Source organism: Mixophyes fleayi, chromosome 1 (assembly GCF_038048845.1).
Source record: "Mixophyes fleayi isolate aMixFle1 chromosome 1, aMixFle1.hap1, whole genome shotgun sequence".
Lineage (NCBI taxonomy): Eukaryota > Metazoa > Chordata > Amphibia > Anura > Limnodynastidae > Mixophyes > Mixophyes fleayi.
The window spans coordinates 285,862,938-285,935,026 of record NC_134402.1 but is presented as its reverse complement, the minus strand read 5'-3'; positions in this window follow the sequence as shown (position 1 = coordinate 285,935,026).

The window sequence follows — 72,089 nt, the reverse complement described above, 5'->3', positions numbered from 1 at the left end:
AGGGCCACAATAGGAGATGCAATGGATGAAAAGTCTTGAATGAAGCGTCTATAGTAATTGGCAAAACCTAAAAAACGCTGGATGGCACGAAGAGTAGTTGGCTGAGGCCAATGTAGTACAGCATTTACTTTGTCTGGATCCATCTTCAGGCCAACTCCGGAAACTATATACCCCAAGAATGGAATCTGGGGTAACTCGAATGAACATTTTTCCAATTTACAGAACAATGAGTTTTTCCGTAGTCTGGAGAGGACCTCTGCCACATGTTGGTGATGAGAAGGCAGGTCCTGTGAGAAGATCAATATGTCGTCCAGATAGACAACGACACATACATATAATAAGTCCCGAAAGATCTCATTGATGAAACCCTGGAAAACAGCGGGGGCATTACACAGCCCGAAGGGCATTACTAAATATTCGTAATGCCCATCTCTGGTGTTGAACGCGGTCTTCCATTCGTCACCGGAACGGATTCTAATTAAATTGTAGGCACCACGAAGATCCAACTTAGTAAATATCCGAGCTCCCTTGATGCGATCAAATAGCTCAGTGATCAGCGGAATGGGATACCGATTCTTGATAGTAATGGCGTTGAGTCCACGAAAATCTATACAAGGGCGTAATGATCCATCCTTCTTTTTGACGAAGAAGAACCCAGCTCCAGCGGGAGAGGTGGAAGGTCGAATGAACCCACGCTGGAGATTCTCCTGTATGTACTCAGATGTGGCTTGAGTTTCAGGTAACGAGAGAGGATAGACCCGACCCCTGGGAGGAGTCTTGCCAGGTAGAAGGTCGATCGGACAATCCCAAGAACGATGAGGAGGAAGACGTTCAGACTGAGCTTTATCAAACACATCGGCAAATAAAGCGTACTGAGGAGGGAGTCCCGGGGAGGAAGATGAGATGGAAGATTGCTGTACTTTAAGAGGAATAACTTGAGAAAGACAACGATGGTGACATTCAGACCCCCAAGACGTAACTTGAGGGGTGCGCCAGTCAATCTGGGGAGAGTGACACTGAAGCCATGGAAGGCCTAAGACAATCGGACTTGTCGTAACTGGAAGAATTAAAAACGAAATTTCTTCATGGTGTAGTACACCAATCTGAAGGGTTACTGGAGACGTACTCTGGGTGATGAGACCATTGATGAGGCGTGATCCATCTATAGCCGTCACAGTAATGGGTGTTTTTAAAGTGATCACTGGTAGGGACCATTGATTCACTAATGATTTAGAAATGAAATTTCCTGCTGCTCCGGAATCAATCAATGCCTGTGACTCAAAGGATTTGGTAGCAAAGGAGATCGTAACATCAAAAGCGCAGACTTTAGATTTCATAGACAATGGAGAGGACTCCAGGGACCCTAACTTCACCTCTCCAGAACTAGTTAGGGCCTGGCATTTCCCGATCTCTTAGGGCAAGAGCTGAGCATATGCGTGGAATCAGCACAATAGATACAGAGTCTATTCTTTACTCCTCGTTTCCTCTCCTCTGAAGATAATTTGGAACGTCCTATCTCCATGGGAATCACAGAGGATGGAGCTGGACGAAATTGAGGGTTTAAACGAAGAGGTGCTTTGACAGCCGTTGTTTTCTCAGACTCTCTTTCACGAAATCTCATATCTACACGATGGCAAAGAGAGATCAAATCTTCTAGCGACGAAGGAAGCTCTTGGGTAGTCAGTGCATCTTTAATTTTATCGGAGAGCCCCTGCCAGAAGGCGGCAACTAATGCTTCAGTGTTCCACTGAAGTTCAGAGGCTAAGATCCTAAATTGAATGACATACTGTCCTACTGTATGAGAGCCTTGTCGCAAACGAAGGATGCTGGAAGCAGCGGAGGTCACACGACCTGGTTCATCGAACACACTTCGGAACGTGGAAATGAATTTGGCACTATCTTGTAGAATTGGATCGTTTCTTTCCCACAGAGGGGAGGCCCAAGCCAGGGCTTGTCCAGAAAACAATGAGATAAGATAGGCCACTCTGGAACGATGGGTAGAAAAATTTTGAGGTTGGAGTTCAAAATGGACTGAACATTGGTTAAGGAAACCTCTACAAGTTTTGGGGTCCCCGTCGTATTTTGACGGAGTAGGCAGGTGAAGCGTAGGAACTGTAGACACCTGGGATAGCACTGGGGAAACGGAGGAAAGCACAGGAGCTTCAATATTAGCTGTAACAGTCTGTCCAGACGTTCCTTGGGAGGTTAACGATTGGTAACATTGAAGTAACAGCTGTTGGCGAGCATCCTGTTGCTCCACACGGCTGACCAGATGCTGCAGCATCTCTTTAGCGATAGGTTCCGTATCTGGGTCTGTCATGGCCTGATCTTACTGTCACGGGCACTAGGAGTCTTTACCCAGGGATCACCAGGTGATAGGCTTACCAGAGCAGTATAGGTGGTAATATGGTACTCTGGTAGCAGGGTGATCACGGAACAGGAAATAGCAGATGATGAGATGCTCAGGAAAGTCTATGACTAGCAGCACTGGCAATATGGAGGAAGTAATACACGAGGAACTGTATGGACAAAGGACACGTGAAGGTAGTCAGTGGTCTGCGGTAGCAAGTTGTACCACTGCTATAGTGAGGAGGAATGTCCAACAGAAACGAGGAGGTGATGAGAGTCAGCAGTCTGCGGATAGCAAGTTGTACCGCTGTCTGAGTGAAGGAATGGAATCCAAGTGGAGGTATCCGGGGAGTCAGTGGTCTGCGTTAGCAAGTTGTACCACTGCTATGTGAGAGGATACTGGAACTGGTGAAACTGGAAACAGGGGTCAGTGGTCTGCCACTAGCAAGTTGTACCACTGAATATATATATGTGAGGAGGTGCACGGGGAGAGACTGCAACACAATATATACACGGGCACCTTGACTTTGATCCACAGTAATATGCACAATATAAATGTATATATGACTGAACAACACTGCCAATATAGAAAGTCTCTTGAAGTAATCCAGCACGAGATAACACAGTCAATGGTGGCAATAGACTCAGCGGATAGCAAACTCCAGAGGAGAACCAACACAGTCCAGCAAGGTATGCAATACACAGCACAGTCAATGAGAAGTATGCATACCGTGGTTCAGGAGAAGGCAGTCAGACAGGAGTGCAGAGATACCTGAACGGCAGGAGGCCGGCAGAATGCAAAGTCCCTGGATGGGTGAAGCGGTGGTCTAGCAGGTGCAGCGCACAGGTAGGTAGACCAGCAGGGAACACAGGAAGGCGTGGAGAGCGGATCAGCAGTAGATGGATGAGTAGCGCTGAGGAGTAACAGCAGCGGGTCTCTGCGGGAACACGGAGGTAGCCAATAGCAACCAGCAGGTGCAGTAACGATGGGACACGGGAGAGCAGAGTTGAACTGGAACTGTTGATCACGGAGAATAGCGGGTAGCAATAGTGGCAGCAGACACAAGGAAACACGGGAGAGTTGACAAGGACTGAAGACTGAAGCGCCCAGGGGCAGCGGATAGGAATCAGCCAAACAGTCACGATGAAACACAGACGAGTTGCAGGTTGAAGACTGTAGTGCACGGAGGCAGCGGATAGGAATCAGCTAGCAGTCACGATGATGAAACACAGACGAGTTGCAGGTTGAAGACTGTAGTGCACGGAGGCAGCGGATAGGAATCAGCTGGCAGTCACGATGATGAAACACAGACGAGTTGCAGTTTGAAGACTGTAGTGCACGGAGGCAGCGGATAGGAATCAGCTGACAGTCACAATCATGAACAGGTGAGTGGAAGTGAATGAAAGACTGTAGTGCACGGAGGCAGCGGATAGGCATCAGCTAACAGTCCCAATAATACATGGTAGAGTTGAAGTGGTTAGAAGACTGTAGTGCACGGAGGCAGCGGATAGGAATCAGCTCACAGTCACGATGATACACAGAAGGGTAGCTGTGGTATGGGAACCACAGTAGTAGAAGTGGTTTGGAAACCACAGAGGTAGAAGTGGTTTGGAAACCACAGGAATCAGCTGGGCTGAATAAACGAGGAAACACAGGAACACCTTCAGAGACTCATGGGGAATGAGACTCCAAGATCAGGCAACGTGGTGTTGACCACAGGTGCTTAATATAGGGAGGTTGCCTGATCTGCCAATTAAGTTAAAGGAACATACACCGAAGGTTTAGAAAGGGCTGCGCATGCGCAGTCCCTCAGGATGGAGGACGGCCACGGTTCCTAAATGTCCGGGAAGAAGCACTCACAGTCCGGTGAGTGACACCCTGTGGAGAGTCCATCCAACAGAGGTATGTTTAATTGTGAGCATTCTGTTAGTGACAGTGTACCCATAAAGAAGGGTTCTTTCAGCAGTTCTGCTGATGTGTGCCTTAACAGCCCGAGTTAGCTGGTGATACACCAATTGAGGATGTTACTTTGGAATTAGAAGAGGATGAGGGGGAGATTTGTGTAGGCGATGAGGGCACTAATGATGATGTTGATGATTAAGATGCAGACAGATATCAAATTGCCTTTCTCAATTCCTATTTATATTCTAGACTCTATAACAGATGAATAGTTTTCTATTGTACTCCTAGTGGAGAGGGGGTCAGATACCACACTGCCTTTGTCCATTAATTTTTATAATCTAATTTTGCAGTCTATGCAGGCTGCTTTTTTCTATTCAACTACAAGTGGAGGGCGGGGTCATAGACATCCACCAAACTACCTTGGTCCATTTATTTTTTATATTGTTCATTTTATGCAGGCTGCTTTTTTTCTATTTAACTACAAGTGGAGGGGGGGCTATAGAGACAGAAACCAAACTGCCTTTGTCCATTTCTTTATATATTTAACTGTAAGTGTAGGGTGTAATATACACCCAAAGATGATGGCTGCATTGCCAATAGGCTAAGATGAAGAGGAAGACAATTAGGTTTGTGTGCAGAATTAAGGACGGCCTACCAGGGATTAAACTGTTTTCATCCTAATTTATTAGCTTTAGAATTACCTTACTTATCCAAGAAACAGATGGAGCACTAAATTTGGTTATTTTATGCCCAAAAACATTGATTTTTAAACAAAATAGCAAAACAAAACCAAACAAAACCAAAACCAAAACACGCAAGGGCGGTTTGGCAAAACCAAAACCAAAACCAAAACACGACGGTAATCCAGATCCAAAACCAAAATCAAAACACGGGGGTCAGTGAGCATCTCTATTTATAAGTGATCCAGTCATAAGCAAGTATCAAGAATGTGTTTATATAAATATCCAGTAAAAAGAGCTTACAGGTCCTTGGCCACTCATTTTTTGGGACTTATTCTAAAGGAAAACATCTGCAAATTACATTATTTATGATTTTGACTTTAAATTGTGCACTGACTTATCAGTGGCCTGGCCTCTGACTATTCTAATTTTCATCTTCACTTCTATTCTGTGCTCAGTTAGTACATACCAGCATGGCCTATTTCATGTAGTATTTTCACATACAACCTTGTAACAAATCCAAAACCAATCATTTCTGTACTTGTCATTAGCAATATAAGTGTTCAAATACTCATTTAATACATTGCTTGCTATCTCAATTTGCCTATTGGACCAAATGTTATTCTTTTCTATGTGTCATTATCGTTATTCAGCCTGACCATCACCTCTATTGGAAAACCTTATTGTATTGGAAAGAACCAATAACAAGTTTATTGTATTGACTCTCTGTTACTTTATAAAGAATGATCACTTACATCAAGATAAAAAGTACCCCCTTAAACACATAAAATTATGGACTGTCTAGTTGTCACGTTAATAGTACCGATGAGACCACTGACTGTTATTGACGCAAGTAGATTGGGAGGCGCAGAGTCTAACACATCCCCGATATTCATCTGGGACCCCCGCAAGGAGGTATGGACTTGGCTGTGTGAGGTGTGCAGGTCGTGGTTCTCCCAACTAGTCACCAGTGCAGTGGAGTGCACACAGTAAAGCAGATAGCGAGTGCAAAACAAGCGAGACGAGGTACACCAGGGAATAGCGAGGAGAATGGCCAGAGGAAGCCGAGGTCAGGAACTTGCTGGACAAGAGATACCGAATTACAAAGGGAAGGGATAGTCAGGAAACAAGCCAAAGTCAGCAATGGGAATAGTAAACAGGAACAGGACACTGGAACGCTGGAGACTGGAGAACCAATACTCTGGCACCAGATTTTTGGGAGGTGGTGCCAGAAATACCCTACAGTGTCCCCTGATAAGTGGAAGTAGATTTTGGCGGTCAGATGCACTTAACCGCCGACATATTAGAGGAGAGCGGCTTCCTGTTGACTAGCAACAGGACACCGTTGCTAGACAACATGACACAATTCGGAAGAAAGACAGGTGTCTGTCCCCGGCACAGTGCGGGGGCAGCGCCTGACTCTAGTGCCTGTTGGCAATTCAGATGATAATGAAAATTCGTATCATCAATGTTCTTCATTTAGTCCAACCTTTGCAGACTTTGATGGCAGTATGTCAGATAATAAAAGTAGTGAAAACAAAGTACACTTGTATTTACAATTTATTGGTAGTGACTTCATTGCAGATTAAGGATGAACATAATTAGACAGTGAAACTATCATTTGATAGTCATCCTCATAAAGATGGTACAGTAGAAAAATTACTCTTGTTCCATGCTCAAAGGTGCCTTAATCTGGCATGAGTATAAAACAGCATGTGTGCTCAGACAATCTCACATTCCTAAGTACATTGTACAAGGGAAAAGCAATGCTAGTGCCAGTGGTCATGAAACAAAGTAGTGCTGGTGAATCCTCATCTAACTTATTTAGAATTTTAAGAATGCAATGGGTAGAAACATGAGCAAGTTGTTGCAATGCAATCTGTGTATGCAAGTTCTTGTGACATATATTAGCAAAATGAAATGTCATGGGACACCCTATTTTCAGAAACTATTTGCTGAGGTGTAAAATGCAGTGATTATTAATAGGAAACAGCAATGCAAATATATGCCACTGACATTCAGAAGGCACATGTTAGACATTAAAGAAAATTAAAGAAAACAATTCTCCCCATTCTTTTCCAAAAAAAATTAAGGAAAGTGTAATTTATCATAAGCTATGTGAAAATTATAGAGCAGTAGCAGAAAGTGTCATGGCTGCTAGTTTTTCATCACCTACAATCTTAATAACAAGCACCAAGAAAGTTCTTTATTCAAGAAAAAATATACGTTTTGTAAAATGGCAGTCAACATTATAAGCCTAGAATATGTAGTTTACGTATTTTTTTCAATGCTATAGATGATATGGCAATGGTCAAGTGCAGGCCCTAATGAAGGCTGCCCTAGTCTAAAACACTCGTAGTGTCCTCTCGCCATCCACTAATAACAGACTAATAGATGGTAGGCAAAAACAAACTATTCCTTAATTTTAAATCCAGCTTTCTTCATTCCCCTCCCCCCACAAACAGAGTTTTTCTTATTGTGCCCTAGATTAATCCAGGTGATAACATATTGATTGTGATTTTCTATTGACTTTTTTTTATTTTGAAAGTGTAACTTTTAGTACATTCTTACTAATTTCATATGTCTGTAACTATTATCTGCTCCATATTTTCCTCTTTTCAGAAAAAAAATCTCATCCTCATCCTCATTCTCTTCAATAGGTAAACTTATTATTATCTACCTTCAGTAGCACTTGTTGCAATTATTACCTCAAAGATGCACTGGGAAAGTGACATGCTGGGTAGGAAGGAATTGACATTCAACAGTGCAGCCTGGACTTAACACTGTGCATACGACACAAGCGGTTTCTCTATTTCTAAGCCATCAGGGAAGATTTCCTGAGAAAATTGGATTCATTCAAGTGCTGGGGAAGGGGGTTTCTGGACAAACAGAAGCCCACTTAAATGTGTGCGGGTTGGGGAATTCAGTCCTCTATTTTAGCACTGCATCAGCAGGCACCCGCTCGGTGAGCACTGGCCAGAGATGACCACAGTCAGGTTCATCAGTAGTAGATAAGATCTCACCACTCTCACCCCCACAACCATGCACCCTAGGCTGTCACCTTGTCAGCCTGTTGGTTAATCAAGTGCTCATTAAGTGCATAGTATGTGCATAAAGAAATAGTCAAGGTCACTAGGGAACAAAGCTTGGGATGTCAGTCTTAATACAATACATGGAAAGGCATCATATTCTCCTTTGAGAGAAACACACAATAACTGAAAAGCCAGATAGTCTTTCCAAAGATAGAAATGAACATGTTGTTTTGCTTTGCTTGCTGATGGTAAGAAGGATAATGAAGATGTACATGCTGATCGTTCTGGGACTGAAGATGCACCTGAGGACAATTGTGAATTGCAACATGTAAATTCTTTGTCATTATCACTTAATGTTTGCAATAATTCCAAGGGAGAATATAAAATTGGTCAGCGCTATCAATGCCAACTGCTAGAAGTAAAGGCAAAGACTAAGCAAGACACATCATAGAGCACTGTCCCTAAAAATTCATTTTCAAGTTTATTAAAGATGATGGCAAGTATTTAGTCTATATAATTTTTCAAATAATCTCTACTAGATTTATACACCAACAGAAAAAAACTCAAATGTAAACATATTTCCTAGCTTTCGCTCGTTGTGTCGTGGTGACTGCCAAACATACATAAATTGTCAGGTAGGGTAAATCGGAGTTGTGACAAGGCGAATCACAGTGAATCACAATTTACAAGCCAAATGTAAGAATTTTTATTTTTTTTGCCATCATTCACAAATTTGGAGCCAAATCTCAGTAAATAGAATTCTGGTGCTTTATATAACCCTATTCACAATCTGGGAACTTAAGCAAATATAGAAGGTCGGTGAGAAATGATTCTCGCCTTATAAAAGCTTTTATGTTGCTTTTTGTTTTTTAGTTTTTTAAATCTCTGCAACATAACTTTAGTTTAGTTTATGTCTTAAATGTAAAGTAATGTTAATATCTGTATTCTCTATCTATGATGCTTAGCTTTCCTTGTATGCTCCTATACTATTATTTATCATAGTGTGTTTCTACAATTATATTATAAACATGTTGGGAAAAAAAGAAATATTGAGCTTAGATCATTTCTTAGCTATTGAAATGAAACATATCATTATATATCATGTTGTTCTCTCCTCTATAACCAGCAAACCATTTTCAGAGTCGTGTTTATTTATTGTAATCAAATACAGTTAAAAATCCATTTAACCCATTTATTCAAAGGACTAAGATAAACTGATGTACCATCCTGAAAGCCTTATAGGGGATACAGCATTTTTAACATGTGCATTGCTAAAATATTAACTACCGAACACTTTCAGTAATACACAAAATTAAAAAAAAAAAAATTTCTTACAGCACCGTAACAACTGAAAATACTATATCTGGGAAAATGTTTTGGTGTAAAATGCAGAAAAAGTTGTGTAAATCAGGAAATGAACCCACTGAAATGCATTAAGTGATAAGGGAAATTCTGATATATTTTTAAAATATTTATCTTTTGCTAAAGCACAAAGAAAACTATATCCATTTTTATGTGAGATGCAGTAGCATTTAATTTATAGATTTCTTCTCATATCTATGCTTTAGGAAGAGATTGCTAGTTTTACAATTGGGAAAAGTTATAAGATGTCCATTTATCATCACTTCAAAAGCTCTTAGAGATTTATCTGCTAACCATTTAGACAGGGCAGTACGTTTTCATTTATATATCATACTGGCAGCAGGGCCCTTTGCCAACAAAGGACAGAAGGGTTGGTTTATACTCAAACATCGATTAACATGGATAGGGTGTTTTCTATTAGAATGATCTAGATTTTCTTTGCTCCAAGATTTTTATGAATCTTTTCTAATACGGGATGGAAGTCAAAGGAAACAATATATACAGAGTATTTAGGTGTTTACTAATAAGTAGGCCAATATTTATTAGGAAATCAAATGAAATAGCAAGTACAGAAGCAACTTGCTCAGATAGTTTTTTAGACAAAAACAACATTATGCTATTCACAAATTTAATTAGTATGATGCTAATTATTTTTTTGTTCTAATAATAAAAGCAACAACAAAAAAAACATCTTCAAGAGATACAGCTCTGTGTCTGTATATATGTATATATATATATATATATATATATATATATATATATATATATTTATCTTCTATATAAATGCCTAGTGGCGTGTGTGAAAAAAAAAAAACAAGCTGCAGCGCCACCTGCTGGGCAGAGTTATACACTGACCTATATATTTCTTGAAGGAGAAGTGACAGTTGGGAGTGGTTGGTGGTTGCTGGGGGTGACAGTGGGGAGTTTTTAACACCTTAAGTAGCTTGATGAAGGATGTGGCGATGAAGATGTAGGATGAGGTGATGGAGAAAAATGATGAGGTGGTGACATGTGGACAAAACCACGTTAAAAAAGGGCGATTGCGTCGGAAAGTAACGCTCTTCCCCTGAGGAGGCCTGGGCTAGGCCCAAATGCATGACAAGAACCTTTTTAACACCTTAAGTAGCTTGATTTGACTAGAATGCATGAGTATCATGCACGGGTTAACTTGTATATATATATATATATATATATATATATATATATATATATATATATACACATGTATACACACACAGTATATACATGTAAATATATGAAATGAGCAGTTCCAATGTACTATGGAAACACATACAGTGTATAAGGGAATGTATACAATGGTATACCATATGTGCTTGAGTATAAGAAGATCTGCATTACTAGGTGTTACGTGGGAGATTCTGAATGACATTTTTATACACTATATATATCATTTGAGATAGGATTCCAGTACTTAAACAGAATTAACATTGAATGATATGGCAACAAAGATATATAAACATATTTACATGTGTGACAGTGGCAGTCCTCTACTTGAATTTTGAACTTTGGACCTTTCATTCATTTTGTGCATATGATGACAGTTTAGGACACTTTTTTTTAAGTGGACATAACAAAATCCCCAATTTAAATGCATAAAGATAACCAAGGACTCTAATATGTGTCAATATGTGTCATATAGTGTTAATGATAATCCAAACTAATGGAGTCACTTATCCCAATTCCCCATTCTGTTGCAGAATGAATAAAGAAGATCTTAATGTGTATATTTTGGCACAGAGAAGAGAAAGGGGAGACATTGTAGAAACTTTCAAATATATCAAGGGTTTTAACAAGGTACAGTAGGGAAACATTCTTCAAAGGAAGAGAAGTACTGAAACTGGAGGGAGGTAGGTTCAGAGGAAAGCGACAATGGCCGGCCCCACCTCTTCAGGGGGTGGGGCCGGCCATTGCCGCTTTAAAAGTGGCATTTGCACTCAGTCTATTAAAAATTACCTTGTTTCTTTATTTAGATCTTTCTCACAGTCGCATTTTAGATCTGAAGATCGTTACAGCTGCCGGACAGAATGACTGCCTGCTATATTGTAAGTCTACATTCTTATACTATCGATGTTATTGCTTTCGGGTTAATTTGTAGTGTTAAAGTGTGTCGGATAATTCGTACAACAACCTTTTTTTTTGCATAGTAACTACTGTGTTCTACCTTCATAGTCTGAATTCTAAATATTGTTTACTGCTTGTTCAGTCTGTAAAATATGCCTTTGGCCTCAAAATTGCAAAAGATTGTACTTTTTTTGCAGGTTTTCCAAATAGGAGCCTTGCAGCTACTATGGCTTCTTACTGGTCATATAGAATTAAATTACCTTCTGTTATTTTATCAGAAACTGTCAAACTTACAATTAGTCAGTGACTCTTTTCCCTAAACATTTATAATAAAGCCTGCCTGACTGTCAAAACTATTTTTCCAGTTCTACAGCTTTCTTTCAGGCTTTCTTAACCTCAAACTCAGTTTGATAGAGGACAATCTCTAAGTCATTATATCATCTATTTATATTAAGCAAAAAGTAATGCATAAAATGATTGTTAAATGTAATCAATGTCCAAATCAAATTAGTATTTCATTTTTGCAGCTTTTAAGTGTATGTTAAAATAAATAATGAAAAAGGTCACATCTGTTGACATAGTGTAAAATATACAAGGTTGTACTGTGCCAGCCCATAATAAGAATACATGCCAATGGAGGGAAGAATAGTGAATGCATGTCATGCTAAGAAACCTAGTGTCAGAATGCTTAGGACATTTAAATTGCAATTATGTTTAGCAAGGTTTATACAGTTGTGCATGTTTAGAGTACTCTGATGACACTTTTAGAATTATTACACTACTCTGTCTTGAAATGTATTTAGTATATGTATATACTGTATGTATATATATATATATATATATATATATATATATATATATATATATATATATATAAGTTCCTCCTCAGATTTTTTGCGCTTTGGAAATAAAACATGTCAAGATTGCTACCAGTAATATTTTTTCTACAATTATTTTCTCTCCTTTTGTTTCTCCTTTTTCTGACAAATAGCACATTGCTTCTCAACTGGCATGTTTTCCACTGATTACAGTGTTGTCACCTGCACTACAAGCAGCAGCAACAAATACAGCACAGGGAGTGTGAGGAAACCACCCTTAGGTGAGACAGTGGTTACCATCCATGACATTCAACTCACTCGGGCAGACCAGAATATATCCAAAATAAGCACTTATTTTGACAGCACAACACCATAAGACGTTCACAAGGTACAGGGTAAATGGTAATGTGTACCCTCCAACAGCCTTGTGCAGTCAACAATCCAAAGTAACAATATCAGCAACCTTCAGAGTCTTATCCACCCGCATTATTACTGCTACCAGTATATTGCTAGACAGTTTTTATGTTGCCCAGCCTGGGATACTGTTTCACACAGACCCCATCCTGGTAGGGTTTCTTCTGCTGGTACAACAATGCCTGGCCCGAGTCTTTTGTGCTAGTAATGCATACACCAGGATCTTCCAAGATAGAATAAATCTATTGGCATTCTGCTCTCCATACATTCCTGGCTGTTACCCAGGGAGTAGGGTCAAATGCCTCAATCCTCAGACTTTCAGCAGGGGTCTATCAGTGGACACTTAAATTATTTAATTGTTAGACATACAATACTGTCTCTGTTACTTTGATTATACAATGGAATGATTTGACTGAAATAGCTATGTGGCTGGATACAAAGGGTTATAATATAACATCATGGAATGGCACTTCATGCTTGTGTGAAACATTAAGACATTTGACACATTGTATCTACAGTGTTACATGATCTGAGCTTGTGATACATTTTGATACAATAACATTTATATTGATACATATTAATACATTTTTTCAATGCTATTTCAGCCAGTATAGTACTGTGGATACACATTGCACATAATCTGGAAATTCTAACCTAATTAACTCCTACATTACCTATTGACCTAGAAAAATAACTTGGGCTGCAAGCTAGCTATATTAATTGTCACTCAGACATTGTTTTGATTACTAACAGCCCAGATCTATGCCCCACCTCATAACAATGGCCATATGAGACAAATGGTAATTACCTTCACTAACTGAAATACCTTAGCTTACACAATTTTCCATCCTGTCATGCAAAATGGTTTCTGCTGTCCTGCTATTTTCACAGAATATGGCAGCAGTTATTATATTTCTAATACATGCAACATGACAGGCAATAGTAAGGGCAAAATGTACCTAGTAACATGCAATAACAATACACATAATACAATGATGTTCTGGTGTATATACTTAGACTGGGCCATGAATTAAAAAGTACAATAAACCGTGAAGAACGGGTGATGAATAAAAAGTCCTCAATCAAGTGAGACCTGGTTTTGTCACAGGGAGTATGTGTAAGCCTCTTTGGGATGCCAGACGCAGAGGTGATAAACTGGTTATAGCTCCCACCTCATATCATCATGGAAACTCTGCAGATCATGCAGACTGAACAAAAGCCAATGATTGGCATCTGCACAGCAATATCATTGCTGACTATATTATTGGCTATGTTACATTTCTGTGTGTCTAGCTCATTCAAGACCACAGTAGCTGTGAAAAAATGAATGAAGTAAACTGCATTTAGTCAGTACTCAAACGGGAATTCTAGGCATTCTTGTCAGACCGCTAACAGTTTATATATTTCACATTGGATGAGGAAAACCTTTTGCTAATAGAGCATCAGTTTTACAGTATTGCTAAATTTCCACATGTCATAGGGGCAGTGGATGGAAATCTTGCAACTCTGGTATCACCAGTAAGAAATAAATCAGTTTTCCTTAATTGTATTTTGATTCCATCAAGCAGAATATTCAGGGACCAGCCAAAGGGTCAGGGCTAGCAACGAGCAGGGATATCCAAATCACAAGGTCAAAGGTCAGGGCAATGATGATGATAGGTAAGAGGCGGCCTGCAAGTAAACAACGAGGCGACGCAGCTCGTAAAAGGGCACTGACTCTGCTTCTGTTCACCTCAGTTTGGCTTTGGTTGGGCCCAATCCCATAAACTGGACCTGGAGACTTAATGAACAATTGTTACAAAACCTGTATTGTAAGTCGCAACTTGCAGACTTTATTGATAAATATGTAGCTTTGAATGATAAGGAAGATGAATACAAATGCGATATTTGAGGAACATGCATTAAGCTGTGTTCTTTTCTTAAAAAAAAAAAAAAAGAGCTCTAAAAGACTCCCTTCTCTCTAAGATTAAATAATTGGAGTCCAAACATAAGAGCTCTCTGTCTGCAGACACGTATGCAGAACTTGAGATTTCCAGAACAGATTTAAACAAACTTCTAGATCACAGAACTAAATTGCCATTCAGAAAATGTGAAAATAAATTCTTATGTGAGGGAACAAGCCGGGGAAGCTTCTTGCTAGGGCCTTGCATGAGCAAAGCTCCCAGACTTATATACAAAGAGTGAGGGACAACAGGGACAATACATGCTTTAAAGATTAACATATAGCAAAAGCTTTTCACCACTATTACACAGGTCTATATAATCTAACACAACATATGTCCCCTTTATTAGCAGCTGAAAATAACAGGGCAGATAAAGATTAACAAAATAAATACACTTCTCTAAAATCACTAAAGAGATGGAGAAGTCACTAGAGCGACCCTTCTCCCTCACAGAACTAGATGAAGCGATTAAGACATCACTGTTGTTGAAGAGTACGGGTCTGGATGGGTTTTCTGTGTCATACTCTAAAAATGTTAAAAATAAATTGTCATCCCTCCTTCTGTCTAGCTTTAACAAAGTGTACAAGGATACTTATCTTGCAGGTCACTCAGAGGCACACATCACTATCATTCCCAAAGAAGGAGCCAGTTATTGCCCAATTTCTCTACTCAAAATGGACGTAAAGTCATGCTATTATTGGTCCACATTGGAATGTTGGAATGGGATACGGGCAAGTGATGCAACTGAAAATATTTCCTCCCCTGACATCATTTTAGGCAGTACAGATTTTCCTCCAGGGCTTATTTCGAATTATTCATGGCATGGATCAAGAGGAGGTATCCAAACGTTGGGTAAACTAGTTAAGGATTGTGCTGTTCTTGAATTTTCAATACTTCAGGCGGAGGCCTATCTCCATTCAAGTGAACACTGGAAATATTTACAATTACATTCATTCCTCCGCAGCAAGAGTTTACTGCCTAAAATTAATAGTAAACTTCCACCTTTTGAAACTGTGTACCCTTTCGGGTAAACCCAAACATACTGTTTCCACCATCTATAAAATTATAATTGAAGATAGATTTCCTCACGAACCATGATTCGCTGAGACTCGGGAGAGAGGTCTTCAGAATTGGATAGATCATATTTAGTGGTCAAAAGTGTACATGTCCACTCACGCATGTCCTCAAAACACCTCTATCATTGAAATTCAATACAAGATTTAAACGTGATGGTATAGATATCCTGATTTGTTACACAAGTTTTCTCCACAAATGTCCTACCTATGCTAGAGATGTAATTCTGCTGAGGGTTCCCAAATAGATATATGATGGACATGCCCCAAGATCTCTGCTTACTGGAATGAGATAATAAACCTCTCCAAAACCATAACCAAGTTAGATGTGTCTGGCTACTTTCACTCTGAAATATCCCCATATTGACATATCGATAATCATTGATTCCAGTACATTGGAGGTCTTCTTCTCCTACCATTATGGTTGAATGGTTTGGTCGCATTGACTTCTATATGTTTATGGAGGACATCTTCCTCTTGGCTTCAGATCGAACCTCTGAATTCATAGCTACTTGGTTGAACTGGCTGGAATTCAACAAATCTGACATATGCCAAGCCAGAATAGCTACCCCATCTACATAAGCAACCCACCTCACAAACATTCCTACCCTTTTAACCTTGAATTCCTCCTTGGGTTTTAGCCTTCACTTCACTTAAATTATACCCAGAAATCTGATTGTAAGCAGTCAGGTCTCTTTCCCCTTCCCCTGCCCTCCATATCCTCCTTTCCTGCCTCTTCTCTCTCCTCTCCAAGCCTGTTTTCTTCCCCCTAGTTGCATGAAAATTTCTTATATTATGTATTAATTATAACTGAGTTTGTGTGATGTAATATTCAGCTTTGATGTTTCAGTGTATTACAAAATAAAGAAAATCTAAGAACAAAAAGATGGTATGCCTTTTGAGGAGAAAGTAGAGATTTGGAGTGACAGCTGAAGATCATGATGTGGAACATTCTCCGGTGGAAATAAACACAAATGCCACATATTGTCACATTTTATATTTGTAACCAAAGTTTCTAATAATTGATTAACTGAACCATGTTAATTTTGGTTGAAAATTTGGGAACCATGGTGGCTCAGTGGTCAGGATTTCGTTTTTAGCATTTCTGTCTCACAGCGCTGAGGTCCTGAGTTTGATTCCTGACCAGGGCTATATCTGGGTGGAGTTTGTATGATCTCCATGTATTTGCATTGGTTCCTTTTGGGTGCTCCGGTTTGCTCCCACACTCCAAAAACATACTAGTAGGTTAATTGGCTGCTGACAAAAATGAACCCAAGTCTGTATGGATCTCTCTGTGTGTTTTAGGGAATTTAGATTGCAAGCGCCAATTGGGCAGGGACTGGTGTGAATGACAAATATTCTCTGTACAGCACAACAAAATTAGGGGCACTATATAAATAAATGATGTGTTTAAAGTATGTCATAGGAAATTGTTATCTGTTTAAACTTAGGTTGGCCCAGTCTTTTATTGATGCCTAATTTATGATGGGTATCTGGCCTCCTCTAGCCTTTTAAACAAATGTTTTCTTTCCTTTGATTAGCTGACCAATTAGCACATCTGTAGAGTATTCCTAAATTACCCTGACTACATCTTAGCTTCAGTCTATGGGGAGACGTATGTGGGGATAGACGTATGTGATTTCTTCACGAAGTGGGATTTTCTCACAAAGTGGACGAAAATGCACAGCTAGACAAACATTGGACTACATTTGACGTGATTTTACTTCCAGCAAAAAGCTACATCTGCCACAGCCTATTTCTGCATTACTTGTCTATCTATATGGAACACTGCAAAGAGGTAATTCTTTAAAATCCCCTTGCTTTTTGCTTTTACTCCTTTTATCACAATGTTTAACAAATTGCTTTTCTTAGTCTCATTTCATGGCATGATCTTTAGGACTGTGTCATCTTTCACCCCTCCACCAACACACAAACTTGTTCATATTGCACCTGCATTACTCCACTCACCTCTAGTTAACACCCATGAACTGTTGTCCTATTTATTATCTCTAACAAGTACAGCCTCTACCTGTCGCCAGAAAATAAAAAGTCACACATCTTACAATCCCCTTACCTATCTTTCTCTCGCTCTGCTTCTATTAGTTGGTGATATATCACCTAATCCAGGTCCCCCACACTCCTCACAAACACATACATCAGAGCACTACCTCTCTATAGCAAACCTCAAACACATCACCTGTCTCCCCTCTCTTCCAAAGTCCTTTAAATGTGCCCTTTGGAATGCACGCTCTGTTTGCAACAAACTTACCTCCATTCATGATCTCTTCCTCTCAAAAAACCTCAACCTCCTGGCAATAACAGACACATGGCTCATGCAATCAGACACTACCTCACCTGCAGCACTTTCACATGGTGGCCTCCATCTCACACACACCTCCAGACCTGAAGGCAGACATGGAGGTGTGGTTGGACTACTTCTCTCCCCACAGTGCACATTCACAGTTCTACCAAATGTCCCATCACTCACGTTCACATCTTTTGAAGTACATGCTATTCGCATTTTTAATCCATTCTCTCTACGTGTTGCAGTGATCTATCGTCCCCCTGGAGCACACCAACAATTTATTGAAGATTTCTCTGCATGGCTCCCTCACTTTTTATCTTCAGACATCCCCACCATCATCATGGGTGACTTCAACATCCCCATTGATAACCCACCTTCCAAAGCTTCTTCCAAACTACTCTCTCTAACATCCTCACTTGACCTCTCCCAGTGGATTGAATCATCTAGTCATAAGGATGGCCACTGCCTTGATCTTGTTTTCTCTAGACTATGCTCAGTTTCTAATTTTATTAACACACCCTTCCCCCTCTTGGATCATCACCTTATCAGCTACACTCTCACCCCCACTGCTCTAACCTCTCTACTGTCTAACTCTTCCATGCCTCCTCATACTCGCAGAAATCTTAATTCTATTAATCTTCAACAATTTTCCACCTCTCTCCAACACCTTCTCTCCCCTATCTCTACATTCTCATCCCCTGAGATGGCAGTACCTCATTTTCACCTAACCTTAGCAACGGCCTTTGATCAAGTGGCTCCAGCGACACTGCATACTACACGTCGACTTCAATGTCAACCGTGGCACACCAAAGCAACATGAAATCTTCAAAAACTGTCCCGTAAAGCAGAACGTCACTGGCGTAAATCTCAAAGCTCTAATGACTTCTTCACATATACTTCTGTCTACCGCTCCTATCGAAATGCTCTGGACACTGCAAAACAAACATACTTCCAATCTCTTATCTATGCTCAGGCTTCTAACCCCAAATGCCTTTTCAATACATTGAATCATCTTCTCAATCCTCCCACCCCGAACGCTCCATCTGCTATCAGTGCTCAGGATCTTGCTTCCTACTTCAAGGTCAAGATTGATAAGATCAGACTAGAAATGGTATCCTCTTCCTCGACAAGCAATCGGCTCAATTCCTTCCCACCACCATCTGACACCCTCTCTTCATTTGACCCCACAAATGAAGAGGAGATTTCTACTCTATTCTTATCTTCCTATTCTACCTACTGTCCTCTTGATCCTATTCCCTCACAAATTGGTAGATCCCTGTCTCCTGTACTCTATTCACTTCTAACTCAAATCTGTAATCTCTCACTCTCTACTGGCATCTTTCCATCACTATACAAGCATGTAGTGATTACTCCTATTCTAAAAAAACAAAACTCTGTCCTAAACTCTCTCTCAAATTACCGTCCCATCTCTCAGCTCCCTTGCCCCTCCAAGCTTCTAGAGAGACTTGCCTACACTCGCCTCACACGATTTCTTTCCGCAAACAACCTGTTGGATCCTCTTCAGTCTGGCTTTCATTCTCAACACTCCACAGAGTCTGCGCTGACCAAGGTTGTCAATGATCTGATCACTGCTAAAACTGAACGCCATTACTCTCTCCTAATTCTCCTGGATCTCTCGGCTGCATTTGACACCGTTGACCACTCTCTTCTCATACAAATGCTGCAATCCCTAGGTCTTCAAGACACTATTCTATCCTGGTTCTCATCCTACCTCTCTAATCGCTCTTTCACTGTTAATTTCTCTGGGGCCACCTCTGCTCCGCTTCCTTTATCAGTTGGAGTACCACAAGGCTCAGTGCTAGGTCCTCTGCTGTTCTATATCTATACCACTTTTCTTGGAAATCTAATAAGTTCCTTTGGCTTTCAGTATCATCTCTATGGGGATGATTCCCAAATCTATCTATCCTCTACTGATCTCTCGACATCTGTGTTGTCCCCTGTAACTGACTGTCTTTCTGCCATATCATCTTGGATGTCCTCTGGCCAACTCAAACTTAATCTTTCTAAAACATAGTTAATAATATTCCCACCCGCCAACAAGAGCATACCTGACATTTCTATCTCTGTTGATAACATGACCATAAATCCCACCACACAAGCTCGCTGCCTAGGTGTAATCCTTGATTCACACCTATCCTTTGTTCCCCACATTGACTCTATATCTAAATCATGTTACATACATCTAAAGAACATTTCCAGAATCCGCACATATCTCACGCAAGATACTGCTGAAACCTTAATTCATGCACTTATCATCTCCCGCATTGACTATTGCAATTCTTTCCTTACTGGTCTTCCCAAAAACAGACTCAAACACCTACAATCTATTTTGCATGCTGCATCAAGACTGAATTTTTTTGCAAATCGCTATTCCTCTGTTGAATCACTCTGTATGTCTTTACACTGGCTGCCTGTCTTCTACCGAATCCAATATAAAATACTTTTACTAACCTACAAGGCCATCAACAGAGCTGCACCAACATACATCTCCTCTCTTGTCTCAAAATATCTCCCAACTCGGCAACTCCGTTCTGCAAAAGATCTGCGTCTCTCATCCACCCTCATTACATCCTCCCATTCCCGGTTACAGGACTTTTTTCGGGCTGCACCCACTCTATGGAACTCTCTCCCTCACACAATAAGACTCTCCTCTGGTCTACAAACTTTCAAGCGTTCTCTGAAAACCTACCTATTCAGACAAGCTTATAATATTCCTCAACCACCCTGTTAACCTCACTACCTTTAACCTGTTACTGCCTGTTACTGACTGTTACACAATTTCACACAAGACAACTACCCCCTGACCAACATTGTTGTGTGACAGGATCATTTAGCTTATGAGTCACTTTTACCTTTGCAGTCTGGCTGGGCCAAAATGCAAAATGTAGATTTAACCTCATGTGTCAATCTCCCATTGTCCCAGAGATTATAAGCTTGCGAGCAGGGCCTTCTCACCTCTTTGTCTGTTTTACCCAGTTTGTTTATTAGTTTATTATGTTTGTCCCCAATTGTAAAGCGCTACGGAATATGTTGGCGCTATATAAATAAATGATGATGATGATGATGATGATGAATTATTATGAAAAATTGGCAGAATTGTGTATACATGGGCATACAATACATGATGCATGAACATTTTGGTGAAATGAGTTTCTAAAAATTTTTGACATTTGCTAATTCTTAAAAATTAAAATTTGATAATGGGCCAAACACAGATTTTCTATATATTTTTCTACTTTACCAAATGTACTGCCCATCTTTACTATGAACAACATATACTGTGCTTTAATTTATTAAATATATAGGATTAATTTAAGAAAAACTAGAACACTGTCTTTAACAGTTTTATTTAAAAAAGAAAAAGTTTGTTGATCCTCAGATTTTAAATTGTTTTCCTCAAGTCTGATGTAACATGGAGCCCTCAATGACTGTTTCTCTTATGCCCGAATACTGTTGCCTGCAGGAGCACAGGTAGGTCTTGAGGCTTCTGCTTCCTCTGGTTTAGTATTACTGAAGACAGATGTGGGGTCAGGTTCTGGGGCCATGGGGACCATTTAATAGAGGATGGCCACCAGTGCTCTAGCAACCTCCTCTCTTTAATTTTCCATCCACTCCTAATTGTGCAACTGCTGGTCCATATACTGGAAGGTTTGATAGATTGCTGCCAGCAGTTGTTCGGTTTATATTGCACCTTATTTTATTTCCTCAGGACACACATATGGTGACTAGTTGCAGGACTAGTGGGTGGAGAGGAAAATAAATACATTTTTGAAGAGGTACTTATTTTCAGTTATTTTGTTAATCCTTAAAAAGAATATGTAATGAAGCTCATTTTTTGAAATTTCAATAAATATAAAAACAAAACATGTTTACAATAACATAATGGCCTTAACTTCTGACAACAGGATCATATGAAACTTGCTTCATATGTGCCCAGTTCCTTTGTTAATAAGAAGGAACTAGTTAGATCAAGTATTATAGTGAATAACCACAATTAAATCACTTTGAAGGAAATAATGAACATATTAGGTTCAAAACCTAATTTTCCATAAAACATTGGTAATATCTCTCTCTCTCTCAGAGCATCTCCAAAATGGCAAGTCTTGAGGGGTGCTCCAGGTATGCAGTGGTTAGTATCTACCAAAAGTGGTCCAAGGAAGGACAAATGATGATCTGGTGACAGTCATGGGCACCCAAGGCTCATTGATGCGCGAGGGGAGTGAAGACTAGCCCATCTGGTCCAATCCCACAGAAGATCTTCTGTACATCAATGCTGGCTATGATAGAAAGGTGTAAGAACACACAATGGAATGCAGCTCATGCTGACCCTTGTCCACCACCGAAAGCATCTACAATGGGCACATGTGCGCCAGAAATGGACCATAGCGTAATGGAAGTAGGTGGCCTAGTCTGATGAATCACATTTTCTGTTACATCATGTGGATGGCCGGATGCATGTGCATCATTTACCTGGGAAACAGATGGCACCAGGATGCAAAATGGAAGAATGCAAGCCGGCAGAAGCAGTGTGATGCTCTGGGCAATGTTCTGTTTAGAAAACTTGGCATCTAACTTTCATGTGGATGGTACTTTGACATGTATCACCTACCTAAACATTGTTGCAGACCATGTACACCCCTTCATGGCAATGGTATTCCCTGATGGTAGTGGCCGTATTCAGCAGGATAATGCACCCTGCCACACTTCAAAAACTGTTCAGAAATGGTTTGAGGAACATGGCAAACAGTTAAAGTGTATATTTGGTCTCCAAATTCCCCAGATCTCAACCTATCAAGCATCTGTGGGATGTGCTGAAAAAAGTAGTCCGAGCCCTGGAGGTCCCACTTTGACTAAAAGGATCTACTGCTAATGTCTTCTTACCAGATATCACAGGACATTATATATATATATATATACTTATTTATTTACAGTGCAGTTTAGATATATAAAACAATCTGAAACCATCTATTTTAATAAACTATGGGAGCTGTTGCTACAGTACAGGGATTTTCCAAACACATTTGAGGTAATTGTGTATATATATATATTTCTCATATAGATAGATAGATAGATAGATAGATAGATAGATAGATAGATAGAGAGATAGATATGACATTGCTGTGTAATAGTAAGCATAAATATTATTTAAAATATAATTAGTTGGAAAGACAGCTGGGGCCAGGGCACTCATCTCCACTTAGGGATATGATATAATATTTTTTCATTTATAATAATTACTTAATTGTGAGTAATAAAAGTGGCAAGATTTCAGTCTGTGATTTGGCTATGGTGTCTTATACATCAAATGATTAAACATGTTTGCGAACGTGTTTAGAAATATTTTTGCACTAATTTACCTAGTAGGGTGTAGCAGTGCTTGCGCATGCATATATATTCTTGCTATATATTATTATGAATGTTTACGCCTATTTTATTTAAGGCATTTTTGCAATTCACAGTGGTACATCCGCTTGAGCACATTGACATAAATAGCCCACATGATGCCATGCAGCCAATCAGTGTAGTGATTACTGAAAAGGTTCATGCAGTTGCAAGCTGCATAGTTCACTAAGTAAAAGTTGTTGTTCCAAACTGAAAGCATGGACAAGCGCAGACAGGGCCTACAAAGTTGCTAAACATCATGTTTGTTATCTGCAGGCTACAAGCCATTCCATCAGCCAACTGCAACTCAGGTGGAACGACTTAAGGAGGAGGCAGCCCAAACTCCTAGCCATGGAATATTTATTCTTTGTATAATATTGTATGTCAAATAGGCCCAAATAGTAGATGACTTTAGAATGTTGTAGTTAAAATAATGTGTGATTTTCCCACCCCGAGAAGGGGGGAAGGAATCAATATTAGTGAAAAGTTTAACATTAAATACTGTAAGTAAACAAAAAAATATAAACAAATTATGATATTAAGATTATTTATTGTGATCAGTTTTTTTGTCTGCCCCTTATAAAGTTTGAATAAAGTTTTATATAAGCTATGTTACCACTAAAAATGCACATTATGAAGAACATTATTTATTGATTTAATTTCTTTAAATTAAAAAGAACTTCAATATTTTTAATTTGGTAATAAGTGTGCATTACAATCTAAACAAAATGCAGCCTGTGTGTCTAGCGCTTAGTTCGGTACTGCAGCCCTAAGTATGTATTTAGAGTTCCACTTGATACTCTCACATAGAACAAACAATACAGATGGTTTAATACATACACAAAGGCGCTTCCCTAGTCGCACTTCAAATCACGTCACCGGTGGTATGAACGTGAACTTCAGCATCTATTATACATACTGAAACATAAAAAGGTTTTCATAGCGCCTATTCATTATCACAACAAGGTTTGGTTTCTTAAGCGATATGCCCTCTCACTCAATAGTCACAGGCGATAATTGGCTCCTCCGTCTCCACGGAAATATGGTGGTTTCCACCTTTCGGTATCCCTTCTTATATTAATACATAGTATCGCTATCTAATGCAAACAGTATACTATCTCCTCTATATGCATAAATGGTCATTAAAGCATTTTATTTCCCCCAAAAAAATTGCGTTTAGTCGATTTTCCTCGATATAAAAGAGAAAAAGAATATGTCAGTGTCATTTCTTCCATAATGGTCATGATCTAAACATACATATAGCCCTCATATACTGGCATATATTCTCTCATGAAGACTCTATTTGTACACAACTGGCATCGACCATCTATACATAATCTCCAAAAAGTTGCTCCAACTTTTCCACATAGCTTTCTATACATGCTTATATTAGAATTGTCACACATGTCCAATTCATAGAGGATACCATCCTATATCCATATATATGACATATACATGTGCGACTGCATCAAAGTACTAGTCTTAAAGAAACCATTTTAGCTCAAAGTCCGCATTAAGCCCTTTCGGAATCATGGTATCTACATTGTAGATCCATTTCATCTCCAGTTTTGATAGCGAAGTTAGAGTATCCCTGTTCCTCCAGTTCTCTTCAACTATCTGGAGTCCCCAGAAACCTTTGATGTGTTCACACGAACTCGAGTGAGCCAGTTTGAAATGGTTTGAAAGTGCATGTGTTTCTAACCCTCTCTATGTTATATAGATGTTCTCTCCATCTTATTTTTAGTGATCGGGTTGTTCTCCCTATATATACTTTGTCGCAAGTACATTGTACTGCGTACACTGCATTTTTAGTGTGACAGGTTATGAAATCTTTTATCTTATATTCTTTTCCATTAATTACCAAATCCGTATATTTGCTCTGAGATGTTCTACATGTTTTACAAGCTGCACATAAACCGCATCTATGGAACCCTTTCGTTCTAATTGGCCTTCCCATGGTTTCCGGCAGATGGCTCCTAACGATCTTGTCTTTCAGGTTCTGAACTTTCCTGTATATAAAATGGGGTTTATCTGGTGTGCATTACAGTTGTGTAGTGTGGATTAATATTTCACCCTTCTGGGGCCAACCTATAATAACCTTTGTCGATCAAATCTGCAACACCAATTAACAACTGTGACACATTGCACCAGATACCTTTCATTCTGGTCACTGTTCTTACCTGTTTCTCTTAGTTCTTACTCTCTGGTCTGAACTGAGCATGTGCACACCTGGTCTTTTCAAAACTTCCTGCATTCTCTTGATTGGCTAAGTGTCTGTCAGCTCTCTCTATTTAAAGCACAGGCTTCTCTAATAAGGTGCCAGATCTTCGGGTCTCCCTACCTGTTAGTATGCTGTTCTCTCTGACTCCAGTCTGCACATAGGTATCCTGTCTTACCTGTTCCATGATCAAGACTTGTGTCATTATTGCAAGAACCCCGTGCCTCATCATCGATCCCGTCCTCAAGCTATAAGCATTCCAGGGATCTCAGTGCATCAGTTCTCTGCATTTTACCATTTCTCAGTTTGTATCCTGGTTTACCTGTTCCACAAACAAGACCTGGGGGTAAATGTGTCAAGCTGAGAGTCTTCCGGCGGGTTTAAAAAGTGGAGATGTTGGCTATAGCAACCAATTAGACTCTAGCTTTCATTTTGTAGAATGTACTAAATAAATGATAGCTAGAATCTGATTGGTTTTTCAAACCCGCCAGAAAACTCTCAGCTTGATACATTTACCCCCTGTGGTATTGTTACAAGAACCTCATGCCTCATAATCAGTCCTGTTCTCAGCTTTTAGCTTTTTAAAGATCTCAACACTTCGGTTCACTGCCGTTCACCTGAACCTCTGCATTTATCGTCCAGCAGTCCCGCTCCACTCAATCTCACCCTGCTCTATTCCCCCTTAGAGGACCGTAACCTGCAGTTAGAGAGCAGCTAAGTCTATGCAGCTGTAGTCTTTGTAACATTGTCTCTGCAGCTGTAGGGGCCTATTTATGAAGAATTAAACCAGGCGGATACATCTGTTTCCACCTGGTTTAGTGATATTTTTGGACCATAGATATTTAAAAAAAAGCCTAATGCATGAGATATCAGATAAATCTGACAATGGCGTTAACTGTTCTTCATTATGGGAGATCACTGCAGGAGAGAGATCTTTAGGTCCTTCTCTGGCAGGATAATGAAAATGAATCTGTGTATAAGTAATTTAAGGTTGTGCATGCACAGTAAAGACTCCAGGTCAGACCCTAGAGTTGTTAGTAAGGCAGAGTCTGGGACAGGCGTTTATCAGATGAGCTGTCCCGGGACAACGTTTTGTTAAATGGGCGCGACATATAATTCCTTATTGTTGCGATAAGGGATGATAATTAATGGAGGGTAAGCATCAGCAATTTGAGGGACAGTTCGAGTAGTAGAATAATAATGAATTCTTCTTAGAAATCTGTCTGAAACCATGCTATCTACCTCAGCTGGCAGGACCAGAGATTGATATTAAAGCTATTTTGCATTTGAATAAAAAAAAATGTTTTCTAAAAGTGTAATTTAAGAAAAATAAATTGTCTGTTACAACCTTAAACTGCTGTGGTTGTAATATTTATTAATACTGCTCCTAAGAATTTTCTGATAACATCCCTAAAAACAACATGTTACCGATGTCACTGATGGCATTACATAGAACCTTTAAACTATTACGATATCACTGATAAAGGTCCGCAAACATACAGACACATTCTTCTTGTTTTATTTTGATTTTGTCTTTTCATTTCGATAGCACATTTAGTTAACTTATATTTATTGAATATAAATTGACTAGTTAAAAGACCATCAAAAAGTCGAGAATAAATTAATCAGTCAGATCATGTTAGACCTTTTTGCACCCAATTTGACTTTACCCTTGTGGCAGCATTGACTGAATAGTTTGTCAGATGGCTGCTTAGCTACAAAATGCTTAATGTGGCAAAATTCACAAAGACTGTTCATAGGAACAGTTAAGTGCAATAATATTTGTTTCATCAAAGTTACCGACATCAAAAATGGCGTGGCATCTTGTTCACCGACTTTGTAGGCATTGACGTGTTATTACCTCTGTCCTGTTCGCTCATCGACTGTTGTCTCTGTGACGGGCAATTTTTTCTGAGATGTCATATTTGCATGGCGATGACGATCACATTCGCGTTCTCTTTGGTCATCAGTCATAGTTTGTCGTCCGGGTTTATCCCGCTCCGCCCTTCATCTTTTGCTGCTTCTTGCTGTGCACTTACTCCCACAGTAGACATTTGCATTTTAGGTGGCATCACAGTTACACTTTGTTGCTTAAAATAACTGACATATTCCTATTAATTTAACACTTTGTGCAAATAAAATGAATGGCTAGAAAATTGAGTCAATTTGGAATGGCAAAGGTTGTTATAATAGGTAACTGTCACCCAAAAAAACTAAATAAACTAGAGATGCTCACTGACACCAGTGAACTGGTTTTGGTTTTGGATCTGGATTAGCTTCGTGTTTTGGTTTTGGTTTTGGTAAAACCACCCTCGTGTGTTTTGGTTTCAGATCTGTGTTTTTTCGAAAAATTGCTAAAATATGCTAAAATCACCTAGTTTTGCTCTTTTTTTTGTTCCTACATTATTATTAACCTCAATAACACTAATTTCAAGTCACTTGCAGTCAATATTGACCACCTCACGGGTCACAATATTATTGTCATACACTTTCGGACAAATACTGCAGCAGCCTGGCTTGATGCTAAGTGAAAGAGCAATGACTCTAACACACCACAGTTCCTAGCACATCTAAGACACATTGGCACACATCAGTGGCAGAAAAGAAAAGTGGGGCAAGATGGAATTGTCCTTGGGCCCTTTCCCCCACCCTTATGTTGGATCTTAAAAAGGTCATGCACACTTTAACTAACCAAGCATTTCAGCCACAAAAGTGCCACTCCTTGTGGCTGAAGTGCTTGGTTTGTTTGGGCTCCCACAAAACAAGCTAACAATGGGCATAAGGCACCTAAGGTAACAGTGCTGTTAATGAACTCTACTGTGGCAAGATGTTGTTGTCATCATCCTCAGCGTCATCCTCACCCTCACACATTATTAATTAATCACCGCTGGAATCCATCATTACAGAAGTCTCAGTATTATGATGTAATTGGCGGGAAAGGCCTTCCTCATGGAACTTTAGGTTCATTTTTATGAACATCATCTTTTCCACATTTTCAGGAAGTAGCCTCCTGCGCCGATTGCTGACAAGGTTCCCAGCTGTGCTGAAACTCTTTCCGAGTACACACTGGAGGGTGGACAGCTTAGGCAGTGCAAAGCGAGTTGGTACATTGGTCTCCAAATTCCCTTTTTTTCCTCCCAGTTTGTAAAGGGACTGTCTGATGTGTCTATTTCTATGCTGTCATGAAAATAATCCTCCACCATCCTTTGGATGCTGATAGTAGGATAAGGTGTAGTTACGGCAGAGGTGTCACATTTTTTGGTCAATTCTTTTAGACCAGACGTCAAAATTTGGTGCCGAGTCATTTGCATCATCCCTGGGTCTCTTGGGAAAGCTTAGGGGAGAGTGGTACTTATAGATTTCAAAACTCGCGAGATCCGACGATGTAACAATGATGTTTTGCCTCGTTTTTAATTCTGAAAAGCGCAAAAGGATATGCTAAGTTCGGGTGTGTTCGATTCTCGGGGAACTGAGCCTGAGCATCTCTAAAATAAACCAAGCAAGAAATGTGGAAAATCTAGTCAGTAGGAATAGTCCAGTACACAAAAGAGTAATTTGTATACATTTTACCATATTTTTTGTGTGTGTATTTATAAAGGTGTGGAGCAGCGTTAGACTTTAATATATATAGATGGAGTATAACTGAATGGGAGAAAGGGCGTGATCAGACTTCTCCTGAAGTCAGGAGTTTATGCCAGATCTAAAGATATAAATACACTTACTTTGCACAATCTATATTTTAACTGTGAAAGTGTGGAATAGTGGAAAATGGGCAGCATTTTCGAAATCTAGTGAAGTAATTTTTTATTCTGCTATTTAACAGAGAAATATGTCTATGTATTGCAATATTCAAACTAAGTTTACTGCAGTGAATGGTGAAGTGGAGAGTTCATACATCTTGTAAAATATATATGAGTGAAGAGTTAATCTTGAGAAAGATATTTCAGTTAATTGCAAATAAAATATGTGCCATGATACACTGTTCACTGCCATAAATTCTGCTCCATGTGTATGTAAGAACTACAAAATATATTATTACGTTGCATTATTTGGATGCTCCCACATTGCAACATGTAATATTTAAAAAATATTTTTATATTGTACATGTAACATTGGCTAACAGTTTTGGATTAACCATATTGCTGTATGAAGGGCAATATTTATTATATCCTGTGAAGAGAAGACTACCTGAAGAGTCAACATAAAAGCTAGTGCGAGAATTTGCTAAAAGACCTCTCTATATAGAATGTGGGATCAAGACCTTCATCTCAACCTTCACACATATTATTCTTAGTAATGCAATCCAGCTTTTGAAGAGTGAAACTATCAGGCTTAGTAAAACTGACAATATCTTATAGAGCAGCAAAAAAGTAATGTTTCCCATATCTTTCAAAGTTCTTTAATTTGTGATATATCACTTTTATCTCGTCTTCTTTTAGCAACAGATTTGGTTTAATTAAATTTATGTTGAATGAACACATGAAACGAATGGAAAATCAGAAAGTCTGTAGTTGCCCATTAGTGAGTCAGATACTGTACAGTGAAAGGCTTTTGAAGTCTGGCTTACTGCCAGAACAAGTCTGCAATGATGCTCAGAGACACCCATGATGCTTTGAAGGAAAGGACTGAGCTGAAACCTGCTCAATGGGATCAGTCCAAATCCTCATGGGCTGATGTAAAATCTATAATAAGTCTTCTGTTTTCAACCATTTACCTGTCAAGTGAGAAACAATGGGGAGTAAACTACAAACTCTGTACATAATTAATTAGAAAATATTCTTCTTGAATTGGATAGATGTTTTAAACATTGTATATAATATATTATGTAATATTGTTTGGTGTAAGCAGACCATAAGATTCAACGCAATATAGATGTTTTCACTTTTTTGAGTCAGATTAGCAAACTTTTCTAATAAATAGACTAAATAAATAAGAATAAATAATAAATAAATAATCACTCAAAATTCGAGCCATACATCATATTTTTTCAGTGCTTTAGTGTCTAAAATATTGTTTCCTACAGTAAGCTCACATCTAGCTGGGTTATTGCACTCCTAGAGCTTCTTGTTATCGCTCTGGCATTAATAATCTGAGTAGGAGCCAGGGAGGGCTTTTGTTAGCATTAAGATCCTGATTTAGAAGAGGAAATTAAACCAGACTATTCCACAAAAAAATTGGCTTGCAAAAACCTCAGCAATAAAAGCTAGGTTAAAAGCCAGGGGTCGAAAGAGGACACCATTGGGCCTCATAGCAAATGCCACTATAGTCTCTCTTATGAGAACAAAACGGGGTCCTCTAGGGGAGTGGGGGCAGTGGGGGCATTGGAGGGGCATTCCTGGGCCCCACTTATTCTCCAGACCCTATATTGGCTGCACACCTGCACCTCTTGTAGTTCCACCACTAAAACAATCCTATTTACATAATAAATGACAGCAAAATAGTTAATGTTAACAATATTTAAAGAACATCAAGACTTTACAATACATTTACATTCTAAGACTTTGTAAAAATGTTTGATGCAATGTCTGACAAAAGGTAAATTCATAATTTTGTACAAGAGATTAAAATTAATAATGCTTCTATTAAAACAGAGTCTGTGATATTTATTTATTTTGTTATTTATTTTTGTTTTATTACATAGCAATGCCATATTACTGTACAGAGAAAATGTAACCAACTAAATAAATCCTTGACCAATTATATCCTATAGTCTAGATTTTCTACCAAACAAGCATACACATACTAGGATCCATTTTTGTCAGCAGCCAATTAGCCCATCAATCTATTTTTGGTTGGTGGAAGGAAAATAGAGCACCAGGAGGAAACCCATGCAGACATGGAGAGAACAACAACAAGCTTCAAACAGATGGGGCCTGGTCATAAATAAACCCATGACCCACTTTGATAAATATTATTATTACATTTATTACCACTGTCATTGCATTGTTGTGAAAACACTGACACATTTCATTTATTTACTACATAACTGACTGAAGAGTTTGTGCAAACATTTTTCACAATGCACAAGCATCAACATCCTTCCAGATGAGACATACATTTAGACCATTTTCACTTGTAGCCTACATCTAACATGGTTTTAATTCCAATAAGTGTTTTATCTTGATATTTTCAACATTATCACTACTTAAAACAATATTTTTTTATCTGTATTTTATCCTCAACATTGATCGTTTTTGACTCCATCATCAATATCTGTCAGGCCAGCACCATCATTATCACACCTGTTCACTATGGACATACAAACATCTTGAACATCATCATCATCATCATCATTTATTTATATAGCACCACTAATTCCGCAGCGCTGTATAGAGAACTCATTCACATCAGTCCCTGCCCCATTGGAGCTTACAGTCTAAATTCCCTAATATAGACACACACTCACACACAGACACAGACAGACAGAAAGGGAGACAGACAGACAGAGAGCTAGACAGACAGGGAAAGACTTGGGTCAATTTTGATAGCAGCCAATTAACCTACCAGTATGTTTTTGGAGTGTGGGAGGAAACTGGAGCACCCGGAGGAAACCCACGCAAACACAGGGAGAGCATACAAACTCCACACAGATAAGGCCATGGTCGGGAATTGAACTCATGACCCCAGTGACAGAACATGTCAGTATATATGATTTTCAGGCTGGCATGTGCGGCAGCTTGTTGTTCTTATCATGCCAATTGTCCTTCCAGATATAGCTTAACAATTATTAACAGGAAAGTAATAAGTAAACTGATGCTAATGATACAGTCGTCCTGTCACAGTTTTGTAGATAAGATTCTCTGATCTGCCCAATTTGGCACTACTCCTAGCAAGGCGCGGAGTCTAATCAACGGATGGTGTTCACCAGGGACCACCGCAACCCTATTTGATCTTAGCTGCGTCCGCCCGCAGGTCGCGGCCCCTACCAGGAGTATCAGGCGAGATCTTTTAGGGGAATGAGTAGAATGACACTAGCAGGTAACGGCAGAAAAGATGGAGCACAAGCTCTGTAGACAATTAGTACAATGGAGTAGCGGAGCGTAAGCTCTGTAGTAAAATTGTACAGCGGAATGGTGGAGCATAAGCTCTTGTAGACAATTAGTACAGAGGAGTAATGGAGCATAAACTCTGAAGGCAAATAGTACAGCAGAATGGTGGAACGTAAGCTCTTGGAGCCAGTGGTACAGCAGAGTGAGATGGAGCGTAAGCTCTTAGAGGCAGCGGTACAGCGGAATGAGATGGAGCGTGAGCTCTTGTAGCCAGCGGTACAGTGGTGTAAGATGGAGAGTGAGCTATGAAGATCATTGGAACGCGCAGGGAGCAGACACGAAATGTCAGATACCAGACAAGTAACACGATCAACAGGCACTGAAGTGTAGGGGGAAGTGCCTTTTAAAGTTTGGAGCTAGAATTGGTTATCCAATAGGGAGCATGCAGAGGACATAAAAGATCGAGCGCAGATCCAAAAACAGGACGCAAATGGCCGGAGCATGGAGGTCAGTGGGAGGCAGGTAAGTGTGTCGGACCTCGGTTATAGAAACCGAAGGACCGCCGTGTGACACGTCCCTAAAAACAAATGTGGTCTCCCCTTAAAAGGTCCACAGCAGTTTATAAATGTTCTCCATTATTTGCAATTGCCTTGAGTGAAAAAGACGAAGGGGGAGATTCCACTCAGCTCAAGGTGTTTCCAGGATGTCCGCGGAGACACGTTGCACTGAGGTAATGGCTGGAATCTCTGCTCATATTTCCTCACACTTCAAAAATGAGCAGAGATTCCACCATAAGGGCTAGCAACGTGCGTAGCTGGACATCGCGGTGACGTCCGCGCACCACCTAATTGGCAATTGAAGTCATTTGGTTAAAGTCAATATTGGTAATGCAGGTGCCATTAGATATAATTGTAAAAGTTGACAGTTTTGTTTTTTTTGCAAGAAAAATAATGAATATTAAATCAGAATATTAAATAAAAGACATGGTCAGAGATCACTTTTCCACCATTCTGTTTCCATTTATAGTCATTGGAATTGGCGGTCTAAAGGACAGTCTGTCCTTGCACAACCTGCTTCTCTCAAATAAAACATCTGTCTGTCCAACAGATGTACTTCACAAATAAATGGAGTATAGAATGTATTGCTACTCAAGCAAACTTCATCCATTGTCTTGAACCTTGGAGCAGTGTCATTAAGACCCACATATATGTCAGGATACAAACATTGTACCATGTTCTCCATAATAACAGAAATATCCTCCTTACCTTCTGCAGTATCATCTTTCTCTTCCTCATTTTGCCACTACCTGTCTTCTCCCACACTCATATTGCTATAGTTCACATCCTCATACTTATGTAATAACCAGTGGAAATTTAGTTATTGGAACAGACCACTTTTTCTTCTGGGACTATCAAACTATGAGAATTACTTTGACAAAGTTTTAGTACCTGATATAGCTAGAACCAAGAATGGGTTTAAAGTACCCTGGCCTCTCTTAGAGAACCAGTGGTGTATTGTGGTGAGGGGAAATGGGTGACTACTGGGAACACAAACCTGCCTCCACTGTCTATCCACAGCCCTATCTAAGCCAGATTATAGACAGGGAAAGGGACTATGTGGACTAATAGCTTCCTATTGAGCTATATAGTCGCCAAGGCTGCATGTTGCAACTCATTTTGCTGAGGATGTCTAGAAATGGAGTTAAACTCATATCTATTAAGATTTTCAATTAAGTGGATATTATTGGTATACTTTTAATTAGAATTCACTTGTCAGGGGCATGGCGAGTGTGGGAAATGACCCAGGTAGCTGCACAGCATAAGGCCTAGCTGTGCAACATTTCATGACTATCGTAAATATAGAGTTGAGTTCCAGTCTTATTCAATAAATGAGAAGGGAAGGTCATCACAATACAGGGCCTTCTACTTGCTCACTACACATGCTAACAGGTGAAGAGTCCATCTAGACTTAACAAAGAGCAAATCAATCACCTATTGGGCACTGCAGGGCTTATCCTACAGCCTCATCAAAGTTCATACCTAAGCTAATATCTTATATTTAAATAAACTATCATTTATTTTAACAGCAGCCACAAAAAGCCATATATTGTTTATGAAAACATATGACATTATACTGAGTTTGGCAATAAGACATTCAAATATTAAAAACACTTATAGCAATCAGTACACTTAACAAGCCACCTTCAGTATCCACCTTAAAAAAAAACAACTATCAGGAATAAAGACAAAACTCTGATTTTTAAATACAAATGTATAAAAAGTCTATCAAATATTGCACATTAACATATTTATGAAATCTGATAACTAAAGTGTTTATTATAATTACTGCATAGAAACAAAACATATATTTTTTACATTTCCAAAAGAAACATTAACTTTGTTGGAGAACCCTCCACCCACACACACAATCTTCACTGTAAAATTCAAAGGAAACAATTTATAGAAAAAGACCTGGGCTGAACTCAACAGCTGTTTTGCTCAGTAGTGTCTGCTACCTCGGGGGATTCAAGTGTTTTGGGATTAATTTTGTGATTTATATGCTGTGATCTTGTTTACGTCATTCCCTATTTAGACAAACATCTATCTGTTTCAAATTATATGTAGTAGTTCACAGACGGCAACAAACTCAAATGAACCTTAAATAATTGCTTAAAATGCTTCCAGTAAACAAATATCCTAGTGCAAACCAAGAATTCTCATTATGATTTATGTACACTTGGCTTATTTGATCATTCATAATAATGATTTGATTTTTTGTACAACTATCTTGCATATAGATATCTATCAAAGCTGTATTTATGGTCTAATGTACAATATTTTCTTCTACATGACTAATGTGAATGATTACTCATATCTAGAAATTTGATTTACTTTCATTTTTAGCATTTTTCAATTTCACATCAGTTTATAAAACATAGAAACATTCCACAGCATTGTTGAATCAAAATAATATTTGCAGTATTAATATGACTGAATGAGAGAATGTTATTTTGAAAAGAAAATCTGTACATTTCTATAACCCTAATGCAATATAATAGCCATACTTGTAAAATGAGAAATAAAGATACATTGCAGCAGTCAGGAAACATAATTTTTGAAAGGTTAACTAAAATAATAAATTAGACTAGTGTGTACAACATGACATTCCATAGCAAACTACTCATTAAGAACTATATATCCGATGTCCTGTAAAGTGGATGTAGTACTCTATTCTTCCATTCTCCAGTCCTTGGTTACCAAATTTACTGAATACTTTATTATCCAAAAATATTTTTAATATGGTTGAGTGAAGTTACAAATTGACTGGTATTTGTGACTTCTGTAAAGCACCATCCTGCAAATACCTTATTCTCTTGACGTGAAAAGTTGTGTAAATGGCATTTCTAATTGGTGCTATCTGGAGAACTAAGTGAGATAATTGTTACAATTCACTTCCTTCAAAGTGGACTTTACAGACTAGGGAAACATGTAATGGTTAAGTTTGGATATTGACTATTTTCTGTATTGCTGGGTGTTGATATATTACAGAGCAGTAATCTAAACACAGTTGGTATTACTGTGTTATGCACGTCTAGTTCTAGTTGCTATTCAATAATGATTGTCCACTTCCAGAGATGTGGTTCCAAAGCACAATGTGATTTAATAGCCAAAAGTAGCAGAATAACAAATCAGAATAAAATAAGTACAGCTGTTACTTAGCAGGCACTCTGGATCCAGCAAACAGTCATCAATCCTGAAGACTGTGGTCAAGGTGACTGACTACTGATTCCAGAACTCCTGCTTATATACAGTCAGTGAATACAGTGAAACAATACAGATGAAGTGGCTTGCTTCCATAGGTTCAGGTTTCAGGAAGGTCCAGTGTAATGCAGGTCATTGACCAGTTCAAACGATGCGATCCAGGGTGGGCTTAACTTCTCCAGAAAATGCATACCTACTTTTTCCACCAAGAACTGGTTCAAACTAGTCTATTAGCATTACACGGACAATATCATTCTAATAATTTATTCCCTATCATCTATAACTTGCATACTCAATGTACGATTCCTTCGGCAAATGAACCGGATGACTGCAGATAAATAGGGGATTAGAATGATACCAAACAAGATATGTTTTCCTGTAACCTGCACTTTAGACCTCACTAACATGTATATAACATTATAATATTTCAACATAAACTGTGCACATTTCAGTACAAATAACTATGTGTTGCAATTACTATTAATGTGAGCTAATTACTAGTATGTATGTTTGTGTAAATCATCATCATCATCATTTATTTATATAGCGCCAACATATTCCATAGGGCTTTACAATTGAGGACAAACATAGTAAACTAATAAACAAACTGGGTAAAACAGACAAAGAGGTGAGAAGGCCCTGCTTGCAAGCTTACAATCTATTGGACAATGGGAGTTTGACACATGAGGTTAAGTCTACATTTGCAGTCAGCCCAGCCAGACTGCAAAGGTAAAAGTGACTCATAAGCTAAATGATCCTGTCACACAACATTGGTGATCAAGGGGTAGTTATATAACAGGTGGTAATAGGGTAATGTACTGAGATTAAGAGGGTGGTTGAGGAATATTATAAGCTTGTCTGAAGAGGTGGGTTTTCAGAGAACGCTTGAAAGCTTGTAGACTAGAGGAGAGTCTTATTGTGCAAAGAAGAGAATTCCATAGAGTAGGTGCAGCCCGGAAAAAGTCCTGTAATCAGTAAATGTGTGTAAAAGTGTTTGCCACATGTTGTGGCTGATTACCCTCCTCCACGCCATGATATATGCATAATTTCAGACAAAGACAATCAAGTTGTTAGACAATAATTGAAATGAACATATCCAATTATCTGACTTAAGAGATGGTCTAAAATTAGGTAGATAGGTTTTAAGGTCTAAAAGCCTTAACCATCTACAGTTGGACATGATCTGGAAATGAAATTAATTCTACTCTTTGGTGGTCTAATGAGGTATTTTAATTATTATTTTCACACAAAAAATATGCTCATGTATGGACATGAGTTAAAGAGCAGGACTTAAAATGTATTCAGGATATAAACGATCAATAAACATATTAGAGCTGGAAGAGTTAACTTACAGGTAAAACAAAGTTCTACAATCTCCCACAGACTGTTACTTTCTTTCTCTATGTCAAGTTAAGCACAGACCAGTTGTCAGATCAAAATTAGGGAGAATAAGGGGAAAAAATGTTTCTTATCACCAAGCAGGAGAATATTGCTACACATGCACGATTTAATAGTCAAGAAGCTGCCCTTGGATAGGGTGGGGGGTATAATTGTTTTATATTTAATTTGTAGAACTGCAATTTAAAAAAGACATAAGTGCTTTGTTGAAGCTTACCTCTGACTTCACAAGTTAGAAATTTATATAGACTTGTATCTTCTCTTTGTTCTGCACACAATTAAAATAAAATGTGCTTTATCCCTGATCCAGCTACTTTGTCATTATTCTTTGTTTAGTTTGTGTGCTGTCTTACTTCAGAAGGCAGAAAATAGCAGGATTCAAAGAATTGAGCAGGTAGCTAGTCAAAAAGATATATCACTCTCTCTCTTTTGGTGGATGATGATTATTTTCTTTGTACAGCCAGTTATCTATCCCCTCATTATTGTTATTATTATTATTATTATTATTATTATTATTATTATTAGTAGTAGTAGTTATTTATTTATTTATAAGGCACCACAGATTCTGCAGTGCCAGATACAGAAGCAAGTAACAAATAGATGAGGTAATACATATAAGTAGCACAGATGAGTGTGAGTAATGCAATTGGGACTCAAAAAGAGTGCAGCAAAAGACATGATGGGACGTACGAGGAAGTCAGAGAGTAGACAGACGTGGGACAATAGGTAGGACCCTGCCTGTGAGAGCTTACATTCTAGAGGGAGCGGTGGTAAGAGACAAGAGAACCAACTGCGAGAAAATGGAGATGGAAGGCGAGGAAGAGGCGGTCATGGATAGAATGGTTAAGAGGTAGTAGGATAGGCAAGCTTAAAAAGTTGAGTTTTGAATGAGCATTTGAAGTACTGAAGGTTGGGAGAGAGTCAAGTGAGACGGGGTAGGGAGTTCCAAAGATTAGGGGCAGCGCGGCAGAAGGCTTGAAGGCGGGCATGGGAGGAGGTAATGAGAGGTGATTGAGGCGGTGTTCAGAGGCAGAATGGAGTGGCTGGGTAGATATGTACCTTGAGACAAAGTCAGAGATGTAAGGGGGAAATGGTAAGGGCTTTGTAAGGAAGGGTAAGGAGATTGAACTGAATTCTGAAATGGATAGGGAGCTAATTAAGGGATTTACACAGAAGAGAAGCAGAAGAGTTGCAGAGGGAGAAGGTCAGAAATGTGAGAGCCAGAAAGTCCAGTGAGAACGAGGTTGCAATAGTTGAGATGAGAAATGATGAGTGAATGGACCAGGATTTTGGTTGCTTCCTGAGAGAGGAAATGACAAATTTTTGTGATGTCACGGAAGAGGAAGTGGCAGGATTTGATTTGAGGGACTGCAAATGAGGGGTAAAGCTGAGGGCTAAGTCAAGAGTGACTCCAAGCCAGCGGGAACAGGAGAAAGAGTGCTGTTGTCAATCAAAGGGAGATATTAGGGATAGCAACATGGCAAGAGGAAAGATGATGATCTTGAATTTGGAGATGTTGAGTTTTGGGAAGCGCTGTGACATCCAGATAGTGAAAGCAGAGAGACAGCTGGATACCTGCATTAGGAAGGTGGAAGAGAGGTCAGGGGAGGAAAGATAGATTTGCATGTTATCAGCATAGAGGAGTTATTGGCGGCCAAATTATTGAACGAGTTCACTGAGAGAGGTGGTGTAGAAAGAGAAGAGCAGAAGGTCAGGGGAAGAGACTTGTGGATTCCAATAGAAAGGGGAAGAGGGGGTAGGAAGAATTGGAAGCAAATACGCTAAAAGAGCGACGAGAGGGGTAGGAGGCAAACCAGGAGAAAGCTGTTTCATGAAGACCTAGGGAGTAGTAGTGAGGAAAAGAGAATGATCGACTGTGTCAAAAGCAGCATAGAGGTCGAGAAGTACGAGATGGGGGAAGTGACATTTAGACTTAATTGAGAGCAATTCGTTTGTTACTCAGTTTCAGTTGAGTGAAGGTGGCAGAAGCCAGACTGGAGAGGGTCAAAAAGAGAGTGGGAAGAGAGGAAGTGGGTCAGACAATTGAAGACAAGACATTCAAGAATTATGGAAGCAAAGAGAAGCAGATAAATGGACATGATCATCATCATCATTTATTTATATAGCGATAGCAAATTCCGTAGCGTTTTCAATTGGGAACAAACATTAATAAGACAATACTAGGTAATACATACAGACAGAGAGGTAAGAGAACCCTGCTCGCAAGCTTACAATCTATAGGACAATGAGAATATGGAAGATGAGAGCGTGTTTGAAGGCTGAGCGGAAGATACCAGTGGGGAGAGAGAGAGGTTAAAGAGGTGAGCAAGGTGACAACAGACATTGAAAGAGAGGGAGTGGAGGAACTTGGAGCGGAGAGGATCAAGAGGACAGGTTGTAGAAGAAGATGAAGAGGAGAGAAGAGAGAGTATCTCATGAACAGCTACTGGAGAGTAGAAGCCAAAGGTGGCAGAATAAGTGATAGAGAGGACAGGTGGGGGGAGGCAGCTCTGACGAGAACAGATATCATTGTGGATAGAGTCAATTTTGTCTTTGAAGTAGGTGGCAAAGTCAAGAGCGGTGATGAACGATGGGGCAGGACACAATAGAGAATTAATGGTAGCAAAGAGGCGTCTGGGTTTATTGGACAGGGAGGATGAAATAGGTTTGTTTGGCAAGAGAGTGTGCAGAATAGTAGGAGGAAAGGATGAATTTAAAGTGCATAAAGTCAGCAATGAAGCGGGATTTCCTCCATTGGCGTTCATAGGAGCTGGAGCACTTTTGGAGGAGACAAGTGAAAGGAAAGTGCTAGGGTTGAGGTTTAACTTGGCAGGGATGAAGGGGGTGGCTGGGGCTGCAGTATCAAGGGCAACAGAGAGTGTGGTGTTGTAAAGAGAGAGAGCAGCATTGAAACATAATAGACAAGAAATAGGAGCGAGTAAGGGTTTGAGGGAGGACGCAAAGATGATGGGGTCAATGCTGTTGTTGGGATGCAGCATGCGAGTGACTTTGGGTGGGAGATGGGTGGCAGGGGGTAAAGAGAGGGTGAAGGAAAAGAGATTGTAATGTAAAGTGTTTGAAATTGGTACTAAATATTTTTTGCAATTGGTCATGTTTACAATTTGTACTAAATATTTAATATTAAATAGTCTGTAACTAAGGAAGTAATATGCTCATGCTCGGTATATTCCATATTATACATGGAACTAGCTGCATGGCAATTTAAATGCCCATGTATGCATACAAAAGAAAAAGACGGTTGTTGTCCGCGCTTATTATTACACTTACACTGTGTATAGAAATGGGCATCGTGTATGGAAGCAGTGTTACAACCCTTTAATCTAATCCATACCGGACTGCACTTTTTAGCCATGTTGTTATCAGGAAGTATCAGTATTAGAACTATAACATCTCCTTGGAAAAGTATTTCAGGGGTTAAATTCCACCTCCACAGGGAACACTCAGGAGTTGAGTGAATTAAACTACCATTGTTATTTCTGTTTGCTCCCTATTGTCCACTAGTGAGCTCAACAGACAGCCAGGAGCCGGACCCAGCAGGGGTCACCTGAGGGAGGACACCTGGGGAGGTAGGGGAGCAGACTGGATAGGGTGAGAAGCCCACCAATCGAGACCTTTTGCAACTCCACTGGGCAGGCAGTTCCCAAGGTGGTATTAAGAGGTGATAAAAGAGGCTACCCTGGGAGCTGGACACAGATGTGGCTGGCTTTGGCAAAGAGGTGATGCTCTGCCAGAGAGGTGCTGTGGAACCTATCTCACTTGATTTATTTGAACTGATATCCTCACTTGTGGGACCTGCTATTGTTAAGGGGGCCATTCGGTACCTATCCCACTGGATTTATTTGAACTGATTTCCTCACTTGTTGGACCTACTATTGTTAAGGGGGCCATGCTGTACATATGCCACTGGATTTATTTGAACTGATTTCCTCACATGTTGGACTTGCTATCATTAAGGGGCTGTGCTGTATTTAATCCTGTTCTGCAGAATAAATCATCCTTCTATTTTCCTCTAATACCGTGTCTGAGTGATTTGGGAACCACGTATCTTCACACACTGCATATATGTGTGTATCTAGCAAAATGAAAATATGAGGTATTAGTTCATATTTTGATCAAAACATTTAAGCATTCAAGGACACCTCATTGTATTCAGGAACTACACTGATCCATATGCTACAAACACCATTAAAATGCATTTAAGATCAGATGTACTTACCTCCATGGTATAGGTCCTTATATCTAGCAAGGACTTAGAAGCCGCACCCAAATGAACCTTAAATATGCTTGATGGACAGCTGCTAAGTCAACATAAGGCAATATTTGAAGCAAAACTAGAGAAGAAATGCACCTGCGCTCAGTATATCACATATTACACATGGTACCAGCTCCATGCCAATATAAATACTCATATATGTATGCAAAACAAAAAGACAGATGTTGCTTGTTACTATGAGCAAACATTGGGGTGTTAAAATATTGTCCTTACAAGATATCTTTGATCTTGAATAAAATTGAAAAAATACATGCATAAAAGTGATGGGTTAATATTAGCAAAACAAAAGAGAACATGCATGCTCACATTGTTTTTGTCTAAAATAAAGCTCAGCAAAAAGTTGAATAACAATGTACATCTTTGCAAAAGATGGTAAAATATGTGGATGTGCAAGATGGTTATACAGCTGAAGAAATATACTGGTCTCAGGGCCTGATCAACCACTAGGCTGATCAGGCTGCAGCCTGGAGCGCTGAGTCCTGGGGGGCGCAGCGCGGAACACTGACAAGCTGTTGTTTTTTTTTTTGTTTGTTTTTCTTCAAGTGCCTCTAATGGGGCTGCCCCTGGCCTCAAGGGGGCGGTCCCTCATGTTCCTGTGCCCAATCACGCAGCTAACAGCATCCAACGCTGTTAGCTGCCCTATCAGTGTATTGCTTAGTGTGGTCACGTGAGATCTCACATCTCACGTGACCACACTAAACACACAGAGCGCGCCTGCAGCTAACAGCATTGGATGCTGTTAGCTGCGTGTGAAGATGACAGAAGCGCCGGCGTCTGGTCAGAGGAGAACAGAAGACAGCAAGGTAAGTGCTTGTTAAATGTTAGTGGGGTGACACATCGGATGTGGAGGGGGAGAGATGACTGGGGGGGGGTATCTTATAAATTGGATATGGGGGGATTAATGATCTGCTAGTATGGATTGGATAGGGGGGATTAATGGAGTGAAAATGGGGAGGTAATGAACTGGCTAGAGGGGGGCTTATGAATTGGATGGGGGAGTTAATGAAATGGCTAGAGGGGGGGGATTAATGTAGTGAAAATGGGGATTAATGAACTGGCTAGAGGGGGGGCTTATGAATTGGATAGGGGGGCATATCAATTGGATGGGGGGTGTTAATGAAATTGCTAGAGGGAGGTGATTAATGAAGTGAAAATGGGGAGGTAATGAACTGGCTAGAGGGGGGGTTAATTAATTCGATAGGGGAGATTAATGAAAAAGCAATGGGGAGGTAATGAACTGGCTACGGGGGGGGGTTAGTGAATTGGATAGGGGTGGTCATAAACTGTCTGGTGCGGGTTGATAAAAATGACAGGGGGGATGAATTGGTGGGGAGGTGATGAAATAGCTTGTAGAGGGCAGGATTTCTGTATTGTGTTGCGGTGATGTTGATGCTGACTGTGGTTTCAGCGGTCACTAGAATACTAAATACTAGATAGACAAGGCTGGTAGATGTTACTATAGGAGTGTAAATAATTTTCATATATTTTATTGTCTGTCTGTACTAGGGGGTTGTTTTGTATCATTAAGGGTCTGTTAAAATTTTGCACTATAATACAATTTTTGCATTATTTTATGCAATTTTTTTTAAATACAGGACTCCCAAGTTTCCAGAAGCCAACGGACAACACTCCAAGAACATGCAAAAGAGAACACCAGGTAGTCTAAGCTGCAAGATCAGGTAAGAGAGGAAGTGCATAATGAAGTGTGTTTAATGTATTAATGTTTTACAATTTTATTTACAGATATATATCTATATATACAAAAATTTTATTTACACACACATTGGGGAGGGGGGGGGGAACTAGTGTAGTAGCCTGGGGCGGCTGTGACCCTTAATCAGGCCCTGACTGGTCTATATGTATTATAAGATTACAGCACTAGCTAATGACACCATGAATAACACTGAGAGCATTTGTGTGCTTCCCAAGTTTCCTTTTGCTCCTAAAGTAGTTACTATACATTCACAGATCCCTGCTGACTTTACATTTACACAGTAAATGACTTAAAGATACTGAGGCTGATTCATTAAGACAAGCAAAGCAAAAAAAAGGAGGAACTTTGCAAAGCAATGTTGCATTGGAGGGGGAGGTACCTTTAAAACGTGGGGACAGATTTATAGTTAGGGTAGGGGACATGTTAGATTAACTTTCAATTTCAGTGTAAAAATAAAGCTATCAAGTATTTGTGTGCTACATTAAAAAACAGCCAGTATTTTCCTTACATGCAAAATAATAAACTAATTTGCACCCCCTCCAATGCAACATGGTTGCCAAGGTGCAAATGTGCTACTTTGCCTTGCTCTCCTCAATGAATTAGACCCACTTTGTTTTCCATCTCTATGGACCTTGGTCCCCAGTATGTTGTTTGTATTTACCTTCTGAGGTCAACAATACACTTTAGATTAGATTCCCTCAAGGGTATATTGAGTGCCTCTCCCTCATCAACCAGTCCTTTAAAATAGACTTAAAAGATGTTCATCTCAAATAAACATTCATCTAGCATGTGGAAAAGCTTTTGCTTTTCAACTTTTTTTGGACACCCACATTAAGATTCTTTAAACCATGTTACATGTGTGAACCACAAAGGACACAAGATGTCTTCCTTTAAAATGCAGTAGATAAATCATCTGTCATATGCCAAGTCCTGTTGCTGGTCCCTCGTTCACTCATTATTCAGGACTTTACTATGATGATACTGGCACCAGTGGATGCAATATTAGCTACCACCTTGGAGCACTTCTTTATGATTAAGTCTTCCCTTTGACAAAAGAGAATAGGTAAAAAAAAGTGTGAGAGAACCTTCCTGGCACTCAGTAAAAGCTTCTTGCAATACCCAGCTTTCAGACTTCTATGCTACTCAATACCATTATTCTTTACTGTACATCAAACAAAGAGGTTTTCACTTGTAGAACTTACCAGACACACTGAGACAGGTGACATCCATGGGCCTGTTTTACACCATTGCAGTAGCTATAGCTATATCCTTGCATGCGGTGACTGCTACTTTATTGGCTATAGAGGTCTCATCTAGCATAGTGCCCGAACATCCATGTACTGTACATGACCCACATGCTGTGACCACATTCATCAGTAAATGGCACTCAGTCTCTGTTCAAACAATGTCACACAAAGGAATACTGTATATATATATATATATATATATATATATATACACATGTGTTACGAGCCGCGGCGGTACTCACAACCGCCGCGGCTTGCTTCCTGTGTGCCCAGGCGTCCCGGCCATCACCATGATGACCAGGACGTCACTTCCTCCTAAACCTCTCATTGCCGGTTATAGCTTCTGCTTCCCAGTCTGCTGACCTGCTTTGTTCCTGTTCCTATCTATTGAACTTCTGCTGATCTCCCGTGTATGACGCTTGGCTTGGATTTGGACTTCGCTTGTGTATCCCGTGACCCTGACCTCTGGCCTGTTTACAGTTTCTCCTGTCTGCTTGTGACCCTTGACCCTGGCTTGTTAACTGGAAATTGCAACCTGCTGCCGGCCCTTGACCTCTGCGTGGACCTCACTCCCCTTGCCTGGGTTCTCCCCAGCCGATACAAACTTCACGACCCTTTGTCAGTCTGCAGCCCAGTCTGTCCCCACCACCAGGGGCTCCAGTGAACACCTGATTGGCAGAGTAGACTCTGGGTTGTGTTGTGCCGGCTGGAGGAGTTCCTAACAACATGTAAATATAAAATATATACATATAAAATATAATGTCTTTGTAAAGTGACAGGCCCCTGTGAGTAGCTTGCGTAGTGGGCACAAGTGTAATGAGATTACTGTACATAAACTTATCTGAATTCAGAAGGTTACATCACAATTAGGGATGCTGACAACACCTCTGCTTATCACCTTTCTTGAAATTCTTTAAAGTGCACTCGTAATTTGCTAAGAGTCTTTATCTTACACAAAGTGCTAGCTTGACTTGGTGTTGTAAGATGTCTGCTCATACTGATCTTTCCTCATTTCTACTGTCATCACTTTTGGCCTCCCATGTGACACCAAGAGCTCACTCTCCTCTACCCTAATAGTTTGTTTTTTCTCTTTTTTTCGGTCTATTAGTATTTCTTTCTGCTCTTTCAGCACTATTAGCACTGACAAGATGTATCTGACAGTCTTTCTCCCTCCAATCGTCCTTTCTAGTTTGCACAACCCCCCTCCTTTTCACAAGACAGAACAGCTCTACAACAACTGCCACTTCCTTTCTCTGATAGAGTGGCCCTGCCCTTGTCTCACTACCAGAGCACTATCCCTAACGGCTTCCTCAGCGGCTTCTCACCCCAACTGTCAACTGGCACATCCCCTATAATCTCTGACTTACAAAAGATTAAATAAACTAGTTGTTATTGGATGTAATTTAACCTATGTTATGTTTAAATCCAGAATCAATAATTTCTTAGCAAATGGGAAACTTTAAGTTATGATGTATTGTGTGTGTTTCAAATTATACATGGAGACTGTATGAGTGTACTTAGCACTGTAACTTGTAAATAATTAAAATGCAAGAGTTAGCATATTGCTATTCTTTTCTTACTATTTATATCATCATAGATTGTGTTGCCAATCTTTCCACTCAAATTGAAAATATTCCCAGACACAGTTACTTCCTATCTCTCAAACTGCTCATTTAGTGCATCTACAGAGTCACATCCACCCCTCCACGCCCACTATCTTTAGGGGTCTCACATGGCTATACTATCTTGTGTAGCCAACTGTCTCTCTGCTATCTCCACATGAAAGTCCCAATACAACCTAAAGCTCAATATGTCCAAAATAGACCTTATAATCTTCCCATCTCCCAGAGTCACCGCCTCCCCTCATATATCCCTCACCATCAATAACACCACAATTTCCTCAGTCTCCCAAGCCCGCTGCCTTGATGTACACTTAACTCCACCCTGTGCTTTATTCCTTACATCCAGTCTCTCTTCAAGTCCTGTTGCCTCCATCCTATAAATATTGTCAAAATACGCCCTTTTCTTACCCAAGATGTAACCAAAACTCTTATCCACTCTCTCATATCTCCCACCTTGACTACTGCATCTTTCTGCTAGCTGGCAATCCCCTCACCTAACTATCCCTAGTTAACTCCACTTTAAATGCTGCAGCACGTTTGATCTTCTTTTCCTGTGGGTCCACAGCTGCTGCACTACTGTACAAATCCCTACACTGAGTCCCCATGTCCTCCAGAATCCTAATGAAATTACTCAACCTTAACTTCAAAGCCCTCAAGGACACCACCTTTTTATACATTTAAAATCTCGTTTTAATATACTTTCTCTCTATTCTTTTTAGATCTACCTCTGATCTGCAGCTTCCTTTATGTCTGGTAACCACCACTCAATCACACTTACATGACTTCTCTCATGCCGCTACCCACTTATGAAATTCCCTATCACGCCCAATCAGACCCTGCCACAGAATTCAATTCTTTAAATGCTCTCAGAAAATCCATTTCTTTAGGCAGCAGTGGCGGACGCAGACATCCGCACAGGTGCATTAGGGAACTGTAGTCAACCAGGAGCTATAATCCCCAGTATGCACAGTGCTGCTGCCAGAGAACAGTAGGAAAAGCTTGCGAAAGGGGGAGGGGCTAATGAAGGAAGGGAAACCAATGAGAAAAAAAACGAAATCAGCGGAAAATAGCACAGACAAAGGAGAAGGAGCTGACATAGCACTAATGGAGGAAGAGAACAGAAAAGAACCCGAAAAAAAGGGCGCTGAGGATAAAATTAAATGAAGATTTTATCACAGGGTCATGGCGGTGATTGAAAGGATAGTTAACTAAATCCTGTCATACGGCTCAATAGTAAAACAAGTAAGACAGTTGAGAAAAAGCTACATGAGGAGAAGAGAAATATCTTGAGATCTCATGAGGAAAGGAGATCTCCAAAATATGGATAAGTAACTATCATTCACTTATCGATTTTGGGGATTGGACATTGTATTAGTTAGCTAGTAGTTAGATAATAGGCGGGGATGTATACCTATGAGAGAGAGTTTCATCATTAAGTTTCACCTGCGCCGTAGACAGACATTAAAGCTGGAGCAGTAAGAGGACAAATTATACGTTCTACTGTAAAGTGAAGGACCACTTGGAGAGTAACAATTATAGGGATATAAATCGCTTCAATAACACGTTTTATGCACAACTGTGATAATACCCTGGGCCACTTGCCACTGTTATATTGGACTGGCTTTAAATGAGTGAAAGAGTCTAGTTGGATGCTGAAATTGATATAAGGGCTTATCATTAATAATAAATGTATAAATGTATATTTATTTACTGAGATGTTATATATATGTATCTGATTGTAGTTAGTGAATCTATAGTATTGTAAATGTGTTCACTTTTAAAATTTAAAGCTTACATTTTAATTAAGAAATTCTATCTAATAAATAAGTCAATTCAAACTCAGGAAATTTCTTTGGGAGCTTACGCTGAATAAATAAACAGGTAAGTGTGGTTTTCAAAGAGCAATTCATGCACTCTTATTGTTTGTGTGTGCCTGTGGTTTTATTAGTAGGGGATGGAGGGATCATTGGTCTCCCTCTGCTGTTGCTTATACAGAACACTACCCAATAAAGAGCCTGCTTCACTCAGACCAAGGTGGAGGTTCTGTGCTCCTGAAGATGGAAGGTAAAGGGGCTACCTCAGATCAAGGCACATTCATTTAAAAACACCCACTCAACACTACGGGAAGGAAAGGACTGTTACATTTATTAGAGTTTTCTCTACTCCCACCTATACTACCTTTACTAATGCACCATCACAACTGTCCCAATCTCCACTCTTGTTTCAGCTGTGCCCTTCCAATTAGAATGTAAGCTCTCTCATGGGCAGGGCCTTACACTCCCTTTGTTTTCGTGTCTGCATTTCTTTTGTCTGCATTGTTAGTCTAGGCACATACTAAAGAATTTTCTGACTGACGTGTTATCTACAACGACATTACCTTCGACCGAAGGTCCGATCGCTCGGACAATTAATGCATACACACATTTTAGACGATTAACGAAAGACCGACTGTCTCGGTAGCGACTTTCACAGCCATATTGTCTTGAGAAAAGATTAGAATTTTGTACACACTAAAACGACTTATGAGGTCCATGTAACAATATCCCCAAGAAATTTAAGTAAAAGACAGAGCATGTTCAATAGTAACCACCACAAACTTCATTAAAAAGTGAAGGTAACACGTTTTCTTCATACATTTGCTAGCACGTGTACAGTGTAAATTCGTTCTCAACTGCACATAAACAATTTTTTTTACTAATATTGATGATGAAGAACAACAAGTAAAAGCTCTTTTTCTGCTCACACCCCCCAAGGAGTCGCAGATCGAGGAACTATCGGCAGTTGCTCGTGGATAGATCAGAAACGTATACACACTACATGATTGTTAGGTGGATTGGTCGGAAAATATTAAACAGTACGACCAACCAAATGAGCCGACAATCGACACTTTGGAACGACTTTTGACCATCATGTCACTATACACACTAACCAGACTTTTGACTGAATGGTCGTATGTCCGCTGACTTGCCAGATTATTGGACGAAAATGCTCCAGTGTGTACACAGCTTAAGTCCCTGTTTTATGTATGTCATGTTTTCACCACTGTACAAAGCTGCAGAGCACTGTGGCACAGTACAAATATACAATAATAATACCTTGCAAACCGCACCTTCTCTGTCTCCACTTCTGGCTTTTCCACCGCCCCCATGCCCCTCCAAGTAGGAGTCCCCCAGGGCTCTGTTCTCGGCCCCCTTCTCTTTTCACTCTATACTTCCTCACTTGGTGCGCTCATCTCCTCCTTTTGGTCTTCAGTATCGCCTTTATGCTGATGACATTCAACTCTACATCTACTCTCCTGATCTCTCGTCCACCCTCCTCTCTCGTGTATCTTACTGCCTCTCTGCCATCTCCTCCTGCATGTCCTCACGCTTTCTCAAAATTAACATCTCCAAAACGGAACTCAGTCTTTCCTCCTTCCAGACTCCCCTCTCACCACAACCTCTCTATCGTTTTTAACAACACTACCATCTCATCTGTCACCCAACTCCGTTGTCTGGGTGTCACCCTTGACTCCTCTCTCTCTTTTGCCCCCCACGTCCAATCCCTTGCTCAAGCCTGTCGCTTCCAACTGCGCAACATCACCCGCATCCGACCCTTCCTCTCACAAGACGCCACCAAAACCATCATCCATGCACTCATCTCCTGCCTGGACTACTGCAACCTCCTCCTCACTGGCCTCCCATCTCGCCCTGCTCCGATCTGTACTCAATGCAGCTGCCAGACTTATCTTTCTCTCACATCGCTCCTCCTCTGCCTCCCCTCTCTACCAGGCCTTACACTGGCTCCCTTTCCCTTACAGAATCCTCTTTAAACTCCTTACTACCACTTACAAAGCTCTCTCCCAGTCTACTACTCCCTACATCTCTAACCTCCTTACCATTCATACCCCCGCTCGCTCCCTGCACTCGGCAAACGACTGTCGCCTCTCCTCCACTCTTATTACCTCTTCCCACTCCCGAGTCCAAGACTTCTCCCGAGCTGCCCCCCTGCACTGGAATGACCTCCCTCGCTCCATCCGTCTCGCTCCCAATCTGTGCTCTTTCAAACGGGCACTCAAAACTCACCTGTTCCTGAAAGCCTACCAACCATCCACTTAACCTCTCATCCACTCTGCTTGTTCTCCCTCCTCTCCCCTGGTCCCTTTTTCTCCCTTGCATCACTGCCTCCCTTCGTGCCTGTTTTATCCACCCTCCCTTAGGATGTAAGCTCGCATGAGCAGGGCCCCTCTCCCCTCCTATCTTCATACCAACTCTTCTGCTCCGCCCTCACTCCATATGTCAACCCGGAGTTTCCGAAGCATTGGTACTTAGTGTTTATTGTTCTGTGATGTTTTACCCTGTATGGTCTACTGTTCGTATTATGTAAGGCGCTGCGAAAACCCTGTGGCGCCCAACAAATAAATGATAATAATAATAATGATAATAATAGATGACATGTTCTAGATTAGTGCTAGGGATCACCAAAGAGAAATTGGATGTTTACGTGAATTTTATTTGCTGTGCTGACAACAATACATAGACTGTTATACCGAAAAATACTTTGTGAATGTCACCTTGGAGGTTCCAGTGCCTGTCAAAATATGTATATATATATATGTGTGTGTATATTTTTATGTGCATATATATATATATATATATATATATATATATATATATATATACACATATATATATATATATACATACACGTGTGTATATATATATATATATATATATATATACACACACACACACGTGTGTGTATATATATATATATATATACACATATACACGTGTACACATTTACAGTATATAATGAATTAAAATCTTCTACTAGTAATTTCATGTCCTTTGCTTTGTGACTTAATTAAATACTTTATCCACATGATTTATACTTGATATACATTTTAACAACATGACTACACATTCCTATGATAATGCAATTTATTGTAGATGATGCATCTTGTTTTTGCCATTGTTGGCTAGTAACAGTGCAGCCATATGCCTTTGCATTTCCGCAATGTGTGATGTGATCTCCTTTGACGGATACATGCATGATAAAGGACAGTAGGATTTTAGGGGGAAAAAAAGCTGTGCTGTAAGAGAGCACATGTCAGTAGGCCTTCAGTCAGCTGGAGCTGATAGATTCTGACAAGTGTTGTAGCTCCTCATCGTAATGGATGTTTCTGCTTTAGCAGATGAGAGGTGAAAAAGATATAATTCCCCAAAGAAGAAAACATGAACTATTATTTAATTACTTTCTAATAAAATATGCTGATGATTCTTTTACCTTTTCCACTTAATAGAAGATATGGGTGTTGAGCGACAGCATGCACATGCTACACTGACCTTTCTGATAGTGGATAATGGAAAACAGTGCAAGTACTTCTGTTTTTTCACATTAAATGTAATAATTTCTAACGTTCTATAGATATTTTTTCTAAATCACAATGGTAAAAATGACTACCTATTAAAAAAATAGAAACAAAAAAGCAAGATGAATGATGCTGGCATTTTGAAAGTTTAAAAGTAATAATAATAATAATAATAATAATAATAATACATTCATTAATAAATTATTATTATTAGGTTAAGGGTTCTTCAGATTACTCAGTACCAACACAGAAATACTTCAAAGATATTTTATTTTGAAACAAGGTAGTAAAACAGTAAAAATAGCAGGGTAACAAGTCCAGTACGTGTTAATGTTCAAAATGACATTAAATCCCAACAGTCCAGCAAGGTATATAATCCATGAGTTAGATTACTACGACCAGAGAAATTGCCTATAGTCTTGGGCTTTCCCCAAAACGAACATTGCCAGAATAACTCTCATCCTTTAGGGGAAGGTCTCCTGGCTCTGATCCTGTTCCTGTCTTCAGTGTCTTCTACCAGCATACCAAGTGCTCTGTTCTTGTCTTCAGTATCTTCTCCCAGCTTTAGCAAGTGCTCTGTTCCTATCTGCAGTATCTTCTGGAAGCATTAGCAGGTGCTCTGTCCCTGACTGCTCTATCTCCTCTCAGCATTTCCAAGCGTCCACAGCATCCTCCTCCTGCATCCATCTCACACATATCACTGTGGGTTCAGTATCCTGCTGATTGCTTCACTGGCTGGTGCCAGTTATGAGTCTCCAATGGTTCATTCCAGCTCTGAGTTCCCTTTAGTGGGTTTCAGGTCTGTGCGCCTGGGTGAAGGTCTCAGTCCTTTGTGTCCTGTGACTGGTTCCAGTATTGAGTTTGCTGCTGCATAATCCAGTCCTGAGTTCTCTGGTTCTGAGTTGTGTCTCAGGCCACCGGTACCCACAGAAGCTGTGACACTCTTCTGTGTAAGGCCGAGCTGAGCAGAAGCTACCTCAAGGCCCCCAGTTTCAACTACTTGTATACTAAGCCAGCTGATCGCATGGGTCCTGATCCAGATCTCCAAAACCTGGCATTCTTCAAAATAATACTTGTTGCAATATTGAGTGAATATGTCACTTTCTCTGTATTCCTTTTGATCCAATTGGTTCATGGCATTCTTTAGATCCTGAGAACCGGAAATGTGAAATTCTAACAATGCACATCCACTATAAAGATGAGTGTTTTATTAGGTTATTTTAATAATGGTTTAGGAAAAAATAGAAGTTGTGCTCTATCCCGAAAATGATGTGGTCTGGTGTTCGTGATGTTTGATGGGTCCACTGACATTTTGCAAGACCGCAATGTTGCTGTGTTGCTCATTTCTAAAGTCTAAAGAAAAACTGGATCACACTGAACAAGGAGAGTGCAGCAAACATTGATGTCTTTTAAGACAAGCAGTGTATTTTCAACTGGAAAACCACTGCCATTGGGATGAAATAGGAGCTAGGAGTTTTATTGTGCAAAATGTTGGAGCACCCTCTCAGATTTGTGAACACCAGACCCCAAACTTTTGGGATGGAGTTTAGCTTCTGTTAATCATTTTGGGTGGGATTTTCCTTTACTGAAGAGCTATATGTCAGATCTTGCGAGTTTTTAATCGATATCTTTTAGATATAGCCCTCCAGTTCTCATCTGCCATTTTCGCAGAGAGAGTATAGGTACGAGATTGTCTGCAAGACTGTACCCATATACCTGCTTAGTATACCAATTTATGACAGCTGGATGCAAGTATTAAAAAAATGCATTTGCTGACTGGTCAGACAATTTTTAAGCCTTGTTTTTTATTAACTGTCTGACTGTAATCATATCTTCACCATGGGGAGCTTCTGATATCTTTTATTTGCATCAAGTCGTTTTCTGTCTTATTTCCCTCCCATCTGAAAATAAGCTTATAGAATTTAACAAATTGCACACAGTAATTACTAAGCCACTCTGAAACACTTGTGGTGAATGGACATTATGTGGTGGGAATATAAGTTCTCCTTATTATAATCATTAACATTCCTCTTTCTGCAGATTGCATTTCATTGTCTACCAATTATGTGAATAACTCTGAACTGAACATGTGTTCTATAATTTGCATATTTTTTCCAAACAGTTTCTGTTTGCAGAATATTTACAACATATTTGTCCAGCATAATGCAGTGTGTATTACCCTTCAAAATATACTAGAAGATAAACCTTTATGGTGTTTGAAACATTGTGTTGGGGGGTAGACACAGACAAAAAGACTTAGGGGGGTATTCAATTAGGATTTGTGGCCACGGTTATGTGCGGCTGCGCTTATAAAATGCCATTACGGTACCGCAACATTACAGATTTCGGTGCACACAGAAGTCCACGATGTTCATATCGCGGCCGCGAATCCTAGTTGAATATGCCCCAATGTGTCACTTCTGTGACAGGGATTTTGTAAAGTTCTTGTCTGTTAAAATTCAAAGCAGGTTACCAAAGTATAGATTAAGAAATTATAGATTTCATAAAATTTACGTAAGGACAGCTGTATGACCAGTTCAGCTTTGTGTTAGAACCAATAGAGGGGTATTATCAACTAAAGTAAGAAAAGGAAAGAAAAACATTATCCAGTTTTGTACAATCAAAAATTTGGATAAAATTATAGCGCACTTCTAGAGACTGCCCTCTTGCGTATATAAGTATATCAACTGATCCTAAACAGAGAAATATAAAAAAATACGTACAAAGGCGCTCATATACCTCCACATAAAGCAGAAGATATGGTTCTTCTGTGATTGTTCACTCAAACGATACATGTAAAAACAAACAAAATACAATAGTGTAATATGCCCATATTATAAATAACCTTTACTAAAAGGCAACAAAGTTCCCAAGAGGATAGTGAACAAATTCAATAACTCTTCAACACATGATAGTGTTCATGCAGCTTAATCCTATTGATATTGTGCTTACAAGATAAAATCTTGAATACTTGTGATGTGAGATATATATTAGTTGAATTCCTTTGGAAACTTCATCCTCACCATATCCTCACCATATATGGAAATAGAAAAGATATGGAGCTGCATAGTGTATTACTACTTTAATCAATAAACAAAATATGATAAACATAGATAGGATAAAAACAAACATACAAACACAATTAAAAGTCCTCAAACCAGTGAGGATAATGCCCGTACCAATAGTCCAATTTGCATACGCATGAAATGAAACATCCAGATGGTAACCGCAAAACTGCAGGACTGCCTTCTTACTTGTACTGACTATTAGACACCGGGTATGATATAGAAGCCAACGCGTTTCTACTCCTTACTGGAGTCTTTCTCAAGGTTGATGATAATTCTCCTTCACTGGCGTTCTTTTTATATTAGATGATCCACTTAAAATCACACGTCTCCTCTGTCCCGCCGATAGCGGAACTGTGTCACTGGAAGTGAGCACATCAGACCGAGGCTTGAATATGTAATCCATCTGTCTCATCACACGAAATCCTCATACTGAGGCTTGAAAAGAACTACATGATTTTCGTGTGAACCGGACTGACAGGGGAATAGGTAGTAATAGAATTTATGTAAAACACACTATCTATACAGATTATTACTAACTAGCAGGGGAATATATATACATACAATGACACTATCTATACAAACATATTGCACTACACTTGACATTATAACAAAATATTATAGCAAATATAGCAAATAAAGAATCCCATGTTGAACTTATAGATCAGCAAATAATAGTCCATTTCTCTTGTAGTAATCTTGAGTCCTATAAATACTCAATGACATAAAGACAGAAATAAATGTAATAACCGCAACATATCATAAAAACCACTTCAATACAAAATCGGAATTTAGACCCTCAGGATTAAGAGTATCCAATGTACAGATCCAAGGCATCTCTGCCTTGGCAAGTTAACTGTCAATATTTCTATTTCTCCACTGGGGATCAATCCTTTGGACCGCCCAGAAACTCTTCATAAAATATGGATTACAAGCATGAACTTGTTTAAAATGTAGGGACAATGAATGAGTAACAAGACCTTTTCTAATATTGGCAATATGTTCTCTACCTCTTATCTTAAGAGGATGTGTAGCTCATCCTATCTACAGTAACCCACACTTAGATTCCACTATATATACAACATACCTGGTATGACAGACATGTAATAAATTGGTCAATCTTATATGTTTTATCTCTACATACAAATTCACTAATCTTACTATTATCAGAGCGAATTGTTCTACAGGCACAACATATACCACATCTGTGGAAACCTTTTGTTCTTATTGGTCTATTGTGTTTATCCGGTATCACACTTTTTACCAATTAACCCTTATATTTGGTGCTTTCCGATATATGAATTGTGGTCTGTCTGGGAGTTTAACAACTTCCAATGCTTCAAAAATATTTTCTCCATTTTCTTAAAATCTCCATTGAACTGAATAATGAAGGCCCATTCAAATCTCTTTTTCTCATTTCTTTTTGTCTTTAATTCCAAGAGTGCCTTTCTATACATCTTCTCTACATCCTTTCCTACTTTGTTCAAATGGGCATTATGATATCCCTTTCTAAAAAACAGGTTTTAATTTCTTTTATCTGATCATGTGATTCTTCTACTTCTGAACAATTTATTTTTATTCTCCTCAGTTGGCCTATAGGATTACTTTTGATCCAGTTGGAATGATGCTTGTTATTGAAATGTATATAACTGGTAATATCTGTAGGTTTCCTAAAAGTCTTTGCAAAACAAACCAGAATCCTTAATATAGATGGTAATGTCCAAAAATTAACTGACATTTGGCTTGAATCAAATATTAAATGAATATTCAAATTATTGTTATTAAGATGAGAACAAAACTAATCAAGTTCTTCCTTACTGCCTTGCCAAGCAAAAAATATATCATCTATATATCGATGCCTTAGGACCAGGCTCACCCCAAAGTCATGCCCCCGCCAGACATGAAGTGCCTCCCACCATGCCATAAACAGGTTAGCATAACTCGAGGCGAACCTGGTCCCCATAGCTATACCAATTGCCTGCATGTAATATTGTTCTTTAAATCTGAAATAGTTGTGTGTTAAAATTTAATTTGTCCCCTCAATCAAAAAGGCCTTTATATCTTCAGAATATACAGTCATACCCAGGAAATATTCAATAGCTTGTATGCCCAACTGCCCAACTCAAGTACAATAATAGGATTTGCCAAATCTTTATGAATTTTGGGCAAAATATATATAACCGGTATTGTGGGATAGAGAATGTTTAAATAATCCTTAAGTTGGTCTGTAATCACTCCTTTATCTTGATATTTTGAAAACAAATTACTTAATGCTATTGAAATTCTATCTGTGGGATCATTCTTAATTTTCTTATATGTAAGACCATCCTCTAGTTGTCTATGTATCTCAGTCTCATATTTCTCAAGATCCATAATGACCAAACCACCTCCCTTATCCACTGATTTTATTATGATGTTTTTATCTTCCTGTAAATTTTTAAGGGACTTTCTCGCCTTATAAGTTAAATTCTGAGGTATCCGTTTCTCTGTATTCAATTTATTCAAGTCATCTATAACTAATTTACTAAAGGTATCGATGAAATTACCTTTAACATAAGATGGATAAAATGAGGATTCCTCTTCTACTCGATCATCATTATTTTTCTTGTTTTGACTCCAAAAAAATTTCTTTAAAGTGATTTTTCTAACATACTTCTTCTGTATGTCGACATTTTTTTCTATATAAATACGCTTTTTTTCTTGGAGGGATCCCCCCTCTATTACCCCTTCTACTGATCTTCTTATATGATTCTTTGTTTAATATTATTTCCAATTTTGCCCTCTCTGCTCTAAAATATGTGAAGAGATGATGTTTTCAAAATCACTTCTATCCGCACTGTATCTATTGGATACTGGTACGTGTGAATATGAGGGCTCTCTACTTTTATGAAAGCCTACCTCTCTTTTATTTCCTCTAGTTACTTTCTGCCACGAACTGGATGGAAGTTGTTCCCTCTTTCTCTCATATGAATTTTTAGACTATGATGGATAATACTTCTGAGTATATGTAGTGTTGGAATTCCAAAACTTTCCATATCCTTTCCTAGTTTTATAATTCTCTCCCATTAACTCATGATTATCCCTAACAGGAGACTTATGTGAGGCATATACATTGTCCATAGGGACACATAACTTAGAAGATTTCTTTTAATATACCTGATTTTAATCCTGATAAAAAAAATTTTTTTCCTATCAGTGATTTCCCTTAAATCACGTTTCATTTTCATCTCAATATTATTGGCCATATGTATATAGTCTTCTAAATCACTAAAGGGGGCCACTAAATTCTTTAAAAATTGTTATTTATCCTCCAAGATTTTAAGTTCACTTCTTCTTTCTTTTAAAATATGATTAATTAATGAGAAGGAACATTTATTTTTCTATAAATTTGTTGGACGTTGAACTAAAAGAAGGTTTTTTGTCCAATTGCAATCCTTTAGGGATCAATTGTTCTGCTTGATATTTTTTCCAATGTTACAACTTCCCACTAAATCCTATTTTCTTACAATAAGACCCTTTCCAAATGTTTCATAACAACACTAAGATCTTCCTCATTAGTGTTTATATTTACAGGGTCCCTTAGAAAGACTTCTTCCATGAGTTTACTTCTATTTTCTTTATGTGTAAACATAGTGCAGCTTAAATATAACCAATGATGGATATAGAACATTGCAATCAAAACTTTGGATAAAATTATAGCGAACTTCTAGAAACTGCCCTGTTGCATATATAAGGATATCCACCGATCCCAAACAGAGAAATATAAAAAAATAATACGTACAAAGGTGCTCATGAAGTTTCCAAAGGAATTCAACTAATATATATCTCACAAGTATTCAAGATTTTATCTTGTAAGCACAATATCAATAGGATTAAGCTGCATGAACACTATCAGGTGTTGAAGAGTTATTAGATTTCTACACTATCCTCTTGGGAAATGTGTTGCCTTTTAGTAAAGGTTATTTATAATATGAACATATTACACTATTGTATTTTGTTTCTTTTTACATGTATCGTTTGAGTGAACAAACATAGAAGAACCATATCTTCTGCTTTATGTGGAGGTCTATGAGCGCCTTTGTGCATATAATTTTTTTTATGCTTTTTCTTTTTTTTTAATCCAGTTTTGATTTACCAAGACAATTCTGCTGGCACTAAACCTGATTAAACAAAATTACAAGGTTTTCTGTAATAGCCACAGTGTCAGTAAATGAATATAGTTCAGGGCTGTATTAAGAATGTGTATTTCACTAGGCAATGGATGAATGACTATTACTAGATGGACTTCACATGGTTTCATCACATGTATCTCACATGCTGTCTTTCTTGGACAAGTTTCAGGGATACATATTTATGATATTTAATTTCAACATTTTATTCGCATTATACACATCTTATTGGTTATTTGTCTGTTGATCTGCATAAGATGCATCTTTCATTTAATAAATAAGAAAAATAAGATAACAGTCAAAGTCACCACATTGACATTTTTATCTGTACCTGTCTGTGGTCCCAAAATATTAAGGGCTGTCTTTCTGGGTCTGAAAGGGGTGTGGCTTACACATTTACGGTCTCACTGAGTAAGAGTGTGTTTTTGTTGGATCTAGGAGAAGCTGTATGAATTGAGGGTCATGGTCATTTTTCCCAAGGTAATGTCTTGTAATAATGGGGCATATGTTTTTATCAAACCCCACCCACACCCGACCAGTAAACTATTAGTTCACATCATCCACATTACATTAAAAGCCACTCACCTCTCCCACATTTATATTAAATAGCTGTTCTCGCTCTCCCACTCCTTCACCTCCCACACTTACCTTCTTCCTGTATCTTGCTGTTGGTACTGTCTTTTTTCTTGCTGTCTGCATACACATGCTCTCAGTGGGAGACATCGGGTGGGCACATACAGCATGGGCGAGAGGGGAGGAACAGATTCGGATGATCCTTAGCTACATGCTGTAATATAGCTGGTCCCTAACTGGGTGCCTGAACTGGAAGGATATATTTACAAAGCCAATCAGAAGCAGCTAAATAGGTACTGCTGGTGTTATTATCATCAGCACATATCTTTATGCCAGGCCTCTGGTAACCTCAAAATGTATAACTTCTAAGAGGCATTTCTGGTGATACAGCCAAGTTAAAATAGGCTGCCAGAAAATTTAACCTAGACGTAACATAAATACGGATGTGTTATTTGTGCATGCACAGAACGGCAGAGCATATTTTTATGTCCCACAAATAGACTTACCTCCAACTCTAAATGAGGTCCAATTTGTCATATTAGATTATTTATAATCAAAGCTTGAATGATTATTTTCATTCTGAGCCACTAATGGTAACTATTATGATTATACTGAGTGCACATTGAACTGCCACTCATAAATGCCAAGGATTACATCTATTACAAGATATAATACAGAGTCTCTGCTTTTGGAAACATAAGATTTTTATTTTAAAAGATAACACATTAATATACTTTCATTTCTTTTGGTTTATTGATTCAATTTGTAGACGTAGCAGCTCTTAAAAGAAATCAGCAGGCATACGTTGTCTTGTGGCGTTTTATCTATAGATCTGTGTGTCTGATTTCTTTTTCTCTTTGCCACCAATAAATTAGCTTTTGTTTTTTACCATTTAAACTTTGATCATTAATAATGTAATAAGATATTGCAAATTGTGCCTTGTTTAGAACAGGACACAAATCCATTCACTGCACATAAAAATTAGAGATGCTCAAGCTTGGTTCCCCGATGTTACAACTCACCTGTCCCCGTTCCTGTGCCGTGATCCTCTCTTCCAGGTCTCAGCAGTGCTGTGACATGATCGCGCAGGCGGGGAATTCAAAGCTGCAACTATGAAAACTAATATAAAAGCCTGGGCAACGTCAGAGCAACTTCCTCCGTTCCTGACTTGGCGTTTCAGTGTGGATTCCTTGTGTAACAGACCTGCTTTGCTGACTTCCCAGGCTCTCCTTCCCAGTGTACCAGACCCAGGCTTGTTGACCACGTATATCTCTGAACTCCAGTGTACCAGACCCAGGCTTGCTGACCACGCATATATCTCTATCCAGTGTACCAGACCCAGACTAATGGGTTGACCGGGAGGACAAATCAGGAATTCTAGAGGAGTTTCTAAGGTTTTACATCTCTCCCAATCAAGATAATTGGGTTGATCTTCTTCCCTGGGCAGAGTTCGCTCACAACTACCATTACCATGAAGCAGCCTCCAAATCCCCCTTCTTTATATTGTATGGTTGTCATCCCAGGCTACCAGCCTTCTCTTCTCTTCGTCACTCAGAGGTACCAGTGGTGGATTCTCTCTTTCGCAGGTTTTCTACCATCTGGGATCTAGTGAAAAGCAGCCTGAGGAGATCCGCTATCCGTGCTAAGAAGGCATATGACAATAAGAAGAGGGTAGCTCCTCAATTCATCCCAGGGGACAAGGTGTGGCTATCCACCCGTAACATCCATTTGAAAGTTCCTAGCAAGAAATTGGCTCCTAGATTTATCAGTCCTTTTGAAATATCCGAGGTTATCAATCCGGTGGCTTTTAGATTGAAGCTTCCTTCTTCATTATGTATTCCTAGTGTCTTCCATGTTTCTCTCCTTAAACTTGTAATTACCAATCAATTCTCCACTACAGAGAGACCGCCACCTCCTGTGACAATTCAAGAACAGCCTAAGTTTGAAGTCAAGCAAATTCTGGATTCCCGTCGTTCTAGAGGAGTTCTGCAGTTTCTAGTGGATTAGAAAGGGTATGGCCCTGAAGAATGTTCATGGGTTCCTGCTGCCGATTTACTTGCCCCACGACTCCTGCGAGCTTTCCATAGGAAATTCCCCACCAAGCCAGTATAGGTGTCCGGAGTCCACCTTTTTTGGAGGAGGGTACTGTTACAACTCACCTGTCCCTGTTCCTGCACCACGATCCTCTCTCTCTTCCGGGTCTTGGCAGTGCTGTCACATGATTGCGCAGGGCGGGGAATTCAAAGCTGCAACTATGAAAACCCTGCTCTGATGCCTGGGCAGTGTCAGAGCAACTTCCTCCGTTCCTGACTTGGAGTTTCAGTGTGGATTCCTTGTGTAACAGGCCTGCTTTGCTGACTTCCCAGGCTCTCCTTCCCAGTGTACCAGACCCAGGCTTGTTGACCACGCATATATCTCTATCTAGTGTTCCAGACCCGGGCTTGTTGACCATGTATATCTCTGAACTACAGTGTACCAGACCCAGGCTTGTTGACCACGCATAAATTTCTGAATTCCTGTCTACTGAACAGGCTATCCTGACTCTGCATATCTCTGGCATTCCTGTGTACCGAACCAGCTATCCTGACTACGTCTATCTCTGTGTACCGAACCAGCTATCCTGACTACGTCTATCTCTGCAATCCTGTATTCTGATTCAGCTATCCTGACCACGGAGTGGTTCTTATTCATTTCCTGGCTTCGGTGTGATCGCGAGCTACCTTCCACATCCTTACCTCTAGAGGCAGACCAGTGGATCGCGACCTGCGATCTTCCGCAGCGAAGCCCATCCTGCCTTGCGCCGGTTCTTGGTGAACACCAGGGGGCTCGTTAGACTCCGCACCACCGGCCGGCCAGCGCTGATCTAGAGTAAGGCAAGTACTCCATATTATATTACCTAACGTTACAGTATTGTTACACCCGAGAACCGAACACACCCAAACTTAGCAGATCCTAGTACCGAGCCAAGCCGGCTCAATACTTTAGCGCACCCTCGGAATTGAAAACGAGGCAAAACATCATTGTTACATCATCGGATGTTGCAAGTTTTGGATTCTATAAGTACCGCCCTCCACGGTGTTCCTGCGCCATTTCACAAAGGGACACAGAAGGGTAAGCACAGTTCTTGGCAGTCTCTAGTGCAGTTGGGCAGCATCATAGGTAGAAAGGAAACAGGAGGGGTAGCAATGTTCTTCAAAGTCTCCAATGACATTCAGGAGAGCTCCATTGCTAATTGTCATTTCTGAAATCGAAATAATAGGTCTGGCAGGCTTGGTCTTCTAAATCTGCAGTCACATTGTACTGTGTTATATAGGTAAAACACAAAGAGGAGAGCTCCATTGTTCCATTGCTAATTGTCATTGCTAAAATAGAAATAATAGGGCTGGTGGGCTTGGTCTTCTAAATCTGTAGCCACATACATTGTACTGTGTTAATTAGGTAACACACAAAGAGGAGCGCTCCATTGCTAATTGTCATTGCTGAAATAGAAATAATAGGGCTGGTGGGCTTGGTCTTCTAAATCTGTAGCCACATTGTAACAGATTCTGGATACTTCTACTACTAATATTGATTAGCGCTGGCTTACCTGAGGTGCGGAGTCTAACGATCTCCCCGGTGTTCACCAAGAACCACAGCAAGGCGGGGTGGGCTTCGCTGCCAGGAGTCGCAGGTCGCGGTCCTCAGGTTCGCCCCAAGATGTAGTACAGCGGAGTGGAGCAGAGGTAGCGGAGTCAGACAAGCCGGTTCGGTACACAGGAATGGAGTCAGGCAGAATCAGAAGGCAACTCGGAGTCAACAAGCCAGGTTCGGTACACGGGTCACAAGAACAGAAGAATGGTCAGCAAGCCGGGTCGTTACACAGGGATAGGAGAGCCAGGGTAGTTAAACAGGCAGAGATCAGCACACAGGAAGACACTGGAGACTGGAAGACACAGCAATCCACGAAGTGCAGGAGCCAGGAACAGATAAGTGTTGCTCTGACACTAAGCGAGAAAGAAGGCCACCAGTAACTTCGGGACAACAAGTCTCAGGTCTTGCGGATGCCGGCATGCCCAGAGAAGAGAGAGTGATGAGCCCAGTTAAGGAGCCGAGTGCGTAGACGTGGCAAGATGAATGTTTTGACCGGAGGACAACCCTTGTTCAGGTGTGTAGTTGCCAATACTTGACAGGGATCTACAATGAATTTATTGTCTTCCAAGGATTCCATGTCGGCTTGATCAAAAGAGCGAGATAAGGCGTCTGCCTTCGTATTCTTGGATCCAGAGTGAAAAGTGATATTGAAATCAAAGCGTGAGAAGAATAAGGACCACCTTGCTTGCTGAGGGTTTAGACATCAAGCCGTGCGTAAGTAAAGCAAATTCTTATGGTCGGTATATATGGTGATAGGAAATTGCGCCCCTTCTAGTAGATGTCTCCATTCGGAGAGAGCCAGCTTGATGGCCAGGAGCTCTTTGTCGCCAATCCCATAATTCTTCTCAGCAGGTAACAAGCGACGGGAAAAGAATCCGCAGGGATGAAGTTTTCCAGAAGGGCTTCGCTGTGACAGTACGTCTCCAGTGCCAACGGATGAGGCATCTACCTCCAGGACAAATGGACGTGAACAATTCGGCTGTTGAAGAATGGGTGCAGATGAAAAAAGAGACTTTAATAATATAAAGGCTTGGATAGCCTCAGTGGACCAAATACTAGCATCAGCATATTTACGGGTCAATGCCGTGATGGGAGCCACGAGAGAAGAGTATCCTTTGATAAATTGATGATAATAGTTGGAGAATCCTAGGAAGCGTTGGGTGACCTTAAGACCCGATGGTTGGGACCAGTCAAGTATGGCTTTCAATTTCGTGGGATCCATCTGTAGACCGGTGCCAGAAATAATATATCCCAGGAAGGGAATTTGTTTTTGCTCGAAGGTGCATTTTTCTAATTTACAAAATAGATGATTTTCCCGGATACGAGAGAGGACCTCCAGTACATGACTGCGATGAGATACTATATCTTGAGAAAAGATGAGAATGTCGTCCAAGTAGATGACTACGGATTGATACAAGAGGTCTTGAAAAAGCTCATTCATAAAGCCCTGAAAGATGGCCGGGGCATTGCATAACCCGAAGGGCATGACCAGGTATTCAAAATGGCCGTCTCGGGTGTTGAACGCTGTTTTCCATTCATCCCCCTCCTTAATGCGTATGAGGTTATACGCTCCTCTGAGATCAAGTTTAGAAAAGATGGTGGCACCCTTAATCCGGTCAAACAATTCGGAAATTAGTGGCAGAGGATACCGATTTTTAACGGTAATGGCATTCAGGCCTCTGTAATCAAGACAAGGGCGGATGCCCCATCTTTCTTTTTTACGAAGAAGAAGCCAGCCCCAGCTGGGGAGGCAGACTTGCGGATGAAGCCCCTTTTTAGATTTTCTTGGACGTACTCCTCCATAGCCTTAGACTCCGGGAGGGAAAGGGGGTAAACACGGCCCCTGGGAATGGGTTTACCAGGTATCAGATCAATGCCACAATCCCAGATTCTGTGAGGAGGAAGTCTAGTGGCTTCTTGTTGACAAAAAACATCAGAAAAGGTTTGGTAAGGTTCAGGCAAAAGAGTCACAGGAAATTCTTGGGAACGTCTGGGACTATTCGGAGGAACCACTCTCTGAAGGCAGTGAAAGAAGCAGGACTGTCCCCAGGACAAAATGTGACCTGATTTCCAGTCTAAGGTGGGGGAGTGGAGACGAAGCCATGGAAGTCCTAGGATGACTGGGTTGGTAGATTTCTGAATTACTAAAAAAGAAATCTTCTCCCGATGAAGCGCTCCTATCTGAAGCAGGAGGGGAATAGTGCGTACCAGAATGGACCCCTCAGGAATTCTTCCCCCAACAATGGCCATCAGAGAGATGGGTTGTTCCAAAGCTTGTGTGGGAATTGCGAATTGTTTAACTACTGCGGCAGAGATGAAATTTCCTGCGGCTCCAGAATCAAGAAGAGCCGACTGCGGGAAAGTCTTTTGTCCTAACTGAAGGGAAATGGGAATAGACAGGCAATCATTACTACTGGGAACTGACTGACACTGAGAGAAAAGGCCCAACGATACAGCTCCTGAACTAGTTAGGCCCTGTCGTTTCCCGAGCGTTTAGAACAAGAACTCAGAAGATGGCCGCTCTCTCCACAATATAAACACAACTTGTTCTGAAATCTCCTCTCCCTTTCTTCGGCTGACAGGCGGGTCAACCCCACTTGCACGAGCTCTTCTGGAGGAAGAACAGGGGTTTGGAAGTTGGGGGCCAAGCGAATCATACTACGCCGAGACTGTTCCTTCTCAGAATTACGTTCCTTGAAACGCAAATCAACTTTGACACAGAGAGAGATAATATCATCCAAAGACGTAGGGAGTTCCTGAGATACCAGCTCGTCTTTGATCCGGTCTGAAAGGCCCTGCCAGAACGTAGCTACTAGGGCCTCATCGTTCCAGCAAAGTTCAGAGGCCATAGTTCTGAAGTGGACCGTATACTGTCCCACAGACTGGTTTCCCTGGCGGAGACGTAATAAGCCGGAAGCGGCATTGGACACCCTTCCTGGCTCATCAAATATTTTCTTGAAAGTGGACAAAAAGATGCTGAAGTTATGTAGAATGGGGTCATCCCTCTCCCATAAGGGGGAAGCCCATGCTAAGTCTTGACCGGACAATAAAGAAATCACATAGGCCACTTTCATTTTTTCGGAAGGGAAGTTCCCTGGTAATAGCTCGAATTGTATGGAGCATTGATTTAAAAATCCTCTGCAATACTTGGGGTCCCCATCGAACTTGGGTGGGTTAGGTAACCGTAACTGTGATGAGGAAGCTGCTGCTATGGCCTGAGGTACAGGGGCCACTGCCGGCCCAGGTGGTCCACCAGCCACTAGGGTGTTCTGGACAACATCCAACCGAGTAGATAGACTATTGAGGAATTTTAAAAGTTGCTCTTGGTTAGCTTCTTGCTTATCCATCCTCCCCACTAAATGCTCCAACAGATCTTTAGCTGCGGCATCCATGGTCAGAGCAAACTGTAACAGATTCTGGATACTTCTACTATTAATCTTGATTAGCGCTGGCTTACCTGAGGTGCGGAGTCTAACGATCTCCCCGGTGTTCACCAAGAACCGCCGCAAGGCGGGGTGGGCTTCGCTGCCAGGAGTCGCAGGTTGCGGTCCTCAGGTTCTCCCCAAGATGTAGTACAGCGGAGTGGAGCGGAGGTAGCGGAGTCAGACAAGCCGGTTCGGTACACAGGAATGGAGCCAGGCAGAATCAGAAGGCAACTCGGAGTCAACAAGCCAGGTTCGGTACACGGGTCACAAGAAAAGAAGAATGGTCAGCAAGCCGGGTCGGTACACAGGGATAGGAGAGCCAGGGTAGTCAAACAGGCAGAGATCAGCACACAGGAAGACACTGGAGACTGGAAGACACAGCAATCCACGAAGTGCAGGAGCCAGGAACAGATAAGTGTTGCTCTGACACTCAGCGAGTGTCAGAGTGAGGTTTTTATGCTGACGGGGATTCAAAATCCCCGCCTCTAAGTTGCGGTCATGTGACCGCCGAACCCGGAAGTGCGGCATCCGGACGGAGCGGCGGGGATCAGGTAAGTCCATTACACACATACATTGTACTGTGTTAATTAGGTAACACACAAAGAGGAGCGCTTCATTGCTAATTGTCATTGCTGAAATAGAAATGTTAAGGCTGGCAGTCTTGGTCTTCTCAATCTGCAGTCATAATACTGTGTTATATAGATAACACACAAAGAGGAGAGGTCCATTGCTCCATTGCTAATTGCCACTGCAGAAATACAAATAATAGGGCTGGAAGTGTTGTTCTTAATCTGCAGTCACATTGTACTGTGTTATGAAAATGGATTCACAACAGTACACAGAAGACTTGAAGCACCAAACAGCTGCTGGCACCAGTCATGATGACAGTAATCCCTCAACATCATATGGTAAAGCCTATGTTAAAGTGCATAGTGTTTTTAAGTTAGGGAAACAAAAATGTAAAAAAACAACTTTTACCTTGGTCTAGAAAAAAAAGACCTGTAATCCAGGCATTCGACACACACAGTGGCAAGTAAAGAATGAGGCCTTCACCTTTCTCTATGACTGCTAGTTCTGCAATTGTCCCTGAGGCATCTTCTTGTAAGGTCAGTCATGACCAAGCAAGACCTTGTCATTCGGACTCCAAAAGCGGTGTCCAAATACTTTTACATTTAAAAGCCAAGCTGGAAGAAACAGAAGGGAATTAAAGGAGTATGAATGTTAAGATTCAGAAATGACACAAATCCTTGAGGAGACCAAAAAATCCACCTCTTATGTGTGGAATTATTTTTACCCAAATCCTGACAACATTTGTTTAGCCATTTGTAGTGTTTGTAAAGCCACAGTCATTAGAGGTAGGGACCTTAACCATCTAGGAACCTCATCCATGTTATGTCATTTGAAGCGAGTTCATGGCAAGCTGCTGGGAAAATTGGAAAAGTATGCTAAAAAAAATAACAACAAGCAGTCCAGCATCAGCTAGATCCCTTCTCTCAGCTAGATTCCGACACCTGCAATCTACACTCACAACACCGTCCTCATCAATATCCTCAGTAGCGATCAGAGTTAGTCCTGCATCCAAGTTGCTAAGGCTAGATGACTCCTCAACTATCATGGATTCCTCAGAAGAATTCTTGAGCATTAGTCCCACTGCTGCTGCTGCTGCTGCTGCTGCTGCTGCTGGGGGTGAATTTTCATCCCCAAAGCAGAACAAGAAGAAGACTACTAGTAGTTTACAACAATTGACTGTTAAACAATCCTTTGCAAGAGGTAGCAAGTATGAAAGCTGTCACCCAGTCGCAAAGCGGAATATAGACGCTATGGCGACTATGCTAGTATTAGATCTGAGTCCAATATCCACTTTTAATGAAGCTGGTTTTAGACAGTTACTTGAGGTCTTGTGTCCCCATTACCAAATTCCATCACAACACCATTTTATTAGAAAAGCTATTCCTCACCTCTACCAGAAGGTTCGTAAAAATGTAATTATTGGGCTGCAAAATACAATTCTACCCACTGTACACTTAGCCACAGATATGGGGACAAGCGGAAATGGGCAAATTAAAGATTATATGACTGTGACAGCCCACTGGGTTGGTGATTCGCCTTCACCAGCAGGAACAGCAAGAGCATGTACATCACATTTTTCAGAGGCAGTAATACTCTGTGTATTATCGGCTTCACTAAAAGGCATACAGCTGACAATCTGTTACAAAAACTAAGGGATGTCATTGCAACATGGCCTATCTCGCTTGGACTCTCCTCAAGATATCTGATTTCTGATAACGCCACCAATATTGTGAGAGCATTACAGCTGGGTAAATTCCATTACATTTGCTGTTTTGCTTACACAATAAATTTGGTGGTGCAGAGCTTTTAAAAAAATGACAGGGACGTGCAGGAGATGCTGTCTGAAGCCTGTAAAATAACTGGACATTTCTGGACATTTCTGGCATTCGGCAACAACATGTAAGAAATTGAGACAGATATAAAAGCAATTTAATTTGTCCTGCCACCAACTGAAGCAAGAGGTGTTGAGAAGATGGAATTCCCCCCTATATATGCTTCTACGGATGCCGAAACAGCGAAAAGTCTTCCACTCTTACTCCACAAGCGCAGTGGAGAATACTTTCCGTGTTGTGCAAGGTGCTGAAGCCATTCGACGTAGTCACCTGTGAACTGAGATCAGACACTGCTAGCTTGAGTCAAGTGATTCCCTTAATTAGACTTTTGGAAAAGCAGCTTGTGAAACTGAAGGAGGAGATTAAAATAAGCAATTACGCTAAATATGTCAGACTTGTAGATCAAGGACTTTTCTTTTCTGCCACTGCTGTGTGGAAATGTTTCCTAGATGTGCTATGAACTGCCATGTGTTTGTGTCAATGCTGTGTCGCTTAGCATCCAGCCAGGTCGCTGCAGTCTTTGTTTAAAAGTGTATGAAAATAATATTGTGACCTGTAAAGTGGTCAAAATTGACTGCAAATTACTTGAAATTAGTGTTATTGAGGTTAATAATACTGTTGGGGGGAAAATAAGCAAAAATATGTGACTTTAGCAGAAAAAATAGGCATCTTAGAAAAAAATCAAAACAAAAACACGTAAAACCAAAACCACGTGTATACGTTTAAATGTGTATACGTTTAAGTGCAGTGTGCCCCCTGAAGAGGCAAACTATTTGACTTCACAGAATCTCCATAAATACCTTTTAGGAGGTGTAAATTTTGTGGTTACCAGAGGCCTGGTATAAAGGTATGTGCTGATGATGATGATACCAGAATCATCTATCTAGCTACTTCTGATTGGCTGTTTGCAAATAGACGTCGCTAGTTTAAGCACACACTTAGGGGGATTCCAGTTGCTCAGAACACATTGTGAAGTGCATGATCTGAGACCGACAACAATGTCTGCCTATGTCCCTTCTGAGTTACAGATTGTAACTATTACGAGTATACTATTTTGTATATTGAGATGCCACTCCTAAATGCTATAGATTACCTCTATTATGAGGTTTTAATTAGGAGTCTCTGCGATTGGGTTGTCATCTCGTGTGAACATTCATGTTACAAGTCAACTCTGGAATCTGACATTCAGACGAGTCCTGTGCATGTAAGGATTTTCAACTAATTAACTAATGCAGTCTGGATATATTTAACTTTTTAATATCCTTATGACCTTCTGTGGATGTTTCAAATACTGTATGAAGAACATTTCAGAGTGGGACTTTTTCTTATCATCGGTTCTTGATTCTCCTCTGAGACACTGAACTTATTAATTATATCTACTGTAGGTTATATTATAGATGAGTTTGGATCCTTCATTTATTATATATGAGTAATCCTTTTATAAAAGAGTTGTGTATATAATTTATTAGTGGGTACGAATTGTCAGCCTTTCATCCTGAAAGCAACATAAATCTGTGCTTCTATCTTAGTAGTTATGGGATACTGTAACTCATAAAGTTAGATGATAAGCTTTTTCCCAGGAAAACATAAAACAGCTAAACAGATCAATTTTAAGAATTTACTGATTGACAGAAAAAAATATATGTTTTACAAATCAATATATGCTAAATGAAATGGGTAATGGGTTGCTGCTGCAGCATTAAATGTAGTCTTGTTGATATGATATACTTTTTACATATAAATGTACTTTAGTCTTACAGTTAAAATTATATTCCTAAAATTTTATTTTATGGTGGATATGTTACAATTTTATATTTATATTTACATATGCCTGGACATTTATGAGCTTGAGCCTTCAGATGTTGTGCAGCTACTCCATCTTAGATTAATTGATTTTGTGCAGATCTATATAAAATTAAAAGCCTCACAAGTTATATTTTAACTTTGCCTTATTGTAATGGAAAAGTACATTGGATATGATAGTTCTGATTCTCTTATAATCCATATAGATGATGTGTTAGATATTCACACTGTACTGCATGTAGAAATGTTCTGTAGACTTTGATTTAGGCTTTTCAGTGGAACTTCCCTTATCCTGCCCATCTTGTGTCCCCTCACTTGAAAAGTAACAGTTATGCAATTAAATCAACTCGTTTTCTAATATTAGGGCACAGAAGAACAGTAAGTCTAGAAATAAGTATGTTAGTAGGTTGATGTGGCCAATATCATCTTAAGATCCTTATGGATTAGAAGGACAATTGTATCCTAATTGTAAGTATGGTTTCACCATCTCATTGTCTCTTCTCTGTACTTAGTAATACATTATTATAATAAAAATTATAAATATTTTCCATTCACAATAACTCATAAAATGAATAGATTTCCTTTGGATACTACTCACCTTAATTTCTGGCAGTCTGTGTCTTCTGCAAGTTAGTGGGAATATACTCTGGCCTCAGTAGCCTCAAACATTTACATAAAAAGGTTAATTTTTCAGACATGCATTTGAACAGGTTTGAAATGGTCCAAAAACCACTTTTTTATTAGCAAATAGTACTAAGGGTGCGTTCATTTTGACCATTATTATATTTTGTCTAGGATCACATCCATCTCAAGAAGATGATTTTATTATGTGTGGTGTGTTATTTCACATGCTATAACATATTTGAAGACATCCCTGATTTAGTTGGGCTCTGCAAAACCTAAAAATCTGGACCTGAAAGTTCAACAATTTAAAACAAACCAAAGAACAGAATGCCAAACGGTGAGAATCACATTTTTCAAAGTGAAAGAAAGACCTTGCCAAAAAAAATAAGATAATTATATATATATATACATGTACATATATATATATATATATATATA